At 44.9% G+C, this 69,789-nt stretch overlaps 4 protein-coding genes and 2 long non-coding RNA genes across 10 annotated transcripts in view; 5 read left to right on the plus strand and 1 right to left on the minus strand.

Annotated features, from left to right (window-relative positions):
• Positions 1-8,599: 8,599 nt before the first annotated feature.
• On the plus strand, positions 8,600-18,899 carry Serping1 (serpin family G member 1). The gene is made up of 8 exons (XM_028763001.1): positions 8,600-8,661; positions 9,148-9,225; positions 10,670-11,189; positions 12,571-12,705; positions 13,634-13,837; positions 14,024-14,160; positions 16,319-16,538; positions 18,421-18,899. The coding sequence occupies exons 2-8, from the start codon at positions 9,172-9,174 to the stop codon at positions 18,672-18,674; spliced, it is 1,524 nt and encodes a 507-aa protein (XP_028618834.1). The 5' UTR covers positions 8,600-8,661; positions 9,148-9,171; the 3' UTR covers positions 18,675-18,899.
• A 7,359-nt stretch (positions 18,900-26,258) lies between these two features.
• LOC114617389 lies at positions 26,259-33,698 on the plus strand. 3 transcript variants are annotated; one of them, XR_003710787.1, is made up of 4 exons: positions 26,302-26,342; positions 28,156-28,274; positions 32,524-32,669; positions 33,351-33,698. It is a non-coding gene; the product is annotated as an uncharacterized LOC114617389 (long non-coding RNA). The 3 variants fall into 3 exon arrangements; XR_003710785.1 differs by lacking the exon at positions 28,156-28,274 and having other exon boundaries at positions 26,259-26,342; XR_003710786.1 differs by lacking the exon at positions 28,156-28,274 and having other exon boundaries at positions 26,264-26,342; positions 32,527-32,669.
• Positions 33,699-38,368: 4,670 nt separating this feature from the next.
• LOC114617390 lies at positions 38,369-41,920 on the plus strand. Its single transcript, XR_003710788.1, has 2 exons — positions 38,369-38,601; positions 41,631-41,920. It is a non-coding gene; the product is annotated as an uncharacterized LOC114617390 (long non-coding RNA).
• A 1,446-nt stretch (positions 41,921-43,366) lies between these two features.
• Ypel4 (yippee like 4) lies at positions 43,367-47,964 on the minus strand. Its single transcript, XM_028763077.1, has 5 exons — positions 47,763-47,964; positions 45,100-45,425; positions 44,895-44,938; positions 44,508-44,616; positions 43,367-44,328 (listed from the first exon to the last, which is right to left on the minus strand). Exons 2-5 carry the CDS (start codon positions 45,238-45,240, stop codon positions 44,239-44,241), a joined length of 384 nt encoding a protein of 127 aa, XP_028618910.1. The 5' UTR covers positions 45,241-45,425; positions 47,763-47,964; the 3' UTR covers positions 43,367-44,238.
• Positions 47,965-54,455: 6,491 nt separating this feature from the next.
• Clp1 (cleavage and polyadenylation factor I subunit 1) lies at positions 54,456-58,140 on the plus strand. 2 transcript variants are annotated; one of them, XM_028763000.1, is made up of 4 exons: positions 54,519-54,552; positions 54,713-54,778; positions 55,249-55,876; positions 57,041-58,140. In XM_028763000.1, the coding sequence occupies exons 3-4, from the start codon at positions 55,271-55,273 to the stop codon at positions 57,710-57,712; spliced, it is 1,278 nt and encodes a 425-aa protein (XP_028618833.1). In that variant the 5' UTR covers positions 54,519-54,552; positions 54,713-54,778; positions 55,249-55,270; the 3' UTR covers positions 57,713-58,140. The 2 variants fall into 2 exon arrangements, with proteins under 2 accessions (XP_028618832.1, XP_028618833.1); XM_028762999.1 differs by lacking the exon at positions 54,713-54,778 and having other exon boundaries at positions 54,456-54,552.
• Positions 58,141-65,356: 7,216 nt separating this feature from the next.
• The window catches only part of Zdhhc5 (zinc finger DHHC-type containing 5), a 28,141-nt gene continuing 23,708 nt past the window's right edge, over positions 65,357-69,789 (plus strand). Inside the window, exons 1-2 of one of the 2 annotated variants that reach the window (XM_028763055.1) lie at positions 65,357-65,534; positions 68,760-69,789. The exon at positions 68,760-69,789 is cut by the window's right edge and continues 131 nt beyond it. The gene's annotated coding sequence lies outside the window, so the exon portion shown is untranslated. Of the gene's footprint in view, positions 65,535-67,482; positions 67,629-68,759 lie in introns of those variants that run through there. The other variant, XM_028763054.1, reaches the window with a different exon arrangement.

A 69,789-nucleotide genomic window follows, 5' to 3' on the forward strand; every position in this document is an offset into this window, starting at 1 on the left:
ATTTAGTTGGGTGCTATAGGCTTAGATTTTTCAAAATTTATTTTTAATAAGTGTTCTTAAATGTTTTAACTTCACTTCTAGCCCATCAACCACCAGAGGCAGTGGAAAGAAAAGGTTAATTGAGCAAAGGAGGATGTAGACCTATTTAGAAATATTTCTTTGAAGTAAATTCAATCGGCGTTGTCAGGATATCAGCAGTTCAGTTCACACAAATCATCTCAATCTACTTGCAAAACAATATTCATGAATCAATAATGACAGGTCAATCCAGAAGAAACTGTAAGGCTCGGCCAATCTGTCCAAATCCTTGGAAGTGACAAGAAGCCACCAGCTGACTGAATCCACAGAAGTGGCAAGAAGCTGCCAGAACACCATCAGAAGTTTTTTGGCATTTTTCTCTCTATGAAGTAATGACCAATAAAGAATGATAAGGCGTACTAATACCACCAAGCATCATCCACTGTCTGTTGGGTTAGATTTATATCCTTTCTAAACATCACGTGTTCTCTCATGCATCCACTCTAGCAAAATTTCATGTGCCCCTTTTCCAGACTGTCTCCAGAAAAACATCCCATGTCTGTTCTTAGCAAAACAACCTCCCACATGTCTGCTTCAGCAAAAACATCCTCTCATAAGGCAGTTTCCAGAAAAACATCACATGACACAGCTGAATCTGCAAAGAAACCAGAAGCTTCAGGGTGTTAGGATAGACTGCAAATATCCCAGCATTTGGTGGGTAGAGGCAGAAAGATCAGGGGTTCAAGAGCAGTCTGAGACAAATAAATAAAAAAAAGGAAAAACTAAAAAAGGATGATCACAATACTTTTTTAAACTTCTTGGAGAGTTTACACTAGTAAAGACATGTTGGCAAATGTCGGAGAAGTTGAGGCTGCATAACAGCCCTTGGCCATGATGCTCCTATTTGTAAGCCCTAAAGAAACAGACTGAAATCAGGTATGTCCAGAGTAGCATTGCACAAAACAGCTTGAAACTGGAAGCAACCCAAAAATCCATCAACAGTAGGACAGATAAAACTGCAGGCAGGACACTAAAATTATTGAAAATTAACAAGGCATAATTGCATGCATCAGCAGCCCCAGCTCTGAGGCAGGAGGACTGACTGAGTACTAAAGATGAAGGCCAGCCTGAGCCACACAGTGAGGTTCTACTTCCTTCAATTTAAAAAGAAAGGTAGCTGCAAACCATGCATAAATGAAAACAAACTGCAACCACATGCCATAATAGTTGAAAGTTTTTTCTTTAAGACATCCAGGCTAGGGAGATAGTTAACTGGAAAAGTACTTGCCTTGCAAACAAGAGGACCTGAGTTCAATCCCTCAAAGCCATTTTTAAGAAAGTGGGCATGAGGCTGGGTGGCGGTGGCGCACGCCTTTAATCCCAGCACTTGGAAGGCAGAGGCAGGCGGATTTCTGAATTCGAGGTCAGCCTGGTCTACAGAGTGAGTTCCAGGACAGCCAGGGGTATACAGAGAAACCCTGTCTCGAAAAACCCAAAAAAAAAAAAGAAAAGAAAAAAAAAGAAAAAAGAAAGTGGGCATGAGACCAATTAGAGATGGTTCAGTAGGTAAAGGAACTTGCTGCCAAGACTGATGATCTGAGTTTAATCCCTGAGATTCACAAGAAAAGAATTGACTGCCTCAGGCTGTCCTCTGACCTTCACACAGTCCCCACCATACACAAAGGTAAGGAAAATATTATTTATAAAAAAAAATAGATAAAAAGGAAGGCTAAAGAAATGGCACAGTTGTTAAGAGCAATTATTATTTGTTTGTTTGTTTGTTTAGATTTTTCGGTTTTATGAGACAGAGTTTCTCTGTGTAACAGTCCTGGGTGTCCTGAAACTTGTTCTGTAAATCAGGCTGCCCTAAAACTCACAGAGAGAAGATGTACCTGCCTCTGTCTTTCAAGTGCTGGGAATAAATATATGCCACCATGCCCAGCCTCCATAAATAATTTTAAATGGTAGAAACTTGAAGACTGTAGACAGCCATTGAGACACATACTTCACCAGAAAATAAAACTGGAAGTCAGCTGGGCAGTTGTGGCACTCATCTTTAATCCCAGCACTCAGAGGCAGAGGCAGGCAGATACCTGAATTCAAGGCCAGCCTGGTCTACAGAGAGAGAGAAAGAGTTCCAGGACAGTCAGGGCTACACAGAGGGACCCTATCTCAAAAAACAAAACAAAACCGAACAAACAAAAAAAACCAAACAAGCAACAATAACACCAAAAAAACCAAAACACCAAAACCTAAAAGTCTAGGTGATTCCACAAACATGCTTGGCTCTATAAATAAGTTCATGAGCCAGGCATGGATTATAAATCTTAAGTTGAACTAATTTTATGATTTATCATGTTTTATCACAGAAATAGAAAGGTAACTAACACAGAGACCAAATTCACACCTGGGTAAACAAGACAAACCTGGACCTCTTGACCTAAGAGATGACAACCAACACCTGGGGATGAAGTTAACCCAGGAAGGCTGCAAACACACCAGATAAGCTGCTAGGCAAGAAGGGTAACCATTAGTAAGTGAGAGAACCTTCTGGAATCAGCAGGCAGCTAAAGCTAGGTTACAAAACAACCCAAATTTCATTATGCCTGAGATCAAAGAAATAGTTTGTGATACAGCCATACAATGGAATGCTGTACGTCTGTTAGGAAGAATGAACTAGAGCTACCTATAATGACTTAGTCAAGTTCTCATGATACATTATTAAGTAAGAAGCAAAATTATAATGGGGACTGGAGATACACTGTGTTGGTGGAGTGCCTGTTTAGAATGCATAAAGCTCTAGGCTCAATACCCAGCACCACAAAAACTGGGCACAGAAACACAAAACCTAGTAAATGTGGAGGCTGAAGCAACAGAAGTTCAAGGACATCTCATATACCAAGTTTGAGTCCAGGGCTACATGAGCTATATGAGACCTTTGAGAGAGAGAGAGAGAGAGAGAGAGAGAGAGAGAGAGAGAGAGAGAGGAGAAAAGGAGAGGAAGGAGGAGAGAGGAAGGAGGCAAGCAAGCAATAATTATGTATTCAATATATGTTTTTGTAGATAAGAGATACTGGAAGGATACACTTGGAGTGTATCCTTAAAAAGCAGTTGTATCTGCAATGAATTAATTTTATAAATATCTGATTTAGTTTTTAAAAATTTACAAAGCAAATTGAATTTACATTGAAGTGATAAATTTGAAAGAATAAGGTATCTTTAGATAAATGAGTGAACCTATTTAGAATATCTATATAAAGAGATATTGAATGTTTCTATTCTACTCTATAAAGTTTTGGGCTACCAAGGAGGTCATTTAGGGTTTTCTGGATTGAAACATTTGTGTCTCAACAAACATTTATGTTTATTTCTGGTTTCCATCCCTGATCTCCATCCACCTCTTGGTACCAGCTGGAGACTGCTGGGAAGAAAAGAATGAGGTTTTAGCAGAAAAACACCCAGGGGAGGTGACAGTAATACATAAAAGTACTAAGATACCATCTGTGGTAACAGCGACACCCGGAACCCACATCAAACTTTTTAATTGTGGCTGTCAACCCTGTGGTTTCCACAGAAAGAGGTATGTTGTAAGAAATCAGAGACAAAGCCCATTCACACAAAACACGAGTAAGCATGCAAAGCAAACACCTGCCCGCAGTGGGAAGGATGGAATTCACAGCCGCAGTCACACTAGGAAGAAATTCTGTAAACACGGTGAGGCAGTGAGCTGCAGGCTCTGCTTCATCAAACAAGAAAGCTGCAATAGTGAACCTACCCTGGGAATGGCCATCATGTACAGACAGTGGTGGCCAAAATATTGAAGGAAAGAGATCCACGATCAGAGAGAATCTCTTTGCTTCTACACTGTTCACCCTGAAACTTTGGCCAGAAACCACTGGAGGGGACTCCAGGATCACATTCTGATGGCTGCTATGGATTGGTCCTAGCATGAGCCAGCAACCACAAGGCTTTCAAGGTCAGCCAGATTTGGTCCAAGCTTATCTTTGACATTTACTAGGTGTGTATCTCTGTTACTTTTACTTAACAGTGACCAAACTGTTTAGCATAGATGACCTTAAAGGAGAATAGTCACTTTGACTCACAACTCCAGAGACTTTCATTACATCCAAGCAAAGAAGACATAGCAGAAACTCTCTGACCAAGGTGATGGAAATGAGGCAGAGGCCCTTCACTCTGTTGTAGATGGGGGCAGCAAAAATAATTGGAATCATGGCCGGGCCGTGGAGGCATAGGCCTTTAATTCCAGCACTTGGGAGGCAGAGGCAGGCGGATTTCTGAGTTCAAGGCCAGCCTGGTCTACAGAGTGAGTTCCAGGACAGCCAGGGCTACACAAAAAAACCCTGTCTCAGAAAAAAAAAGAAAGAAAGAAAGAAAGAAAGAAAGAAAGAAAGAAAGAAAGAAAGAAAGAAGAAGAAAAAGAATTGAAATCAGGGTGGGTGGGTGGGGGAGCACCCTCATAGAGGCAGGGGGAGAGGGGATAGGATGGGAGTTTCCGAAGGGGAAACCTGGAAAGGGGAAAACATTTGAAATGTAAATAAAGAAAATATCTAATAAAAAAAAAAAGAATTGGAATTAGGGGCTGAGTGTAACCTTCAAAAGCTCAGCCGTAGTGCCTGCCCTACTTCCACCAACCAGGTCCTAGCTCTTAAAAAGTCTGTCCCATCCCAAAATAGTGCCACCCGCTGGAGAACAAGCACGTGAGTCTCCAGGTGACAGTTCAGACTCGAGCCATAACATCCCACACCTGGCCATCTCGTAATGCAAAATAAATTTAGTGCATCTTCAAGAATTCCTAAGGTAGCGAGAAAATATTAGATTGAGGTGAGAATGAAGCCAGTGGAGAAAAGGTTAAATCCTGTAGCTCCCTGTCCAGCATTCCAGGCATGTAGTAGCACCACGTGAACTCAGCAGGCTCTGGTGTACCCACCCCTATGGCCTTCTCATTTGTACTACGCATGGATTCTCTCTTGGGATGGCTCCACGAGGTGCCTGAGATTTTTCTCAGCAGACGGCACACACTTCCGGCACACCCATCTGGAGATCTCTTACTCTTTACCTTCAAGCTTCATACACTGGCCGCTCAAGGAGTCACAGCAGGATTCTGAGCTTGATGCCTATGCCTGGCCTCCAGCGCTTAAACAACAGGGCGCAAGCTTCCCTCATCACAAAATTCTCATTCTATGTACCTACAAAGCCAACACTATGCAGACACATCAGCTTCCACTGCTAGGTCCAGTAGTACCCAGGCTCCTTGGACCTCAGCTGAGTTCTTACAAAGCATAACCTGGGAAGAAACTTCCTTAGGTGGAAGTTTTTCAGATCTGGAAAGATGGCTCAGCAGTTAAAAAAAAAAAAATGTTTCCCACTATCACAGAGGACCCAAGTTCAATCCCCAGCACCTATATCAGGGGATTCACGACCACCTATAAACTCCAGCTTCAGGGAAATATGAGACCTTTATTCTCTATCCTCTGAGTGTGACACATACATACACAAGAAAAAAATAAAATTTTAAAAAGAAAGTCTTTCTAATGGTTTTTCCATTGTATTCCCTGGATCTACCTGTTAGCATTTCTTCTAGGCTTCTCCCGTTACCTAGCAACAGCCAAGTAAGAGACTGGCTCCCATGTAAAAAGAAACACTTGCTAGCTTACTATCTCTTGCTCTCTATCTTCTCTCTCCATTTTCTATCTATCTATCTATCTATCTATCTATCTATCTATCTATCCATCTACTCTTCCCCTCTCTCTCCCCCATGTGCCCATAGCCCTTCCCTTCTCTCTCTCTCTTCCTCTCTTCTCTCTCTTTTTTGTCCTTCTCTGTCCCCCTCCCTTCTCTGCCTCTACCTCCTCCTCCAGGTCCCAAATAAACTCTCTTTTATATAAAGCTTATTGTTTGGCTGATTTATCAGAAGGAACGCTTCAGCGTGGGCCGGCCCTGGTGCTGCCTTCTGTGGCAGCACTGCCGCCATTTTATAAACATAACACTATCTTTGATGTATAGAGTCTCACCCTCAAGACACCTTTTCCACTACACAGAGAATAGTTTTTCTTCTGTGGTATTGATCTCTTTAACAGTTATAGCCACTTTGTGTGCAGCTGATTCGTCTGCTACTTTAAACAATCCACGCTCCTTTCCTAGCCTTATGGGATTCCTATCTTTCTGCCAGTCTTTATGCTCCTGATTCTGTCTCTAAAGTTCTTCTACCGATATGCTAGTCCATTACTTTTCAATCCACTCTTGCTCAAAATTTCAGGACTGGAACAGAACATGGCCAAATTCTTTGCTTGATTGAACGTAGCCCATTTCCCAGTAGAATCCTTATTACTATCAGAAACCTCATGATCTGACTTTGCATATTGGTTGGCAGTTAGTCTTTCAAACTTAAATAGCCCATTAAATAGCATTTACAATATTGTAACATTTCCCTCATCTCAATTTCCTAATTCCTCTCCATTCTCCCCACGAACTAGTTCCAAAGGCCTCCATACCACAAGACTAGATTTGGTCACAGAAATTATCCTACTCTGGTACCAATTTTCTATACTAGTTACTGTCATGTCTCTGTGACCAAAATACCTGACATAGTCAACTTCTGAGTTAAAATGTCTAGTCTGAAAAAAAAAAGTCTAGTCTGGTTCATAATATCAGAGAGATTCAGTCCCTCATAGTGGGGAGGGCAAGGCAAGCAGCTCTATTCCTGCTAGCAGGAGTGTGGGGCACAGGCTGGTCCCATCATGGCAGACCAGACCAGGAATCAAAGACAGACTAGCCAGAATCAGAGGTCAGGTGTAACCTTTAAAACAAGGTAGACACCCATTACCATTAACCAGCTTCCACTTCCTGGAAGTTCTGCAGCATTCACAGATAGTGAGTACCGCCAGCTATTGGTGATGACAAGTGTTCAGCATAGATTCATCTGTTGGTGACATTTCAGATCCAAACCATACACCTTTGTCTTCCGTGGATCTAATAATTTCTCTAAGCTTCATTCCTAAATTATCCATTCATTTATTTTATTTTATATGAGTAAGTGCTTTGCCTTTGTATATATATATAGGCACTGCATGTGTGCTTGGTACCTGTGGAGATCTGAAGAAGGTTTTGGATGCTTAGAACTGGCATTACGGATGGTAATGAACTACCAAGTGGGTGTTGGAAACTGAACCCAGATGCTCTGCAAGAACAATCAAGTGCTCTCTTACTACTAAGCCATCTCGCCAGGCCCTGAGCCTCATTAAAATAAATAAGTACAAAATAATAAATACCTCATTTAAGATGTGATTAATATTAGTACTCACTTCCTGGGTGTCATGAGTGTTAATGAGAAAACAAACACAAAGACATTGTAAGAAAGCAATGAATGTATTGGCTTTTAATTTGGTTCATCCATTTCCCAGAATCCACAGCTCATTGTGCCCCAGAGCCATCAGTTGGAGTCTGGGGTATAAAGTGGAATTTGCCTGCAACTGTTCAACGGACGGCTCTGAGATTATGGAAACTCCCTACGGTTTAGCAGCTCCTGGAGTGGTTACAGAAAATGAACCATAGAGCGAGGTGAAACTTTTCTAAGGTCCCCTGGAAGATATGAATGCTCTCCTCTCCTTGAGGATCAGATCTCTGGCTACAAACAAATTTTCCTGAAAGTGGCAAAGGCAGGAAGAGTCAGGCCTACAGTTAGATAATCACAGAATTTCACAAGCTACAGCGCTTCACCAGGGAGAACAGCCTGGTTTTGCAGAGGATGTAGGACTGTTAGATCCAAAATAAAATACAGACTGCTCAGTCAGATTTGAATTTTAAATACAAAACAAATGGCGAAAAGTTTTATCACAAGCCTATTACAAGATTGCATGGGATTTACTTAAAACTCAAGTCTCACAGAGCTCCTCCTTGCCAGGGTTTTCCATAATAGGCCTATTGTGACAACACAGCCACAAATACATGTACCTCAGGATTGGTTTGTTGTTTTGAGGGCTGGTTTGGGGTTGTTATTGTTCTGTTTCAGTTGTTGGTTTTTGCGGTTGTTTTGGTTTGTTGTGCTACTAGGGGTTAAAACCGGGGCTCAGCTGGTAGCCTCAGATTCCCTGTTCTCAAACTGGAAGCAGTGATTATGTGTAGGGATGGGGAAGATCCCGCAGCTATTAGGTTTTTAGGAGACTCAGGTCCCTGGCATATCTCCAAATGAGGGCAATGTTAGGCCAGACATTTAACTACCTCTAAGTCTTGGTTTCTTAACTATCACGTGGCCTATTCCCAAAGGCTTGCTTTACCTATTAATCTTAAAAAGCTCATCCCTTGTCAAACTCTGGGCCCGTTTTGTGTTTCTTCTGCCTTTATCTTGATCCAAGAAACGCTAAGATCGCTAAGAACTACCCCACTCCAGGGGGGACTCCAGGCTAACCTCGTACACTGGCCCACAGTTCCAGACTCGGTCTGATCCATCCCATCCTGATTTACAGGAACTCACACTAGCAATCAATCATCCTTAATTTTTAACTGGGCTGTGTCCTGCAGCAGCCAATAGCTGAGACTGCCCCCCACACCCCACCCTCACTGACCCTCTGCGGCTGTCCTCTCAGTCTGCCCTGAAGCTGCTTAGTGACCAAGAACTTGGACCAGGTTTGGTAATGGGGCCTTTGGGAAGAACACACGTTAAAGAGGGCTTGGCAGAGAGCTCTCCAGCCTCCTTCTCCCCTACTGTCCAGTTTGTTACTTCTGCAGTTTCCATAGGCTTGCTTCTACTTGAGCCTTCTGCCTCTTCTTCCTCCTCCCCTCCCTCAAAGTTGTGCTGCCCAGCTTGCCCTGGCCCTCCTCCTGCTGCCTCTGGCTTATTGTTTAGTTAAGCGGACCAGGGAGATTGAACAGATGGGCAGAGACCTGGGCCTGAAGGGAGAGAAGGGCCAGCCGGTGCCGGGAAAGGGAAGCGGTTTGGGGAAAACAAAACAGAGGGCGGAGCCAGGGAGAAGGTTGCCCCAGAGGGAGGAGGAGAGAACACACCAAGGAAGGGTCGAGGCCTAGAATGGAATGGGGGCGGGACCGGGGATGGGGTGGACCCCCTGAGCTTCTAGGCTCCGCGCCTGGCTCTGAAGCTAACTGGCTTCGTAGGACGCAGCTGACATCGCTGCCCAGATGGCCTCCAGGCTGACCCCACTGACCCTCCTGCTGCTGCTGCTGCTGGGTGGGGTAAGTGGTCCCTCTATGAGGAGGTGGGGTGGGGGTAGGAGTGAGAATTAACCCTTCAGGCCTTGACGTAGGAGGGAAGCCTCTCCTGGGAATCTTAAGTTCGAGCCTTGAACTAGCGTTAGACCAGGGACTGGAGGGACTGGGTTGGATATTGGAAAGTACCTTAGCTGAATGACCTTGGGCAGGACCTTTTTCAGGCTTCCTTAACCCAATATCTACATATTTACAAGAAGCTGTTTTCTTGTAAGTATTTACTTGTTTTGACTCACGTGCTAGGCTAGTGCATTTGCGAGCCTTATTTCAGGACTGTGAATTTTTTCCAAGAGTGGATGCAGTGGAGCAGTGGGAACTGAAAACAATTTAGTATTCCGAAAGGGAAGGAAGAGATGGTGGGGACTAGGTACAGTAGTCTAGTAGGACAGGGATAACAAGTAAACTCATGAAAACAGCTTCCGGTGGATGATCAGTGGAATATGCTGGAAGCTGGCATCTTGGGTGACACTGAGGAGTTAGCACATAATGTCTGGTTAAGCAAGGGATCTGGATTTTCCACAGAAGGAGAATACATAGGCTCTACTCAGCCCATCAGCCGGGCTTAGATGGGTTCATAGAAGACAAGATGAAGAACAAGCCCGAAGTTGTAAAAAACAGACACCCTCCACCCCGACCCGCCATGCTGTTGTGACAGGCTCTTCTAAGCTAGGGACTGTGGAAATACGGTTGCAAGGAAGAAGGCTAGCAGATGGACCCAGACCCACACCAAGGTTATCAACAGTGTGGTCCCAGTAGTCTAGTAGGACAGGGATAACAAGTAAACTCATGAAAACAGCTTCCGGTGGATGATCAGTGGAATATGCTGGAAGCTGGCATCTTGGGTGACACTGAGGAGTTAGCACATAATCTCTGATTAAGCAAGGGATCTGGATTTTCCACAGTTTCCTTTCCAATTCTGAATACACTGCTACATAAGAAGATCCTCCTCTCCCCAAATGCCCAGAAGACTGTGGTTACAGGTTGGGCCACTGTGCCTAGTCCCCACCATCTCTTCCTTCCCTTTCGGAATACTAAATTGTTTTCAGTTCCCACTGCTCCACTGCATCCACTCTTGGAAAACATTCACAGTCCTGAAATAAGGCTCGCAAATGCACTAGCCTAGCACGTGAGTCAAAACAAGTAAATACTTACAAGAAAACAGCTTCTTCCCTGGCAGTCACTGAACACAGATAACTGATAACCAAAATCAGAATTGCCTCATGTCTCCTGCAGAGAATTCCCCCCAGCATTGCCTGTTTCTGAAGGAACTGTGGGAGTGGTCCAAGGTTTCACCTGCCAGGTTGTACCAGAAGCAACTGGTACCATATGTCCCCAGTCTTCTCTTCTTGCTTGGAATGGTTGAGGGAGCTATGGCTCACCAGGAAATGAAACACTGTTTCTTGAACCACAGGATAGAGCCTTCTCAGATTCCGAAGCCACCAGCCACAGCAACCAGGATCCACTGGTGGCTCAAGAGAAAAGCAGAGACAGCTTCCCTGAAAGAGATGGCTTCTGGAGTCCCAATGAGCCCACAATACAGTCAACAACCAGTGTATCCACCAAAATAACAAATGACACCGCCATGGATAAAGTAGCCAACAAGTCCCTCATCCAGCCAACTGCTCAACTACCCATGGATTCTCCCATCCAGTCCCCTCTGAACTCTTCCAGCCAGTCCCTTCTGAACTCTTCCAGCCAGCCCTCCACAACCTCAGATCCTCCCACCCAGGCTCCTACTGAACCCTTCTGCCCAGAGCCACTTGCTTGGTGCTCTGATTCAGACAGAGACTCCTCAGAGGCTCTGCTCTCGGAGGCTTTGACAGATTTCTCTGTGAAGCTCTACCACGCCATCTCAGCTAGCAAGAGTGCTGAGACCAACATGGCCTTTTCCCCATTCAGCATTGCCAGCCTCCTCACACAGGTTCTTCTTGGTAAGACTCTGACTTCTGTCTAGGCTGTAAGCCGGACCCTTTTATAGGGATCACCAACCACAGACCCACTGGGAAGCTGTGTCTCTGGAAAGAAGCTGTAAAATGGGCTACATGATAGGGGTGGTAGGCTTTCATTCTTGAACATTGTTTCATTTAACAATGATTTAATTAGGTACTATTACTTATATTTTTGGTTGTGAGCCCCGCCTTTAATGGCTGAGCCATCTCTCCAACCTGTACAATTACTTATAAACTAAACCCCTACAGACTCACTAATAACATATAAAATAAGGTCCCAGTCACCAGTCATGGTTCAAAGCAATGGAAGGTGATAAGAGAGGTGAAACCACCAGAGATAGACCTAAGATAGAATCGTGGTGATGCACTTTCTAGCTATGCAACCATGGACAGTTCACTTAACCTCTCTTGACTCTGGCTTATTACCTGTTAAGTAGGGAGGTAAAACGCCTTCTGCCTTCAGGAGAGTGATTCAGCTGGGAAAAGGCAATAACAAAATTACCACAGGCAGTGGAGAGATGATGGGGGAGGCGGAGGGGAAGGTGTGACACTCCTCATTCGACAGCAAAGAAAATTCCAGAACGGCTTTTAGAAACTACACATACAAGATTCCTTCTTTTGACATCCCCAAGTCCTAATGTCCCACCGTAGTAGCACCCAACTCTCCAGACTGTCCTCCTCAGACATTCTCAAAGTCTCTTGGGAGGTCCTTTCTATTCAGTTGGTTTCAATACATAAATTTTAGTTCAAATCCTGCATTCATCTTTCATTTATTAGCTCTGTGGCTTTAGATACATTAATAACATAATCCCTGAAACTTTAGGGTCCTCCTCTATATAACAGGCACGTGAGTATCCTATGTAAAAGGCTTGGTGACAGTTTAATAAGGTAGCATAGGAGAGGTATTAGAATACCTGGAAGAGAAGAACTGCTCTTGACAAATTTTAGTTGTTATAGCAGAGAAGACGTGTGCAATAAGTGCTTAATAATGAATAGCGTCCATCCTTTTTTATAATAGTGATCAGATGCTTCTGCTTGTAGGATGACCCTTTGTAAATCCGAACCATCTAAATCAAAGTTAACGTGGAAGTAGCTAGAAAGATGGGTGGGATTCACAAAGGTAGAAAACCAGGGAAGGAGAATATTTGAAGCCCTGGAAAAGTCTGGTGGGACCACTCAAGACTGCCCACTACCTTCTTCCAGGCACATGAACTGTCTTCCAGAATATAGTTCTGATGCTCTGAGACCCCCCAACATAGCAAAAACCACCCTGCATTCTAGCCAGTCCTCAGCCCCAGTCTCACATAGTAGTTCTCCCATTCCTCCCCCAAGTAACCTCATCTCTCTCTGTCCTCTGTTGCAGGGGCTGGAGACAGCACAAAGAGCAACTTGGAGAAAATCCTTTCCTACCCCGAGGATTTTGCCTGTGTCCACCAGGCTTTAAAGGACTTTTCATCCAAAGGTGTCACTTCTGTGTCTCAGATTTTCCACAGCCCAGGTGAGTGTCCAGGGCAGATAGTGTGGATGATTTTGGAAAAGAAAACCGGGAAACAACATGAGAACCTTACTGGGGATGACTACAAGCAGATGAGGGCCTCAGCAGGAGTTTCATTCAGGTGGATCCAGGAGCTGGACTGTTCTTCCCATAAGATCTGGGTAAATCATTTGCATTCTTTAGCACAAGAAATCCCTATGTATCCATTAACAGCAGGGCTAGAGGTTAAAGGTTCTGGGTTTTTAGGCTGTGTGAAGCACAAGCAAAGCCTAGGGTTTTGATCTGTTTTGATCAAATTTGTCTCTGATCAAATATATTGATCTATTTAGTTCAGCAAAGCAGTCTACTATTTCAAGAACTCACATTTCCTCCAGTAGACTTGGGCTGTGAGAGCAAAGGTTAGGAAGTCTGGTCATGAACTTTCACTGAGGCCTGGAAGTAGGGTTTATTCCTGCTGAATAAGGAAAGAAAGAGGGGAAAGTTAACTGTAAGCTGTACCATAGAAGGTGGTCTAGCCAAACGCCGGTCTGCAGCAGCAGGACTGTGGAGGAGTGGCTCTGTGGCTCTCAGTTCCCAGTTTGTTTTCTTGAGCCAATTTGTGCATCTATAATAGAGGAGCAGGCTGGACCATGCTCCAGTATTTTGTCATCATTGGAGCGAGCAAGAAGAACCATGGAAACCTGGACAAATATGATGGTCTTTAATCCCTGCACTCTGAAGGCAGATCTCTGTGAGTTCAGGGCCAGTCTGGTCTATGTGAGTTCTAGGCTAGCCAGAGCTACATAGTGTACCCATTTCAGAACAAAATAATAATAAGGAAGTAGCAAAACCAGAACCTATGGGAAGTGTGTTCGCTCTCATTCTTGCCCTTTGAAGGAGGGTAGGACTGCTCGGAGGACTCACACTTTCCCTGCCATGTCCTGCCCCTCAGATCTGGCCATAAGGGATGCCTATGTGAATGCCTCTCAGAGCCTGTATGGAAGCAGCCCCAGAGTCTTGGGCCCAGACAGCGATGCTAACTTAGAACTCATCAACACCTGGGTGGCCGAGAACACCAACCACAAGATCAGTAAACTGCTAGACAGCCTGCCCTCCGACACTCGCCTCGTCCTTCTCAATGCTGTCTACTTGAGTGGTAAGGGAAACACCAGGCAGGTAGTGTGCATAACGCGGTTCTGCCTCCCCTCCTGTCTTCACATGCCACCAGGCTCAGAGTTCCACAGCCACATTCCCATGTGACTGACGGTCCTACCCTTCCCTAACAGGCCCTTCAACATCCATCTGTCCCTACCTACATTACAGCCGCCCTTTCTTCCTTTAGCCAAGTGGAAGAAAAAATTTGAGCAAAAAAAAATGATGGCACCTTTTCTCTACAAGAACTCTTTGATTAAAGTGCCCATGATGAATAGCAAAAAGTACCCTGTGGCCCATTTCAGTGACCAGACTTTGAAGGCCAAGGTAAGTTTTGGGCTCATTGTGGTCCTGCTTCAAACCTGAGTGTCCTGGCTTCCTTTCTGTAGTGACTTCCTTCCTCCTGGTCATTATGAGATGCCTGATTGCAAATTCCCCATTTCTGCTTCTTCTGTCCGCTAGCCCTGCCCTCTTTTCTCCTTCTCCTCTCTCTAGTTTTGGCCAAGGCAGGGAATTTTAGGCTGGAAGACATGAGCCTAGACATGATTCTAAAGCTTCTTCATTCATCTCTACTGCATCAAATGGCAAACAGTGAGTCGTGTTTTAATTCTGTGTATCTCTCTCTCTCTTAGCAGCCAGCACGCTGGGTAGACTGATAGCTTGCCAAGTCCTCTGTGTGTATATACTTGTTGTACAATATTCGTATGCACTTGTAGGTGTATAACTGGATATGTGCAGATATGTATTTTATATATATATATATATATATATATATGTATTAATTTTTTGGTTGTGTTTTGGGTTTTGTTTATTGTTTTTTTTTTTCCAAGATAGGTTTTTTTCAGTATAGCTCTGGCTGTTTTGGAACTCATTCTGTAGACCAGAATGGCCTCAAATTTGGAGGTCTGTCTGCTTCTGCCTCTTGAGTGCTGGGCTTAAAGATGTGTACCACCAGACCAGGCTGAATTAAGTTCCTTATCAGAAATTGAGCAGTATAATTCTAGTGGGGAGAAAGAGAGAAAAGACAGAATATGGAGCCCAAGCTGCGTTTGGCAGTGCATGCCTTTAATCCAGCACTTGGGAGGAGAGGCAAATGGTTTTCTGTCAGTTCATGGTCAACCTACTCTATATATCAAGTTCCAGAACAGCCAGAGCTATATAATAGAGAGTTCCTGTCTAAAAGAGGAGAAGGAGGAAGAGGAGGGGGAAGAGGAAGAGGAAGAAGAGGAAGAAGAAGAAGAGGAAGAAGAAGAAGAGGAGAAGGAGAAGTAGCCCAAAAGATTTTAGTTAGTAAATTCTCCAATGCCCAGTACCTAAGTATTTCTGCCTTGCTAGAACTGCAAGACTCAGATCTCTAGGATAGGAAGCAATGTCTCAACACTGAACATAAGGAAAACACAGCTTCTAGCATAGCTATCCTGGTTTCCACCTTGGGAGATTTCTAGGTCCCTTTACACTCAGGTGTATGTCTATCAGTGTCTCAGAGGGAAGGATTTTGAGCCAGCTTCCAATATCCATGGGTGGTGCATCCATGATTTTAAAGAACTATCAATAGAAAACATTTGGAGAAAAAACTATACTGAACACACCCAAACTTTTTTCTTGTCATTATTCCCTAAACAATACAGTATACAACTATTTACATGGCAGATTTGTTTTTGGTGTTAAAACTAATCTAGGAATAATTGGAAATATAAAGGAAACAGGGCTTAAATAAACTACATCTCAAGCTCATTTGGTAGACTGCTTGCCAGGCCTACACAAAGCTGTGGGTTTGATCCTTGGCTCCTCATGAAACTGGGTATGGTGGTGTATACCAGTAATTCTGGCACATAGGAGGTTAAAACAGGAGGATCCTAAGTTCAGGGTCAGGTGAGGAGTGGTGGTGCAAGCCTTTAATAGCAGAACCGGGGAGGCAGAGGCAGGCGGATCTCTGAGTTCCAGGCCAGCCTAGTCTACAAAGCAAGTTCCAGGACAGCCAGGGCTACACAGAGAAACCGTGTCTTGAAAAACCTAAAGAGAGAGAGAGAGGAAGAAAGAGAGAGAGAAGTAGTAGTTCGGAGTCATCCTCTTTTTGAACCCATCCTGGATTGCATAAAATCTTATGAATGAATGAATGAGTGAATGAATGAATGAATGAATGAAGAGAGATGGAGGGAGGGAAAGGAAGGGGGAGGGAAGCAGGGAGAAAGGGGGAGGGAAAGAAGGAAGGAAGGAAGAGAAGATGGGAAAGAAGGAATTAAAAGACAAATCCCTTCCCTATTATTACATAGCTAGCCAGGGTATGATCCAAAACTTGTGCTTATTCTTTGGGCTCTCACCAGGACCAGCATGCTTCAGTCAGATTGACTGAAATCCCCATTCATGGCACAGGATGGTAGTCGGTGTAGCTGCGGCATTTTGAAACAGTATACACTAAAAGACAGTCTTGAGGCACAGGAGGCAGGGCAAGAAGAGCTAATAAGGTGTACCTCGTACTCTCTAGGTGGGACAACTGGAGCTCTCACACAACCTGAGCTTTGTGATCATGGTACCCCAGAGCCCGAAGCAGCAACTTGAAGAAATGGAAGAGGCGCTCAACCCCACCGTCTTCAAGGCCATCATGAGGAAGCTGGAGCTGTCCAAATACCAGCCCACGTACCTGATGATCCCTCGTATCAAAATAAAGAGCAGCCAAGACATGCTGTCCGTCATGGAGAAACTGGGTGAGCCCTGGCCGCCTGCGGTTACTCCGTGGTCATGAGGAGAAGCAGGAAAGGTGGTGCTAAAATGTGGCTGTCATTCTACAGGTCTTTTTATTCCTCATCCTTAACATGAGTTTACGCCGCAGCTATGTAAGTTAAAGGGACAGGGGTTTTATCCCATGAGGCCAGAGAAAGCTGAAAGGCCAAAATCGTGTGTGACTTACCAAAAGTTTGCCTGACTTTCCCTTGAACTAGTTGGAGTCAAGGCACAATGGCAGTCCAGATGTTCAGATCTCTGGAACATTTCTCCTCTGGCTCACTGAGCCATGTGACCCAGATGGCCTGCAGACAATTCACTACCCCAGCCATACTCACTACTCAACCACCTCACAGGCTAAGCTCAAATCCGTCAAGAGATGACCGTTTAGGGGCTCTGAGTTCTAGGGAGACTTTAGAAGCACCATTTTAGTTTTTCGGTTTTTTCCCCCAGTGACTGGGAGATTTAATATTATTTAACTTTTTATTGATTCTTTGTGAATTTCACATCATACACCCTAACCCAACTTGTCTCCCCATTCTTCCATATCCACCTTCTACTCTTGTGACCTCCCCCACAAAAAGAAAACAAACAATCAATCAAAAAATCTCACCATGGAAGCTGTAGTATACCACGGTGTGTCACACAGTACACCCCATTGCCCAAATTGCCCCATGTGCCCATTGCACAGCTTTACTAGCAAATGTTCATTGCAGTGAGTCATTGGTCTGGTTCAGGGCCTCTGGCTTCTGCTACACAATCTATACCAGATCCTCACCAAGTTGCTGGGTGTTGTGCAGAGATACTGCACCTTTGATTCTGCAGGATCAGCCCTTTCATGAACTCCAGAAGTTCATAGATGGGGTAGATGTTGGAGTGAGCAATGCAAAGCCCTGGATCTGGGCCTGCTTGGTAGCTGAGTTGATCATCAGGACAGCTCTTCTACACCCAGGCCATCAGGGGCCAGCTCTCCAGAACCCAAGCTACCTGGGCCAGCAATCCAGCACTGCCTGGCAAGGAGTAGCTCACCGCCTCTCACACAAGCACCATTTTCTAGGCTTTAACTTCATCCTTCACTAGATTGGTCATTCATTTCCTGTTCTGACACTTGACCACCTATTATATATCACCTGACTTTCTAGAATCAGGATACAAAACCAAATAATAGACTAAAAGATATGCCTAGCACTCCTACTTGTGAGGAATTAAAAGGGCTTTAGGAACAGGGATCAAAAAACAGACATTGACCTAGCTGGTGGTGGCACACACCTTTAATCCTAACACTCAGGAGGCAGACTCAGGCAGATCTCTGTGGGTTCAAGGCCAGCCTGGTCTACATAGTAAGTTCCAGGACAGCCAAGGCTACATGGTGAAACCTAGTCTTGAAAACAAAACAAAATAAAAAACAAATATTAAAACAAAATGTTTTGATATTTTAAATATTTAAAATGGCGCCTCTGCTGCTAAGGAAATGCTAGGGATTTGGGGGCTCTTTGTCAGGAATTTAGGACAGAGACCAGTATATATTTATGACTTATGACTTCACAGCATTACACCCTCCTGTGATCTCATTTTATAGCATATTACCCATCTCTGTTTTCCAAAGTCCTTTTAAAAGCAGTGATGTCATTGCTTCAGGGGAGAGTAGATGGTAGGCAGAGAGTGAGGCCTCTCATCTCTTGAGAGTGGCGGTTGAGCCTCCTGGCAGGGGATCCCACTGACAAGCTCAGAAGGCATGATGTAGAATCTGAGGAGGAAGAAACTATGGGAATTTGAGACTAACCCAGGAAACTAAGAGCAGAATCTCCACCCGCCAAAAGTTCCCTTCTGATGTCTGATTTTGTTTTTCTCTTGGTTTTGCCCTAGAATTCTTTGACTTCTCTACCGATCTCAACCTGTGTGGGCTGACCGAGGACCCGTATCTTGAGGTGTCTGCCATGAAACATGAGACGGTGCTGGAACTGACAGAGACAGGCGTAGAAGCAGCTGCAGCTTCTGCCATCTCCGTGGCCCGAAACTTACTCATCTTTGAGGTGAAGCAACCATTCCTCTTCCTGCTCTGGGACCAGCAACACAAGTTCCCAGTCTTCATGGGCCGCGTATATGACCCCAGGGCCTGACAGAGGCAGGAATCGGGCTTGAGTAAATAGTGCTCCCCAGGCTTCTGCTCATCCGGTTATTTCCTTGCCACTGCCTGCCCTAGCCACTTCCAGCCTTAGGAACTGGCAGACGGAACTGTTTCCATCCACCAACTCCCAGGCTCTCGACCACTTTTTTTGCAGTTTTATGGTTTAAGCTTATCAAACTCTACAAATAAAGCTTGCAGACATTTTCTTCTCTCACTAGCCTCTGTGTACTAGTCACCTCAATACCAGAAAACAAGAATTACCATGCTTCCTGCATCAGCTACGTGTAATAAGCCATTCTATACTTAGTGGCTTAAAGTCCCCAATGTCTTGCTGATCTGCCTAGCTGAGTTTTCTTGGGCGTATAAACAAACGCATCTTCCACAGTGAGCAGGTTGGTTGGGGGATGACTGGTCTTTGATGGTTGTCTTAGTTTATTGTTGTCTTGGTTTTATTGCTGTGAAGAGACACCATGACCACAGAAACTCTTATAAAGGAAAACATTTAATTGGAGCAGGCATACAGTTTCAGAGGTTTAGTCCATTACTGTCAGGGCAGAAAGCATGGCAGCTTGCAGGCAGACATGGTGCTGGTAAAGATGAGAGTTCTACATCTTGATCTGCAGGTGGCAGCTAAAAACTGTGTGCCTCTACGTCTGGACTTAAGCATCTGAGACCTCAAAGCCCACACCCAAAAGTTACACACTTCCTCCAACAAGGCCACACCTACTCCAACAAGGCTATATACCTCCTAATAGTGCCACTCCCTATGGGCCAAGCGTTCAGACACATGAGTCTATAGGGGCCATACCTATTCAAACCACCACAATGGTCTTGGGTGGCACTTTTGGCATTCTTCTGCATGTCTCCTATGTCCTGCCACCAGGATGACCTATGTTCTAAGAACAAAGCCTCCTCCTCTCTGTCTGCCTATATCAAGTTTACTATTTTCTCATCAACCACCAACACAGTAAAATTTAGATTTAGAGTGAGAAACCACTACAAGGTTAGAGGGTAGAGAGCCATTAATTGAGGACCACAAATGCAGTGTATATGCCACAGTCCTTATCCTGATTATTTGCTTCCCCACCCCACCCCTCACACACACATATAAGTATCAATAGGCACTGGAAATGGCTCAGTGGTTAAGAGCACTTGCTGTCCTTCCAGAGGATCTGGATTCAGTTCCCAGCATCCACAGCAACTCACAATCGTTTGCAATTTCAGTTCCACCTGACACCCTTCCCCCTCCACAAGTACTAGGTATGCACACGGTGTACTGACCTAAATGCAGACAAAACACTGACACACTAAACCTATAAGATAAATAAATTTAAAAATGAAACAGTAACAGTAGTAGTGAACATGGTGGGAATAATTGTAGGCATTCTGCTAAGAGTTTTGCAGACATTTAATTGCCGTAATAACTTTGTATGACTAACTCAGGCTCTTTGAAGTCTTTTATAAAAGGTTTTCTTCTGGGCACGGTGGCACAAACCTGTAATTCAAACATTCTGGAGCAGTGGTTCTCAACCTTCCTAATGCGGTGACCCCAACCATAAAATTAGTTTCACTGCTTCTTTATAACTGGAATTTTGCTACTCTTGTGAATTGTAGTGCAAATATTTATGTTTTCTGATGGTCTTAGGCAACCCCCACCAAATGGTCATTCGACATCCCGACCCAAAGGGGTTGTGACCCATAGGTTGAGATCTATTGCTCTGGGGGTTAAGGAAGGAGGAAACATAAATTGGAAGATAGCCTGGTATAACAAGACTGCTCCCAAAAAAGCTTTTTCTATCTTTGCCTCCAAATTCGTTTTTCCTTATTGTGGGCTATATCCATGAACTCACTGACACCTCAGCCCTGACCTCTCCTGTCTCCCTTCTCCCTTCTCCCTCCTCAGCCCATCTCTCTGTCCCTGCCTCATCTCCCTGTCTCTATTTCTCCCCACCCCTCAATATCTCTCACATTCTCTCCTCCCTGTCTTCCTCATCTCTCTTACTGAAGGCACATCCAACTCAGATGTGCAGACCATCATTCCTTGATTTAACCCATCAGCTTCTCTTGCTGATGAGGTGAACGATCCAGACTCCAGCCTCATCACAGTCTCCCCTCCCCAGCTCTGTCCACACACACACACTTCAGACCCTCAAGTTCCCATCCACGACTAGCCCAGAGGTAAGTGTACTCCCTGAGCCGTCGAACTTCAGACACTATCTAAGCATCTTCCAGACATGGTGAAGATTTAATTTTCAAAAGGAGTTATCCCAAAGGTCAAGCCTGGCTGCTTGATGTACTTTTAGGTTGGGGAATCTCCCTGCAGGCTAGCAGATGGCCAGGAAACAGATTCCAAGAGCTGATACCCCACATTCTAAGAACTTCTGTCTTCCCTATCCCTCCCTCCCAGAAAATCTTGTATAAGAAGCTGAGACACTTGGGAAGTAGGTAACAGAGTAAAATGTCACCTAACCTAACTGTACACAAGCATGAAGCTCTTGGGCCTTTCTCCAAGGTACTGAGTAAGAGAGCCAGGCTCATGGCTAAATACAGGATGTGAGGTTGCCCAAGCTTCTAATAACCCTTGGCAGGATAAACTTAGCATGGATTCTGGTAGCTGTCTTGTTACTTTTCTATTGCCCTGATAAAACACCATGACCAAGGCTACTTTTGGGCTGGGGGGAGGTCACAGTTCCAGAGAGTAAGAGTCCATGACCATCAGGATAGGGAACAGAATGCCAGGCAGGCGTGGCACTGGAGCAGTAGCTGAGAGCTTAAGTCTGATCCACAAGCATGAGGGATGGAAAGAGAGGCAGAGAGACAGACACACAGAGTGACAGACAGATAGAGAGACAGAGAGACAGACAGAGAACTGGCTGGAAATAATACAGGCTTTATAAACATCAAAGCCAACCCCCAGTGACACACCTCTTCCAACAAGGCCACACCTCCTAATCCTCCCCAAACAGTTTTACTAACTGAGGACTAATTGTTCAAACATAAGAGCCTATGGGGGCCATTCTCATTCAAACCATCACAGTTGCCAAGAGATTTATTCCTGAAAGCCGGAACTTTGGTTCCTGTAATTTTCTGGTTTGTGCATGTTCTGCCTGAAGTCAAAGCATCCTTAGTGGGAGAGGAGAGGAGATGGAGCAAAAGTCATAGCTTGTCCTTTTCCTTGATATTCACCTGCTGTGGCTCTGTTCTGGTCCTCAGGCTTCCCTCCAGTTTCTGACTCCTCATGCAGACTAGGCAAAACCAAGCAAAGCCTCATTGAATCAAGAAAAGCTGATTCTTCACTGTAGCTTGTCTTCCAGTCAAGACCAAGAACCAAATAAGTCACCTCAACTTGTCCAAGACCATGGAAAGATCACGTTTCATTGTCTACATGCCCTTCTTTCTGTACCTGTGTGGACTATGTGTGGAGGTTTGACCTTGCTGGCTTACATAACCTCTTGCACACATTTTGAGACATGATGATGAGGAATCACATGGCCAACTGTTCCATGTCATCTCATTTTTGTAGAAGCCACTCTGTTTGTTTGGTTTTTTTTTTTCAAACAGAGGTAGCAGACATTCTAGAAAACAAACAGGTATTCAAGGTCTTTCCTTTTTGGTTGTTTGGTTGGTTGTTTGTTTGGTTGGTTAGTTTTGGTTCGTTTGAGACAGGGTTTCTCTGTGTAGCCCAGGCTGTCCTAGAACTCACTCTATAGATCAGGATGACCTTGAACCAGAGATCCACCTGTCTCTGGCTCCCATGCCCTGGGATTAAAGGTGTGTGCCACCACCATTTGGCTACAAGGCCTGTGGAATGTGAAGCTAGGAAGAAATATAACATCACTCCTGCTTAATTACATTGATCAGTTAGTGGACAAACCAGCTCAAATTCAAGATAAAAGGACAGAATCTCTACCTCTTAAAGACAAGACTCTCAAAGTCACTCTGCAAAGAGTGTGGATGTAAGAATGTACGAATCACTCTGGGCACATTTCCAGTCTAAATGGTTGTACGTATTTGTACAGAGACTTTTAGCAACTCTCCCTTGCAAGCTGTTGCTCTGAGCTTTTCCTTAGGAAAACCAAAAGGATGGCTTAGCCCCTGAAAGTGCAGAGGGAACCAACTTTCAAAAGTTGTTCTGTGTCCTATACAACACACACACACACATACCCACAAAACACACACACACACAAACCACACATACATACCCTGTAGACATACAATTTTTGCAATCTATTTTTAGTAAGGGTTCAACCTCTCCTATAGCCCATAACCCAGCAGAGGTAGTGGAAGAGAAAAGTTATTAGGATATGGGGGATCTGTTCAGCAATAATTCTTTGGGAACAAGCTTGATCTTCTTTGGCAGCAGTTCAGTCCTGTAGCAAGCATCAAATGTGACTCAGAAGCTGCAGACCAGTCCTCTAGGCAGGCAGACACCAGCCAGCTGTAGTCCAGTCCAGAAGAAACTGCCAGGCTCACCAACCGGCCTGAGGTGAGGACTCAGAAGCAACAAGCCCTGGGCAAGTTTCTCTCAATGTCAGCATTATCACAAGTTGAGCTCAACAACTCTGTGTAAGGCAAACCAATACATATGTGCCTTTAACGAAGAATAGTAAGGCAGAGCAAAGCAAACCAAAGCTCAGTGCTTGTCTCCCACTGTCTGTGGGGTCATATTTATACTCTTTCAAGTGTCCTTTCACATGTCTGCTATATCCAAACATCCTTTCACCTGTGTCTGCTTCAGGAAAACAGTCTTTCACTTGTTTGCTTTAGGAAGACATCCTATCACCTGGGTGCCTCAGCAAAACATCATTTAACATAGCTAACTTTCCAAAGAACTAGAAGTTTTCACTTCAATACCCTGTCACATATACACATATACCACACACGCACACACACACACACATACACACACAAAAAAAAACTAAAATGAGCCAGATGAGATAGCACACACTTGTAGTCCCAGCACCCAGGAGGCAGAAGCAGACAGATCTCTGTGAGTCTGGTCTACAAAATGAGTCCAGGACAGCCAGGACTCTGTTATACAGAGAAACCCTGTCTAAAAGCAAAACAAAACACACACACACACACACACACACACACACACACACAAAACACTCAAATGAATTAAGTAAAGACATTTTGTTGACATCATAATAATAGGAAAAGATTTGTTGCCTGCAGCTGTAGGACGATTGCTTTGACTTTTCTTCTGCTGACTCTGTGACATCCTTAATCCCAGTTCCAGCAACACATGTATTTTTGAAAAAGACAGAGGGTTTCAGAGAAAGACATACACTCCTAAAATATCCACTCTGAAGCCATTCTTTAGGGCAGACAGGGTCTTATAAGTCAGCAAACCTATTCCTATGATCCTGTCTGTCCCCTACGAAGCACCTGTGTGAAATTCTAATAGACCAGTTGATTGTGGTTTCTGTACAATAAGCATTTCTACCACATGATGGCGCTATTGAAGCTTTGTCTTGCATAGCCACGTGGACATTACCCTTGAATTTTGGTTGGTCCAGACTAATTTCCTTTTCTCTTCTTTCAAATATGAAAAATCTCAGGAATTTGCATGCAGTTTTTATATGGGGCCATGACAATCTTTGTGTAGTTCTCTTCTGTTTTGTTTTTACTGTGTATGGGTGTTTTGCCTTTATGCATATATGTCTGTGTACCACATGTGTCCCTGGCGACCACAGAGACCAAAAGAGGGTGTTAGATTGAAGAACCAGCCTGCCTTCATCCTAGGCTTAAAAACCATCTTATTGTAAAGGTAAACTAGATTCATTCCTGTTTATGATTAAGCTGTTTTTCGTGGATTGGGCTATGCCCCATCTGTAACCTTAACTACAAATGGTTCTTTACTGCCTGTTTCAAGAATGGGAGTCATGTCTTTGTTTCAAAAAGTTAATCATCGTTTTGCAACCCTATCTTTGTTTAAACCAGGTTGTTATGGCTACGTTGTCATGACTACCTGTTGTTACGACCACCTTGCAGTCATGCTTTTGTTTCCGGAGGGCATTATAACTAGCTAGTTATGCTTAAATTCTGCTCCTGTAATCCCGCCCATTTTGCTTGCCAAATTCCCATTTGGAAATCCCCTACCCCTAAACCATAAAAATCTTGTCTTCCTCATATCCAATACTGACCTCTCAAACCCTGTCTGGGGGGAAAGCAGCCCATGTACACTAATAAAAAGCTTGTTTTAATTAATTGCTTGCTTTAATGAATTTGGCCACGATAGTCACAGAACTGGAGTCACAGACAGTGTGTGCTTCCCTGTGGGGGCTTGAAAGGAAGTGTAAGTACTCTGGAAGAAGAGTCAGTGCTCTTAACCACTAAGCCATCTCTCCAGCCCCTAGTTCTGATATTTCCATGTGTGCTGCTGAAACCAACAGTGATCCACAATCTTAAGTTGCCCAATATGGATTTAAACTTTTTAAGTTGCCCAATATGGATTCCTGGACAAAGGTATGGTTCAGTAACAGTGCTTGTCTAAAACACAAATACAAAAAGTTGGGATTCCATCCACAGACAACAATAAACAACCAAACTTACCAAGTTTATAGTTCCCACCAGCTCAACTGCTGTTTCAGTAGCAATACCTTCAGGTTATGTTGAGACTCTGGAAGGCTCCAGACCTCTGTGTCACACACAACCATCCTGGTGCTCACCAATGTTCCGGGTCTTGTCCTAAGATATAGCTAGTAGTCATAGCGGTATCAGTAACTACCCAACACAAAGTGAGCCCAATGTTATTTAATTTTAGGAGCCAGTTTGACAGGATTACGCCATTATCTTTGGATATGTCTTTGAGAATGTTTCAGAGAAGACCAGCATGTGGATACAATGGAGCAGTGTAGAAGATGTGTTTTTGGTATAGATAGGGATATCCAGCTGGCTTCAGGCACAGATGAAGCAGAAAGATAAAAAGAGGGGGTAGAGAGATAACTCAGTAGTTAGGAGCTCTTGCAGAGGACCAGGGTTTGATTCCCAGCACCCACATCATGGCTCACATTGCCTTTAACTCCTGTTATGAAGATCTGATGTCCTCTTCTGCCCTCTGTGGGTACTTGGCATGCATGAAGCACACATACACACATGCAGACAAAATTACACCCACACCCTGAGCAAGTGAGATATCTTAGTGGGGGTAAATCACCTACAGACCTGAGGATGATCTATATTCAATCCTCCAGACCCACAAAGTAGAAGGAAAGGAGAAAACCAATGTCTGCAAGCTGTCTCTGACTTCCACACTCATGTCATGGCACACACATGCCTACACATGACACACTAAGTGACTAGGTAATGTAAAAACAATTTTTAAAACATCTGCACCCATAAATATAAAATAGAATTTTTAAAAATTTAGGGTAAAGGAAATAAATTTGTTCACTCTTTTTTCTAGAGCCGGGACATGCTTTTATTGTTTGGACATTAGATTACTGGATTTTCTGGCTCGTAGAGTCCAGTACTCTCAACAACAGTTTCCAGTTCTCAGATCTTTGGCCTCTGAGAGTTACACCACAAGCTTTCTTGGTTCTGAGACCTTTGAACTCGGACTGTGCTGTATCACCAGTTTCCCTGATTGCCCAGTGTATTAATGGCCTGTCATAGAACTTTTCGGTCTCGGTAATCATGGAAGCCCATCGCTTTAGTAAGTATCCTTTTAGCATGGTGTGCTGGCATAGGCTAGATTCCCATCCTTGGGAGGGAAAGGCAAGAAAATTGGGACTTCAAGGATATAGCCTCAGCTACATAGCAAGTTCCAGAATACTCTGGACCCTTTCTCAATAGACTAGAAAAACAAAAACAAACAAACAACACAATAACCAAATAGCTAAACAAAGACACAAGCGAGAGGATCATGGTGGATGGCCCCAGGTGTAAGCGCAGAAAGTAGGCGAACCCGGGGTGCAATAACGTTACAAATTATAATACTGTGGTAGAAGCAAATTCAGAATCCGACGATGAAGACAAACTCCATATTGTGGAAGAAGAAAGTATCACAGATGCGGCTGACTGTGAAGGAGGTGTACCAGACGACGAGCTGCCATAGTGTTACCAGGGGGGGGGGGGGGGCGGGCGGAGCAAGAGCTGCTGGCAAGACGGTGAGTGGAGCTCCTTATCAAGTCTTCTTCTCTGTAGTTTGTATTAAACGAAAGACAAATTGGGTAAAAGTTTCAAGTAAACAGTAAAATTACTTGTATATTAGCCAGCATTAGATGTCTTACTTATTTTTAAAGTAGATTTTGAGTCAGAATAATGTTGTTTTGACAGTTTGCAGAGTACCTAAAATACGTGGAATTTATTAGAAGTTTATAAACTGGCTGAGCTTGCCTCATATTGTTGAAGCATGTTATCATATGCTTGTATCTACCTTTAATTTCATATAGGAATATGCAAATTAACAATAGATTTATAAAGTGATAAATGAGAATGTAATAAAATAATCCCGTATGCAAAAAAAAAATAGCTAAACAAACAAAAACAAAGGCCTGGGCCAGATGTGGTGGCAAGTGCTTTTTTTTTTTTTTTTTAAAGATTTATTTATTTCATTTATATGAGTACACTGTAGCTGTCTTCAGACACACCAGAAGAGGGCATCAAATCTCATTACAGATGGTTGTGAGCCACCATGTGGTTGCTGGGATTTGAACTCAGGATCTCTGGAAGAGCAGTCAGTGCTCTTAACCACTGAGCCATCTCTCCAGCCCCATGGCAAGTGCTTTTAACCTCAGCACTGACAGAGCAGGCAGCTGTCTCAACCGCTGAGTTACCTCTCTGACCCTAGTTGGGTTTTTTCATAGATTTCAAAACTGATCATCTCTAATTTCCATTACAAAGTTATTGATTTTGGAGGGGTATTTTTGTTGCTGTTGTTTTTTTTTTGTTGTTGTTGTTTGGCACTAACACCTTGGCTTAATGAACGGAGATAACGTCAATCCAGGATGCAGACGGTATCTTAAATGATTCCTCTGGATGTTACAATCACATTGCGTCATCGTTAATGTCACTGTCAAAAGTTATGATGTACTTAAACAACAGCTCAATTTCACATGAGTGTTGATGGCGGTTATTTACTGTTGCTAGCTTAAGTGGCTCAGTCATTAGCCATAATTGGGAGTATAGTTTATAACCTCATCAACCAACAATTTTAAAATTATGTAATCCTTGATGATTTTTTTATAATTGTGGGAGATTTTCAGTATTTCAAATTTGTACCATTAAAATTTATATAATATACAAGTAGCACCGGGCATTTTTATCTCCTCTTTATAAATGAAAAACATGAAGCTTTTATTCATCTAATGCACTTATTCAAAGTGTCTCAGCTGACAAGTGGTGGGGTTAGGAGTAGGCTCCAGTGTCTCATTCTAGAGCTCGTGCTTGATACACAAGATTCCTTTCTTTCTCCCCATGGTAGTTTTATCTTTTAGAAGGTACTGACCACTATTTCTTCTCCTCAGCCTCGGGTAAGACACACCCAGAAGCTTGGCATGGGTTTTCTTAGGAAGAAATGCTGAGAACATATGAGGTTCCCTATTTTCCATAACAGGGACCTTGGATGTAACCACCACAAATGCAGGTAGAACACTGACTGGTCCACTGGTCCAGTGCTTTCAGAATAGGCTGGGGCTGCCATCTACATCACTGAGAGGGACCAGACTTCAGAGTTTCTACAAATGACACATACGAAAGCCTGATACTTCAATGATTCCTCACTCTAGTCTTTGCCTTGAGTAGCAACTTAACACGTATGCTGTGGTGGGTTGAATATGCTTGGCTCAGAGAGCAGCACTTTAGGAGGTGTGGCCTTGTTGGAGGAAGTGTGTCACTATGCGGGTGGGCCTTGAGATAGCTTCATCTTAGCTGCTTGAGGATGCCTGTCTTCTGTTTGCCTTCAAAATGTGATATAGAACTCTCAGCACTTCCAGTTCCAGGCCCACCTGGACCCTGCTATGCTTACTGCCTTGATGATAACGGACTTAACCTGTGAGCCCCAACGCCAATTAAATGTTGTCTTCCTAAGCGTTGTCTCGGCCATAGTGTCTCTTAACAGCAGTAAAAGACATATACCCACTTATACACATGTAAATACGTGACAGAGAGAGAGAGAGAAAGAGAGAGAGAAAAAGAGAGAGAGAGGGAGGGGAGGAGGGAGGGAGAGAGAGAGGAGTCACAGACACGTGCAGATGTTCACATTCACACTGTTCAAAAAGCACACACATGCTGCTGTTTTGAAAGGAGTAAACATTACATCCAGCTCCTGAGGAAGGCCTCTTGAGTAAGAAGGGTACATCCGTTTCCCACCGAGCTGCTCATCACTAATTACAAGCCTTGAATTAGCCTCATCCATCATTCTGAAGTGACAGACAGGCCCCACAGTTCCCTTCCCCATCCTACTCTGTTTCTCATTGAGTGACCACAGATCTGTTCCACAAAGCAAAACAGCATGTTAGCCCAATATTCAGTCCTCTCGAAAACCATAAATGTGGGTGTGTCCAGGTCAACCCCTAGTCTTCTGCCCCTCTCCCCCACCACATAGAGACTCTCCCTCCCCACCTCCCATGCCAAACCCTCTTTCAACTACTCTTTACATGTGCATGTATTACACTGCAACAATCCTGTGGCTTCAAATTGATTTTTACCACAGTCACAAATAAAAATAAGAAATAATTTTTCCGGCCGGGCAGTGGTGGTGCACGACTTTAATCCCAGCACTTGGAAGGCAGAGACAGGCGGATTTCTGAGTTCGAGGCCAGCCTGGTCTACAGAGTGAGTTCCAGGACAGCCAGGGCTACACAGAGAAACCCTGTCTCAAAAAACCAAAAAGAAAGGAAGAAAGAAAGAGAGAGAGAGAGAGAGAGAGAGAGAGAGAGAGAGAGAGAATTTTTCCAAGGTCAATATACAGGCAAGACTAGAAATGTCATTTACAGCAGGGTCCCAACTCTGTCTCCAACACACTAGCTCAGGTAGGAAGAGCTAGCAGAAGCTCAGCTCAGCATTTGTGCTTGGAAGCCCCACGGGGACCTCGGCTACATCACCTCTCTTCTATTGCAGTTTAAGATCCCAAAGATGTATTAGCCCCATCAGGAGAGACCAGAACAAACCTTAGAGGTACCAGGTCAGTGACTGAGCAGATAGTGCACAGCAGAGCCAATGGAGCAAGGATGCTCCCAGGGGGCCACACTGGTCACAGTCACTTCTTTCTTAGATAGTTCTAGGCTCCAGCATTAGGATTTCAGCCTCAGACTCTTCTATCTTAACCAGACTTCCATCCCTGCAACTCCAACCCCATAGCGATGAAACTCTACTTTGTGGAAGCAGGCTGATTTCCAAGAGCATCCCAGAGTGAGGTCAGGAATGGGCCACACGTGAGAAGTTTGCTCTGGTACTAAGGCTGAAATAAGTTTGAAAACCTCCCTAAAGGTATACACATCTTTTTTCATTGTCCTTGGCTCTATGCACAATGTCTGACACCTGCCAAGTACCACTTGGATACATATTGCTTAGAACAAAACACAGAGAAAAAGAGAGAGCCTTTCTGTACACTCAAATGTTTCTTCTTGTGTATCTAGTACAACCTCATTCCCCAACATGTTTTCTTGTCTTCCTCCAACACAGAACCTTCCTGCACTGTAGACCCTGTCTTATCTACTCAGTAGCAACCACCAGTAAGCTCATTTTAAAATGTGGGTTTTTTTTTTTTCTAGTGCTGGGATCTGAACCCAGAACTTCATTGTAAATAAATGCTATTCCAGACTCAGGAAGCCCTTTGTGAACCTAATTCAGACCACATTCCACTTCTTTGGCGTCACTTACTCCTGTGAGTGTTTAGTAAATAGCCCAGAGTTGTGGCTCACATCCATTAACCGCAGCATGTGTCTAGGGTATATATCTAGAGGCAGGAAGATTGCATGTTTGAGACCAAGATAAGCTAAGAGTGAATTTGAGGCCAGCCTGTGGTACACAATAAGACCCTGTTTCATACACAAAAATAGATTACAACAAACAAGGCCTTAATGATTAGATGCACTATTCCCATTCTATAATTTCGCCAACCAGGGGAGTTCAAGAGAGAACTTGGAAGGGAAAGCAGGAAGATCAGGAGTTCAAGGCCAGCCTTAGTTAAGTGAGTTCATAGGCCAACTTTGGCCATTCAAGACTCTGTTTTAAAAAGATAAAACAATAGACAAATAAAAAAACCAAACTTGGAGAACATGACTGGCATTGTAGAGGAATGTAGTTAGGGGACTGAGAATATCACTCTAGGAAAAAAATTAAAACTAGCCAGCCAGGCATGGCAGCTCATGCCTGCAAACTCAGCACTTAGGGAGACTGAGGTAGGAGCATGGTGAATTTCAGGCCAACCTGAAGTGCACAGGAAGACCTTGTCACAAACAAGATTCATACTGGTCATGTGCAGTGAGTCTTTGAGTCAGGTCTGGATACGGCAAGTTGTTATAAAGGGCAAGCTTAGCCTGTAGTGGTGGTGGCACACACCTTTAATCTCAGCACTCCAGAGCCTGGTCTACAGAACAAGTTCCAGGACAGCCATGGCTACACAGAGAAACCCTGTCTCAAAAACATAAAAGAAAAAGAGCAAGCTTGCCTTTGTATCCCTCTGGCTTTTAGTCTCACCATGTGATCACTCCCTCTCAAACATTTTCTTACCATGGTGGTGTCCAGCATGTTCTGATGCACCCAAAGCATCCCTCACTAAAGGCCCAACTAATAGGGCAGCTCAATCTTAGACTTTAAGCTAAGTAATGTTTTTTTTCATTTTTTCTTTTTTGAGACAATTTTCTTTTCCTTCCCCCTTTTTTTAAAGAATTAAAGAAAAAATTTAAATATATATTTATTCATTTTATGTATATGAGCACAGTGTATCTGCCTTTAGAAACACCAGAAGAGGAGATTGTATGCATTACAGATGGTAATGGCCACCATGTGGGTGCCGGGAGTTGAACTCAGGACCTCTGGAAGAGCCATCAGTGCTCTAAACCTCTGAGCCATCTCTCCAGCCCTTCTTTTCCTTCTTAAATGTTGTATTTATAACTTTTATTGTACATGTGAGTATTTTTCCTGCACATATGCATGTGTACCAAGCACATGCTTGGTACCTCCAGAAACCAGAAAACAGCACAGGATCCTCAGGAACTGGAGTTACAGATGGTTGTGAACCATCACATGGGTGCTGGGATCAAATCTAGGTCCTCTGCATCCTCAGACAATGCATAGCTGTTGTCTCAGCACTTGGTAGCAGAGGTGGAGGAATCATCTGCTAGATAGCAAGTTTGAGGTCACTTTGGACTACATGAAACTCTGTCCCAAAGTTGAGGAATTTAGCTGTAGACAAGGTTTTAGCATGTTCACTTTCCATCACTTGCCTCTGATTCTGTTTACTGCCTTGTCACATTAGAGTTTCGGCACGTGACAGTAGCTATGACCAGCAGCAGTTTCAAGTTTGTCTTCTTTCACTAACATACCAGTCCTAGCAATGTGACTTTTTCAAAGATTCAAGCCAAAACTATGATTGACTCTGATTGGATACTCATCCTTGAATCAATCATTATGATCTGATTAGCTAAGTCTGGTATGATTGGCAGCCTTTGGGATGACCCTCAAGGATGCTGTATCCTGGTAGCCAGGCTCTTGTGTAATTCCCTCCTCTTGAATAACTAATTTCTTTTCTCTCCATTATTATTATTATTATTATTATTATTATTATTATTTTAACAGAGTAACTGACTTCTAACCAATAGGTTGTTAATGTTAAGGGGTTACCTCTTCTATGATTGTGTTACTAAAGCTTGTGACTTTCATCTTGCCAGCAGGATCTCTTTCTTGTTGGCTGGAATGATTCAAGCTACTATGTTGAAGAGCCCCACACTGCAAAGAACTTAAGTTAATAACCCTGTGAAACAGAGGCCCTTCGTCCACAGTACTGGAGGAATTGAATCTTGAAACAATGATGAAAGTAAGCATGGACCAGATCTTCCCCTATGGAACCACACTTTGAGGGTAGCTTCCTGAGAAACTTTAATCAGAGGCCCCAGCTAAGACTCACCCAGCTTCCTGAGCCACAAAAACAGTGAGGAAAAGAAATGTGTGTTATCCTAAGACATTAAGTCTAGACTAACTTGGTACATAGCAATAGGCAGCTAGTACATTTCAGTTGTGTAACTGCCCTTGCATGGGCAGATGGGGTCCGTCTCATATGAATCATGGTGACTAAAAGTAAATAGTAGGTATCTCTAGAAAACAGAAGTGAAATGCGGTTGCCAGAGGCGGGTGGAATCTAGTCAAGCAAAGTCAGCAGCTGCTCATCTCACACATCTGTTTGGGAATGTAAGAAGACAGCTGGAAACACATGCAGAGATACAGATTTGGCAATGACTGTTGTAAGTTAAGAATGGATAAAATCATCACTGAAAACAGAAGAGTCAGGAGCAGCTCCCTTGGGGATAAAAACAATTAAACAGCAGATGGGAAAAGAGCCCAAAGGGATAGGCAGAGGCAGAAGTGTAGAAAGACATGGGTTTGATGTTAAACAAATTGAGCTTGTTTGGCAGGTACGACATCTGTCTAAGGAATTGTTGTTCTGTTAGAAATCTGAACTTTGAGCTCAGAAGTTATATGTTTGCAATTGTCATTACAGAAACAACTAGAGACTGACCGTGGTTCTACACAGCTGTGACACGAGCACCTGAGAAGCTGAGGCAATAGGATGGAGTGCAAGGCCAGGCTGAGGAACATGCAAGACCTTGTCTCAGAAAACAAGATAGAGTGAAGCAAACAAGCACAGAAATGTGACTGTCAAAATCAGGCACACGACAATCTTGTCCAATGAGAGCATGCATGGAAGAAAAGAACTAAGGATACATTCTTGCAATGACGAGTGGTGGCGGCTCACGCCGTTTATTACAGCACTTGGAAGACAGAAGCAAGTGGATCTCTGTGAGCTCAAGGCCAGCCTGGTCTACAGAGTAAGTTCCAGGACAACCAAAGCTATACAGGAAAAACACTGTCTTGAAAAACAAACAGGTGCTGGAGAGATGGCTCATTGGTTAAGAGCACTGACTGTTCTTTCAGAGATCCTGAGTTCAATTCCCAGCAACCACATGGTGGCTCACAACCATCTGTAATGGAATCTGGTGCCTTCTTCTGGTGTGTCTGAAGACAGCGAGACAGTGTACTTATATACATAAAATAAATAAATCTTTTTTAAAATGTGGAAAAAAAGAAAAAATAAAATAAATTCTTGCAGAACCTGTATGCTTAGGCAGTAAGAGAGGAAAGAGGGAGCTGTAGAAAGATAGCTGAGCTGGAGATAGAAACAGCCCAGGAGGGACACGTGTCCCAGACATCATGGACACATGCAGTGGGCTTGAGAGATGGCTCAGTGGTTAAGAGCACTGACTGCTCTTCCAGAGTTCAATTCCCAGCAACCACATGGTAGTTCACAACTATCTGCAACTCCAGTTCCGGAGAATCTGACACTCTCAAACACCAATGCACATATAATAAAATAAACAAATTTTTGAAAAGACACATGTAGTCAACACGACAGATGATAACTGGAAAGAGAATAGTGGATCAATACCAAGGTGGCCTTAGGAAGTAATGTGTGTCTTAGTGGGACTATTTCAGTAGGAGCGGGACCAGAAACAAACTACACAAATTTAAAAATAGTCACATATGGCTGGTGAGATGGCTCAGCAGGTCGAGATACTTGCTGCCAAGCCTGGAGACCTAAGTTCAAATCCTGGAACCCACAAGAAAGGAAAGAAATTCCAGATTTTGTCCTCTGACTTCCACATGAACACCATAACATATGTGCACAGTACACATAAATAATCAATGTAATAAAAAAAGTTTTGAGACGAGGTCTCTCCTTACACCTGGCTGTCTTGGAACTCACTCTGTAGGCCAGGCTGGCCTTGAGCTCTCAGAGATCTGCCTCCCAAGGGCTGGAATTAAAGACAAGTACCAACACACCTGGCTATAAAAAGTATAATAATTTTCCCCCTTCGCTCTGGCCCCGTTTGCTCTGGCCTAGCCCCGCTCGCTCCAGCCCAAAGGTTTTATTTATTTATTTATTTATTTATTTATTTATTTATTTATTATATGTAAGTACATTGTAGCTGTCTTCAGACACCCTATAAGAGGGCATCAGATCTCATTACGGATGGTTGTGAGCTACCATGTGGTTGCTGGGATTTGAACTCATGACCTCTGGAAGAGCAGTCAGTGCTTTTAACCCCTGAGCCATCTCACCAGCCCATGATAATAATTTTAATGAGTGAGCAGAGCTGGAGAGATGGCTCAGTGCTCAAAAGTGAGTACCGCTCTTGAGAAGACCAGCATTCAATTCCCAACATTCACATCTGGTAGCTTATATCTACTTGTAACTTCAGCTGCAGGGGGATCTGATGCCTCTGGTCTCCTTGTACACTTACACCCGTGTCTTCTTATCTACTATCCACATACACAGATTTAAAAAAAATTTTTAAATGGGTCAGTAAATCACTCATGCCAGACATACTGAAACAGATGCTATACATTCTCTGAATGCATGTAAAATTCATATGAGGAAGCTGAAAAATTGGGTCTCAAAGTAGAAAGGTGTTGTGGTGATTACTGGGTGATAGAAATTCTGGAGAGGAGGGCTGGTGGTATGGTGCAGAAAAACCAGAGGTTATATGAATGATGGACACTGAGTCACTTACCTAAGAGGAGAAGCTGTTGTGGTGTGAGCATAGCAGGGGGTCTGGGTCATAGCAATTTGTATAACTTATGAAAGAAAAACTAGAGAAAAAGGAGACATTCCTGTTAATTATCCTGACTTGATCGTTGATATATTATAAACTTGTGATTGACTCACATACTGTATACAAAATTGTTATGCATTAATTTAAAATGAAATAAATGAACAGAACATAGAAGAAGAGCTAAAGAGTGAAGATAGTTCTGCTGAGTGTTTTGCAACAGGCAGAAGCCCTGAATTCATCCATGGAGACCGAGATGAAAAGTGAATTGTGTCCTGCCAACACCATTGTTAGGCATATTGCTTGCCTGCTTGTATTTCCTTCTTTTCCTCTTTCCCATTTGCTCGCCTCCCACTCTTTCCCTTTTCTTATTCTCCTTCATTTTTGTTGTTGTTTGAGACACTGTCTTATTATGATGTAGCTCAGGTTAGCCTGGAAGTCACTATGTAGTCTAGGCTGGCTTCAAACTCATGATGAACAGTACTCCTGCCTCAACTTCCAGAGTGCTGGGATGACGTCACAGTCACCTTTCCAGATTCTTCTCAGTTGCCCATTTTACATTTTTCTAAAATGAACAAAGTCTAAAACTTCTCATAAGCTAGGTGTTTGGCAAGTTTGTTATTATAAACTGCCAGGTAGTAAATCAGCTAGACTTTTGTCAGCTATGTTTTCAGCTGCAACCACTCAGCTTGATTGCAGAAAGTAGCCAAGGGAGTATATAAACTATCGAGCACAATTGTGTCCTGGTGAGCTTTGTGCGCGCAAAGATAGGAGGATGCAGGAGTAGGTCTGCGAACTGTACCTTGCTGACCCTTCCCCTAGCTTAGGGAAAGGCATTGGAGATATAGTCATTAGGGCAATGGCTGAAGCATGAAGACCTCAGAGAAAGGAATGTACTTCAGAATAAAGGCTCTCATGTCTATTAGAGCCTGTCCCTTTGGATGTGCCTGCTGTCTAATTCTCTGCTTTGCACACCTAGTAACAGACAACATGTTTGAGGCCATTCCAGAGCCTTCCCTACTGTCTGTTATTTGCCAGAGGTGAAAGCACAGGAGAGAAGCAAAACAGTAAAGATAAAAAGGGCTCCTTACTGGAGGAGGAGGGGAAACTGAAGAGGCTCTTACTGACAAGGCTGCTTGAGTTCGCTTTCTTTCCAGAGAAGCTGTTCTGTTCTCTTTTCTGAGAAGAGATGGAGTCAAGCAGGGCTTTGGAAGGCTGTGAATGGCAAAGGAAACGCTTCATGCATATGATATACATGGGCAGAGCCAAGAGAACCAGTCCTCTAGTGGGGAAGGAGAGGCTGCTCTGTCTGCAGGGAGAGGTCTTGTTGAACAAGAGGACTTTCAGGTCAAGACAAGCACAGCCAGCCAGAGAGCTGGGGATAGAGGTGCTAGACCAGCTAGAGGAATAGATGGGCAGTGTCACTTGGGAAGGGAAGTGAGGAGGGAGCCTTCGAGGGTAGATTTGTACCACTTAGCAAGACCTTGTCTCAAGAAAGTCCCCAAACAACACACACACACCAAAGAAACAAACATCCAAGAATATTCTGTTATTCATCAGTGTAAAGAATATATATATATGTGTGTGTGTGTGTGTGTGTGTGTGTGTGTGTGTGAAAATAGCCATTGTATGAAAAAGGCCAGTCTCAGTTTTATAGCAAATGCAAGGTTGTGGTACCCTGTCTCAAAGCAAAACAAAACACACAAAATAAACAACAAAAAGTCATAAAGAAACTCAGTATACAATTAATGTATACTGATAAAATTTAAAATTTTAAACTACATTTGAAAACCAGTTCCTCTACCCTAGCCAGATTTCAAGTGCTTAATAGCTTTGTGTGTTTGCTGGAACACATGGTAATCTTAGATGACACACATATAGAACCGTTTCCGTTTTTTACGCAGAAAATTCCACATGGCAGCTCTGTTTTGGATCACTCTTTTGCAATTGAGGAGACTGAGGCCTACGGAAGGAACATGACTGCTGCATGCTTGTTACAGGCTGATATAAGTCTAGATACAAGCTATGCTATTTCCTGATCTATCCCCCCACCCCATTTTCTCCTTCCTCCTGAGACTCTAGGGTCCTCCAGCTCAAAGACCCTAACCAGTGCAAGAAAGTCAGCCTGGACGAGGCAGGGGTGCTGGTGATGGGGGTGGGGGCAAGGCTGGTTCAGAGGGATGTTTGTAACTGAACATGGCTTCAGATGCTGCGCATTCCTGATCGGGTCAGGCTTGCCCTGCGGCACTCGGGATTAGCTCTTCTGAACAGCCCCACCTCTTCTTTCTGGAGTTGCCAGTTTCCTGCCCAGCCCAAGGGGCGCGTGTATTCAGGGAGGCTCCCGTACTGCTTTGGGTGAGGCAAAAAACGCTGAGAAAATTCCCAGCTAGAGAAGTACTTCTGGTCAGAGGGAGAGTTGAAGATAGGCAGGAAATTGACACAGTACATCTTTCAGAGGTCTCCAAGTCCAGCACCCGGGGGCATCTGGGAACAGGGCTTCTGCCAACCCAACCGCAAGTTACATTTGGCGGGAATTGTATTTGCCTTCACCTGGGGTCGTGTGTGTGTGTGTGTGTGTGTGGGGGGGGGTGATGGAAAAGAGCTGGAAGAGGGGCATCCTGAAATGGGGTAGGAGTAGGGAACAGGAGGCGAGAGGCCAGGGGAGGGGGCGCCAGGGAGCGCCCTGACCTCGAGGGCTGTCGAGAGGCGGAGAGGATGGGGGTTGGGGGAGAAGAGGGGAGCCTGGCAGCCAATGGGAGAGAGGATCTCGTTTCAAAAGGGTTAACACACAGCCAATGAGAGCCTGGGGGAGCGGATCCTGCTCACTCCATTCAAGAATCCCAAGTATTCAAGATGGACGGCAGGGAGTGTGGAAGGAGAAAGGGGGCGCGGGGGGAAGAGCCAGATCTGTAGAGGAGCGGAGCGCCGCAGCCAGCCTATCCCGGAGCCTCGGTCCTGGCCGGCGGGTAGAAGGGCGGCCGGCGAGGACTAGAGCCTGGCGGGGGAAGAAAGGCTGGCGGGATACGAGAGGGCGTGAGAAGGGAAGCGAGGCCAGAAAAGAGAGCCAAAAGGGAGGGAAAGGCAGAGAAAGAGCCCGGGAAGAAGGAGGTGGCGGGCAGAGGAACCTAAGAAGAGCGATGTGTAGGTATTGGGAGCTCGGCGCTTTTCGGTTTTCTTCTCTCGGCGAGGGGAGGGGGTGCTCTGGCCTTTTTCTCTCCTCTGCCCTCCCCCCCTCACTCGTAGGCATCTTCTATATTTTTCTTTTCGAAACACTAACTGGAGGGCGCCAGGCATGTCTTTCTGAGATAGCCTCACTGTCATTTTCCAGTGGGGGGCGTGGTGGGAATGGGTGGGGGGCTCTGAGGCTGAGCCATCTGCCTGTCCCTGGGCTTGGGAGGGTGTGGGGACGAAGGGGACTTGGAGGGTGTGTTCCAAGAACAGCAAGAGCATTGCAGGGAATTCGTCACGTTCAGAACTTGCGAGGTGAGCCCCACTTGCTTGTAGGGGTGGGGGTGAGGCTGGCTTTAACTAGTAGCGGTGGGGTGCGAGGACGTGGGGAGCCGTGTCTCCACCCTCCAGTTGGGGTGAGTGTCGACTGTGGGGTGAGTTGTGCGGCAAGTACGGCTGAGAGTTTGTGCGTGTGCGTGAGAGCGCGTGTGGTCCAGCCTCGAGGTGTAGCGGGGGGGGGGGGGGCACAGTTGGGTGTCGAGGGAAAGTGCCCCTCACCCCACACTTCCCAGCTGCCCCTCTCATCCCATTCACAGAACAGGGCTTTCAGGACCCTCCTCTCCTCCTCCCGTCGCCATGGTTGCGAGAGGAGGTGGGGGAGATTGCAGGAGGAGACAGTTGGAGCCAGCCCCTTGCCCCTGCTGCTCCAGCTAACCCCCCACCTGCCCTTTCTCTCCTTTCCACAGGCTGGGCCCCATTCCTGCTGCTCTGGCGGGCTGGGGCCGGAAGATGGTGGCCAATGAGGAGGGGGAGTGGAGAGAACTTGAGCCAGGGCCTCCCCTCCCCCATTTCCTCCTCTGTTTCTACACCCGCTTCTGGAAGGAGCTGGGGGATGGCTCCTAGGCCCAAGGTGGGGGAGGGGTCCTGCTGGCTGTTGAATTGCTGGTCTCCCCTCAGGAATGAGTTGGGCACCTGAGCTCCAAGGGACTCCCACCTGCGTATCCCTTCTCTCCCTAAGGAAAGATCTGGGGACTCCTTGATGAAGAATCTTCTTTGGCTACCGTGAAGCTTACTGGGTAGTCTTGTCTTTGTCCCTCTGCCCCATGTTGGTCTGGTCCTGTTCCCAACTGGCTTGCCCAACTCCAGGAGCAGAGAGGCCTGGCGACTGACCCAAGCTGGGCCTTGGTTTCTGTCCATTAGAACTGTGCAAACTGTGGGGCAGGGCCCAGTGTTTGCTGATTACAAGAACAAACTGTCTGGGAAGGCGGGAAAGACACTCTCCTGCTTCCTGAGGGGGTTGGAGGGGGAAGCCCAGAGGAAGAGCTCCCAAATGGAATTCAGTCCTCCATTTTTCCTGCTTGTTGCAATGAGGTGGTGGTGGTGGTGGGTCTCCCTGAGGCTACTCCATGGTCTGAATGGATTTCCACAAGGAGGAGTTCAGCAATCTCTGTCCCTTAGGTCGGAGCTGTAATTGGCTTCTGGTCAGTATGTTTAACTGGTGTGTGACTCTAGAGGGCCGCATGGCTTGGGTTCCAACAGCACCTGGCTTTGAAATTTCATCAGTCTCTGTGGTCCTGAATGAAATTAAGGGTGATGGACTGGGTTCACAGAAATGAGTGTGAAGACTCCACAACTAAACTCAGGGTGGGTAGACAGGAAACCTGGCTTCTAGTCCAACTCGATGAGGGCTTATCCTTAACTTAATTCAAGGGCCGAATCACTGACCATTTTGCTTACTACCATATCCATAGGGTACTTTGAAGACATCAGAAAGGAAACAGTGGGGTCTCCGTTGCTTGCACCTCCAGATCTGGGAGCTTCTTTCCCCTGCCTAAGCAATGTAGTACCTTCCATTACTCTGGTCCTGGAGGGTCACCTGAGATCATCACTTTGGGACCTCCAAGGTTTCTTTTATCAAAAACTAAGAGGTCAGCTTTAGGCCAGAGATGAGTAAAAGGTTCTGCTTGAAAGGTTGCAGAAAGGATGCAACCTCACCTATCACCACCTGGACTTTTTTTTTTTTTTTTAACAGCTATTTCCTTTGAGAAGTGTTCAATGCTAGTAATCCCACAGGCTGTCTCACTTGGCTCTGTGCCACCACCCCTCAAGTTAAAAGGCATCTTTACTGGGAAGGACATGAGGACGAGAGGAAGGGACTGGGAGACAGGGTGAGGAGGCAGGCCGGCAGGCCTTTGCTGCTGGCCGGAGCTCTTTTCACATTGTGCTACTGTCTAACGTGTACCGAGCAGTGCAATGTTAAAAGGGCATCGGCCTTGTAGTACTCCCATTGCCGGCAGCCTCCTCAGCATCACTGTGCTTTCTCCCATCTGAGCACCAGTCCGCTACCCTGCTGGGAATTTGCATACGTGGAGCCTTTCCTTAGATGAGCAAGCTATTTGTCTAACTAAGGTGGCAGCACGCATAAGTTAACAGCTCTGTCCTAAGCCCAACAGGAAGGCACCCATGTTTTTTGTAGACCTGTCCAGAGAGTTGTACTGAGGGGGGGGTGAATGGCTTTGATGCCACCTGCTGATTATGTGAGGATATCATCTGAAATCTTCAGCTTTTAAGAATAAAACCCTGAAGAGCAGGTCCTTAAATGAAGGTCTGGGTTTTCAGATGAATCTTGGGGTGGACAGTTTGTGAAGTATGGGAGACATTTTGTGAGGCCCACAGAAGACCTCTGGGAATAAGGAGGTTCACAGGAAAGGAAAGGGGCTAACAGGAAAGGACAGATGCCTAGGCAAAGGACAGTGTCCCCCCTGTGCTCTGTTGGTCTTCCCCGCCTCGTCCATGTAGGAAGGAGGTCTCTTCACTCACAGTTTTTCAGCATGACCCTCTCCTGACCACTCACTTGATCGTGATGGTTCTTGAAGACAGACCTGCCTGTTCACCCAAGATTTGAGCAGTCCTAGTTATGGCCTTAAATGATTCATCTTTTAAGCAGTGCCAAGTCTCCTCATGCTCCACAACCATGCCATTGACTTTTCTGTCTTTCACAGGGCTCTCCTCGAGCAGAGTTTTAAGCTTGCTCTGATGCAGAAAGTGGAGCCAAAAGATGGAATTGGGTACCCACTAGAATTTAAGGAAAGAAGATACTGGTATCAATACAGTGGGTCAGACACTCCTTTGGCCCCAGAACTCAGGCTTCTGGATTGTTGGTCCTTCTGTGTCGGCTGATTCTCTGTCCTGCCTACAGCCTCCCCATTCTGATGTTAACAGCATTTGAGATACTACAGATAGCTCTAAGTCTATTACTTCAATCTAATAAAGTTATCTGAACCTCCCTGGGCATAGTGGTGCACACCTTTAATCCTGGTACTCAGGAAGGAGTTAAAACTGAGTTGAAGACTAGCATGATCTATAAAGGAAGTTTCAGGCAAGCCACAGCTATCTAGTGAGTCTATGGCAAAACCCCTCCCCCTCCAACTCTTCGTGTCTGGCACAAAACAGCCATCTAACAATGTCATTCTACTTTTCTTTCTTATGTTTTGGGATTAGGATGGGGGTCAGTCGAGTGCTTGCATAGCATGCAGAAAGTATTGAAATTGATCCCTAACAAAAGGGATCCACTGGCCAGATATGGTACAGCATGCCTGTAATCCTAGCAATTGGAAAGTTGAGGCAGGAGGTTTAGAAAGTTAAAGTCTTACAGCAAGTAAGAAGGCCAGCCTAGGCTACATAAGACTGTTTCAGAATAGCAGTAGTTTGTTCATGCTTTCCCAGTGTTCTTGAGAGGAAGTCAATCCTCTAAGGTTTACAGCTCTTCCTTTTTCTCCCACTTTAATCTCTCATGTCTCATCCTCTTGCCCTTCTATTCTAGCCTCAGAGAAACACAATTTCCTCAAATTAGCCCAGCTTGTGCCACATCAAACAGTTCCTTCTGAACTTCTACCCCTCGTCTTGCCCTTTTCCAGCCCATCTTTCCAACATGGTCTCTCTTCTGTGAAGCCATCCCTGACTCCTCAAATCTAGGAATCTAGTCTGGACTAGAGCCCTTATTATCTTCTGTTGGGGTTAATTAGCTTTCTGGCCACTAGATTCGGAGCTCCAGAAAGTCTGACCATGGCTGCCTTGCTTACCACACATCCCTGGAGTTCAGAACAACACCTGGCAAATAATCCTTACCTATAAATATTTGCAATGCCCATGAATGGATCTAGAAATAAGAATGTAACTTATAACATGATTTTTTTTATCATAAATACAGTCTTTTTCTATAGGAGCTGGGCCTCCCCAATTTCACATCAGTGCACCCCAGCAATGTTCCTTACATCACACTTTTGTGTTGATGCTATACTTTTGAACTTTGTCCCACTTTGGATCAACTGCCAGTAGCATTTCGGCCCATAGATTTCATTTTAGACTCAAGGGTATCCGTAAATTAAGACATTTTAGGACCACCCCCCCAAAAAAAAAATCATGGATACACAAGAAAACACTAAACTGGAATAAGTTTACACTAGCTGCTCATCTTGAATCCGGGTAAAAGTAGTCTCATTGGGGAGAGGTCCAGGGGACTGAAAATATTAGATCTTCCCTTTGGACAAGCTCATCAAAACCCATGCCTCTTGGTTCACCTGGATGCTTACCGCTTGTGAAACAGAGGATCTTGCCACAGACAACGCAACTGCTGCCTCCTACTGGCTTAAAAGGGAGTGGGGGTGGCCCTTGCTGGTGTGCATACAGGGGACAGTACAAGGTCCATACCTAAGGAAGGAAAGCCAGGACAGCCACCTCACAGTTGCTTTTCCCCTTTTTATTAAAAATAGACCCAAACACTTTATGTATCATACAAAAGTTTCATTCGCTGGTGGCAGTCACAGGAAAGACTGGTCCCTCAGCGCTGATGATCTGCCTCCAGAGGACTGGGTCCCAGGGAGCAGTGGCTGAGCCTTGGGGAATGCCCGTAAAGACTGCTCTCTGGCAACAGCCAGCTGGGGGTGGGGGCTGTTCTTGGAGCAGCTTTTCCCATCCCACCCAATGGCAAAAGATTAGATACTTGAAAGTGCCTCTTTAGTGCCAAGGTAAACGGTGGAGTGAAACGGGAACCCCTGTAGCAGATCCCCAGGGTCCAGGGTTTCTGTTTGCCCTTCTATTGGCTCCATCCTGGTCCTTTTTTTTTTTTTAACCAAGAATGGGGGTGGATAAACTACCCTCAGACTCTGGGGCCCTGATATCTGAGACCAGACTTTCACTCCATCTTTGCTCTTCTGTGGTCTAGCCCCACCACCAATGTTTGTCCTGTTCATTCAAAAAAAAAAAAAAAAAAAGGCTGATCAACATTTGGTAATTCACAGTCCTATCTGCCTGAGTTCATGCCCTGCCATCACTTGGTTTCCAGTGCCACAGTTCTCTCCTTCCCCTGTTCTGTATTTCCCTGACTGTTACCCACTCCTGAGCCTTAACCACCCCTGGGGTATCCCAGGCTCCTGTTCCAAAGAACCTGGTACTGCTGCTGTGAAGGGGGAAGGGAGGAGGTGGTCACTTGGAACCAGGTTTCCCCAGGGATGGGCAGTACTCATGCTGGTGCAGACTGCTGAGCAGGGCCAGGGGACTGATGTGAGGAGGGTGGGGCATGCGGAGGAGGGTCCCAGAGTGCTGAGCCCCTCAGTCCCAGCCGTTGTCTTTCACCATGTGTGACATCTCAATGATGTACTTCCCTTCTTTGTATTTCTGGCTGGTCTCAAAAGCTTGTTCCTGGGGATTGGGGGGCGGGGAGTGAGTAAAGTAATGACCATGGGAAAGAGTGTCCCCCCTCTACCACCACCTAGGCCAACCCAATTCCAAGCTCCCTCTGTGGACTAGGTGAAGGCCTGGTGTGTGGACACTGGGATTGAAGGGCCTCGGGGACTGTCTAGGAGTCTTCAAATACTTACATATTTCCACCCCAGTGTGGTCTTGCAGCTTTCACAGAAAATGTCAGCTACCGAGTGGAGTCCTGTGAGCAGGAGGCGCTGTTCAGCTGGGCCACAACCCACGTTGACCCTGTCTCAGGAAACAAGGACCCAGCACACAGTAGGGTTGTTCTGTCAGTCCAGCCCCCAACCAACCCAAAAGGATCTCTACCTGGGGAACCTGCCTTCAGAGGTCCACCCCATCAGAATTAGTTCTTGGACCTTCCTTTACTCTACAAAACTAAACTGCGTTTCTTTACCGCTTTATGGAGGGGATAGTAGGACCAGGAGTACCAGGTCCATTTCCCAAAGAGGAAAGCTGTTGAAACACAAGTACACACACATACACAAAGAAAGAGGTGGACTCACACGGAGTTAAACAGGTAGGCCCGGCCATGGCTTCCTTGGAAAGACTGTGGAAACAGGACAAACAGTGACTACTGGGTATCCCTTAGCCCCACTGCCTAAACCCCAGTTGGAGTGTCTGGAGACCTCAGGTGCTCTCATTGCCCTCTCTCTTGGCAAGCCTGGAGTAAAAGCCTGGGGGAGTGGCAGGCCCTCACTTCAGCGTTACCTTGGAAATAAGCTCATCGTGTTTGGCCAAGTGTGCTCGACAGTGGACGCAACTGTATGTGCGGTGGCAGCGGGGCAGGTAGCTGCGGAAAGTCTTGGTGGGTAGACATGCAGGGGCCGGGCCAGGGTCACAGCTGGGCATGACGGGTTGGAGGACGATGCCCTGGCGGGCTGGAGGGGCTGGTGCGGTGCAGCCCCCACAGAGACGGTCGCAGGTAAAGCAGCGGAGCAGATTGGCTAGAGCCGTGTTTCAGGACGGTAGAAGTGTGGGGGGGCTGCCCTGCCAGGGCCCCCCCCAGACGAGAACCAGATAGAAATGGAAATCACCTGGCAAGAGAAGAAGGTGCATCAAGGGAGGTAGGACCTCACAAGGAGCTGCTTTTGATTGACTAGAGAAGACGGGGCTCAGCTCATCTGCACCGTCCCCATCACCACCAGCCCTCAGCCTCTCGCTGCACTTTCTGTCCCCTAGAGTCCCATTCTGTTCTGGCAGCGGTTCCAGGCGTCTTGTGCCATGGCCAGGGATTTGGTACGTTTCTCTCTCCAGAGACAGTAGCAGCCTCTAGCATTTTCCATTGAGAGCAGCCTGCTGGCACAGACCTCGTCTTGGGAGCCACATCACCTGCAGAGGCCCACCTTGTGTCCAGTTCTGTGAGGAACTGCACCCTAACAAGAGATTGGAACCTTTTAAAAGCCAGGTCTTCCTGGAAGTTGAATTTGTTTGTTTGCTTGTTTAGCTTTTTTTTTTTTTTCTGTCTCAAAGCCTCCATTTGCAATACAATCGGACCATACTTTGGGAAGGAAGGAAAGAGGAACAGGCAGATGGGTACACGCACTCACCCTGTTCCGTACTCCCCTGAGGTTGAGTCCTGTGCCCTGGAACTCCACAAAACTTGGTAGCTTTTTCAGTATTGCAGACCTTACCCCTGATTGTTCCTGAATCCTGCATCCTGGGATGATACAGCTCCTGGGCTAGAGGGAGCACTTGCTGTCTTCCTAGCTCTGGCCCTCTGGTCCTCATTACTTACCGTTGCCTTAGCTCTAGGTTAAAGACAGGCACCCAGTCCTAGAAGAATTCTCTTTCCTCTAGCAAGTCTAACAGCGAGACCCATGGAAAGTAGGCAGTACATCAGAGGCCAGACTCCTGGGCTGTGTGCTATAGAGTGAGAGCAACCTTAACAGGGGACGACAGGGTAAGGGGACACCTTGTTTTTAAAAGCTGAGCTTTTAAAATATTTAAAAGGCAAAAAATATTTCTCCTCCCAGGAGCTAGAGCGAACACCAGTGACAGGACAGCAGCAAATGAAATAATTGCAGGGATCTGATTAAGAACCCTGAGACGCTGGGATCTGCTCACACTCACTGGCTGAGGGTACTGCGGGCAGAAGATAAGGGAGGAGGTGTCTTCTGTTGACTCCGATAAGCAGGTGATGTGCCTCCACCTCTCTAGTGGAGTATCCTGCAGCTGAAGGTAGGGTAGCCTGTGTCTCCTTCAGAGATGCCCGCTAAGTGCTCTCATGATGCTAGACCACCAAGCAGAGGAGGCAGTACAGTTTCAGTTGCCAAGATAAACAGGCTGTTCTCCTGTCCTCCGTGGTGGCCATAAGCACCCGATTCTTCTATTGTCTCCAAGGGCTGTCGTGCAATCTCCTCAAATCCCCCTGAAGATGAGTGAGACCATCTTAAGTTTCTGGTCCTCTACTGTTGTCCGAGTCCCAGGAAGACACCTTGGGCTGAATTCAGGGTGACATTGTATTCTGGCCCTCCTTGCTACAGTTCAGCATCACTTCCTTGATCTTCCTTCAAGTTTGCCTTCAGTTCCGTTCCCCTCAAGGTACCACCTTGAAACACCTACTTCAAGGGGCTAGGAGATGCCAGGTTTGCCCCCTCCCGCTATTTTCTTCCCCAGCCCTGTCCTTCCGTCACTGTCACGCCTCCCTCCCTGTCCCCTGCTTCTCTGTCCAGCAGAGGAGAAGCTGCAAAGGACAAAAAAAAAAGGAGAGTTGGGGTCATTTCTTCTCCCATCTCTGCCATCTCTCGTCACCGGGTGGAGCAAACCAGGCAAATTACTGGGGTCAGAAAACAAAACAAAAACAAAGGTGAGTGCTGGGAAGAGGACAAGTCCCTGAAGCTGAGATGAGGCTGGGCTGTGGGAGGTAGGGGGAGCAGAAAGGCTTGCGCCTGGGAAGACTGGCAACTGAGAGCCGAAGTGACAAGGCAGAGACAGGTGGAACCAGGTGCGAATCCGATGCCTCTCAGGGAATAAAAAAGGGGAGGGGGACTTGTGCTCACAACGGATGTATTCAATTGCTTTGAGGTTTCGCCTCCCCCTGGGCCGGGCATTTTCAGTATGGTATGGTCCGAATAATTAGCAGAGCAGCCAGCTCCCAGGGCGGGCTTTGGGGGTCTGCATCAGCAGCAAAAACAATAAACAGTGATGTCTGATGGTGCTACCAAAGTTGCCGGGAAATAAGTGCGAGAGAATCGTCATAGCTTGGGGAAGGATGGAGGAGCTGAGAGAGAGGAGCGGAGGCAGCGGGGAGGGGGAAGGGAGGACAAAGGGTGGATGAATAATGCTTTTGCAAAGGAGAGAAAGCAACACGCAGCAGGAAGAGGTAATTTGCGAAGGGGAAAAATCGATTTGGAGAAGGGCTGCCCCCTCACCTTGAGGTCTGCTCCAGAGATCCGTCTATCTCTCTCAATCTCTGTTCACTCTTCTCTCTTCTCTGTTGGCTCCTTCAATTGGGAAGGGGATGGGATTGGGGGAGGGTAGTTGCGGGGAGCTGAGGTCTGGGACTGCAGGCTGGACAGCTGCTGGGGGCCAGAGGTTGCCTCTTGCTCTGTACCTCGGTCTGTGGGTAAATGTGGCTGTGTGTTGTGGAACTGCATCATAACACTGTGAGTCATCCAACCCCCCACCCCCCTCACCTCCCACGTCAGAGCAGGGCTGGGAGACACAGGAGGCGGGTTGGGAGGGAGGGAGGGGGCAGGCATCAAGGGACCAGGCTAGAGAGGAGTGATGTTAGGGAGTGGGGGCAGAGGGATGGCTGGCTTTGGGGTGTCGATGTAGGTGGTAAGGAAAAGGAGAAATAGGTTGTCAAGGAGCAAGGCTTTGTGGCCAAGGAAACAGAAGCCGAGGAAGGGCAGGGATGGAGTGAGGGTGGGAGGGAGGGAGCAAGGATGGAGACGTGAGAGGTGGATCTAGAGAGAGCCAGGAAGTACACGCGCACTCAACATGATACATTTCCACTTCAACTCTGACATCAGCTCTGATGCAGGGTAAAGAAGGATATATTAATTGTCATAGATGACAAACCAGGCGTTCAAATGTGTTCAGTACTGAGTACTTGGAAGCTTTAATGCCTCAGTGTAATGGCCCCAAAGAAGCCATAGGTCAAATATGATATCTTAAACCCAGGAGCCTCTTATCAGCTTTCCAAAAGGTTTGTGCTGCGAATGGAGACGCCTATGTGACATGAGATTCTTAACAGAGCTGTAAACTTTCAGAGGCACATCCTCAGGGAAACTTCACTCTGTATCCCAAGACTGCAGTGTCCAGTGCAAAGCCCAGCATGATGAAGATATTTGCAAAATAGTAGTTTGCTTTCATTCTCAGACAAGGGCCGAGTGTCTAGCTTTGATATCCAAGACACAGGAGTTGAAATCTTAGCTCTGCCAGTTATTCACCAGGAACGCTAAGCAAGTGACTAATCCTTCTGCGCCATACAGTTCCTCTGACCAGTGAAGCTAATACTATTTACCTCATGGAGAAGTGACTGACTGTGTCCGATAGTGTGTAAATTTCCAAAGTGCCTGGCATACGATAGGCACTAAGTAAAGCATAATGAAATGTTATTTTGTTCCTTCCTTTTTTTTTCTTGTCATTTTTTTCCTTTTTTTAATTGGCTATTTTTTATTTACATTTCTGTTCCCTCCTTTTTTTAGTTAGCTTTTTAAGTTAGCATTCTAAATTGAGTTTTGTTATGGGTTAGTGTTTTTTTTTTCTTAAGATTTATTTATTTTATGCACATGAGTACACTGTAGCTGTCTTCAGACACACCAGAAGAGGGCATCAGATCCCATTACGGATGGTTGTGAGCCACCATGTGGTTGCTGGGAATTGAACTCAGGACCTCTGGAAGAGCAGTCAGTGCTCTTAACCGCTGAGCCATCTCTCCAGCCCCCATGTTACTGTTATTTCAAAATAGCATGGGGCACTGAGGTGGGCAGGACTGCAAATTCCAGGCCACTCTGTACATCCTGGTAAGATAAGGAATGAATAAAAAGAAACTTCGAACGAATACAGATGGAAACCATGTTATCAAAGGATGACTTTTAAGCTCATTGAGTATTTTCTATTATATTTTTGATATTTCAAGAGACATGATGACAAATGTTTGTCTTATGGAGGGATTACATTTTCCCTTGTTATTTTATTTTTATTTTTATTTTAAATCAGCTTCCAGGTAAAATTCATCTGATCTAGAACACTTTCAACTCCGTTTTATTTCATAGGCTAATTTTGAGAAAACTGTGAAACACAGACTTCTGGAGAGTACTTTTCTCATCTATCTCTCTTCTCACATGTGAGGGGTGAAGATTAAGGCAGGGAAAACAGGGAAAGAGAGATCTTGTTAGTTCGATAAGAAGAAAAGGGAATCTGATTATTCAATCAGGATCAAGTCTGAAGGTTAGGTAAACTCTGAAGACATACTGCATGTATTATGAGGGTTAGTATTAGAAGCCTGAAAATGAGAAGAGCTGGCTAAAGAAAGAAGGAATCTGGCATGGCGGTTACCATCATTCAAGAAGCTGAGGTGAGAGAGAAGCTAGCCTGAAGTACACAGGGAGTTGCAGGTCAGTCTGGGCTACAGTGTGTGAGACTCTGCCTAAAACAGGCAAGCTGGTCATGATGGTACATGTTTGTGATCCCAGCACTGTAGAAACAGACACGAGAGGATCCAGAGTTCAAGGTTCTCAAAACACAAAGCCAGGGAGAAAGATGGAGAGGGAGGGGAACTTTCATCTTGGTAACAGATAAAAATGGTAGTACTGGAGTTGTGAGGATGGCTCAGCAGGTAAGTGCACTTGCTTGCCAAAAACCTGACTGAAAACTCCAAAGCGTTGTCCTCTGGCCTCCACACTGTGGCACATTGCTGTCCCCACATCATCATCATGAAACACAACATGATGAGCCAAACAAAGGACAAGGAAAGGAAGCATAAGAGAAGGATGACTTTGTGGATCTGGGCTGGAGGAAAAACAGTGAACGACTCCTAGGCTGTAGAATTAAAGCTGGAAGCAAGAAGGGCATTCACAAATTTAAATCAACATAGGAACAAAACTATCAAAGATTTAGCTGCAGAGGAGAAGAACCAGGACACAGGACAGAATGATGGGGTGTCCTATGGGGGCGGGGAGACCTGGTGAGACTGGAAATGAAGACAGTGCAGCAACAGGCACACACACAGATAGCTTGTATGCTGTCCTTTTTCTGTCTTTAAGAAGCGAAGGGGAACGAAATCTGAAAGGGAGGAGAGGGCTCTTCCTGAATTCAGCTTGAGATGGTTATACAATATCTGAAGAAAGATGACTTTTGCCGGGCTATGGTGGCACATGCCTTTAATCCCAGCACTTGGGAGGCAGAGGCAGGTGGATTTCTGAGTTTGAGGCCAGCCTGATCTACAGAGTGAGTTCCAGGACAGCCAGAGCTACACAGAGAAACCCTGTCTCGAAACACACACGCACACACACACACACACACACACACACACACACACACACACAGAAAAAGAAAGATGACTTTCAGGCATTTAGGAGACTTTGAGAGTGGAAGCAAAGAACCAGTCTGGGAAGAATGAGTTCTGAAGAAAGAGGGTGAGGCCACAAGCTTGCTAACGGAAGCCTAGAGCTAAAATTCTGAAGAATGAAAAAGGATCAGCCTATGCTGAATAGTTCGTTGAAAAGCTAATGTCCACATGGTGAATGAATGGTATAACTAAATCACATCTCCAAAGAAAACTGTGAGAAGTGACAACTTACCTGCCTGAAAACTGAGTGTTAGGTAAGACCAGGGAGAGAAAGGTAGACCAGAAAGCTGCCCTAATCTCTCAGTTCAAATTCATCAGATGGGCTAGGATGAGGAAAGTATTTACCTGCTTTAAAAACCAAACAGGGGACTGGAAAGAAGGCTTAGTAATTGTGGCTCACAGTAATTTGTAACTCCAGTTCCAGGAAATCTGACCTCTTCTGCTGATCTAGAAGGGCATCAGGCATGCACAAGATGACCACACATACATGTGGACAAAACGCTTATACACACAGAAATATATGTGAGGCAGTTGTGGTTCACACATTTAGGTCCAACATTCAAGAGGCAGAGGCAGATGGATTTCTGAGTTCAAGGCCAGCCTGGTTTATGGAATGAGTTCCATAAAAAAAAAGCCGGGGCTACACAGAGAAACCCTTTCTTGAAAAAACTGAACAACGCAGGGTGGTGGTGGCACATGCGTTTAATCCTAGCACTTGGGAGGCAGAGGCAGACGAATTTCTGAGTTCGAGGCCAGCCTGGTCTACAGAGTGGGTTCCAGGACAGCCAGGGCTACACAGAGAAACCCTGTCTCGGAAAAAGAAAAAAAGAAAAGAAAAAGAAAAACTGAACAACAACAACAAAAAAAACAAAACCACAAACAAACAAACAAACAAACAGTATGGGTTGGGTAGAGTGGCTGGAGAGTTGGCTCATGGGCTAAGGGCACTTGTTGCTCCTGCAGAGGTCCTGGATGTGATTCCCAGCATCCACATGACTGCTCACAGTCATCCATTTAGTCCATCATCTTCCAATCTCTGCAGGTGTCAAGTATGAGTGTGGTCCAAATATGTACACACAGGCAAAACACTCATACACATAAAAAAAAATCTTTAAAAGGAAATTCAGGAGCTGGAGAGATGGCTCAACGGTTAAGAGCACTGACTGCTGTTCCAGAGATCCCAAGTTCAATTCCCAGCAACCGCATGGTGGTTCAAAACCATCTGTAATGGGATCCAATGCCCTCTTCTGGTGTGTCTGAAGACAGCTACAGTCTACTCAAATACATAAAATAAACAAATCTTTAAAAATTCGAGGCTAGCCTGGTCTACAGAGTGAGTTCCAGGACAGCCAGGGCTACACAGAGAGACCCTGTCTCAGAAAACCAAAAAACAAAACAAAACAAAACAAAACAAAAACCCTCCAAAACAACAACAACAAAACAAACTCCGAACACCTGTAAAATGGGGGTTACAGTTATAACTATTGCACAGGGTTCTACCTGGAATTAAATTAATATACACCCATACAGCCATGGAACAACAGCTAACACTTGATTTAAATGTTTTAGTTATGTTTCTCTCATTGCTATAACCAAATGCTTGACAAAAAGCAACTGAAAGGAGATTTTATTTTGCTGAATGGTTCAGGAGGCAGAGTCAATCAACATAGAGAAGGCATAGCAGTGGCGAGGGCTTGCAGCTATGATGGTGAAGACTTGTCTATGTCTGACCAGATCAGGAAGTAGACAGGGTGGAATGTAGGTCCTTAAGTAGCTTTTTCTTTTCCTCTTCTGATTCAGTCCAGGACCCCAGGCTGTGGAATGGAGCTGTCCACAGTCAGGGAGAATTTTCCTCTTCAGTTATGTTTTTTTCTGAAATCCTTTCAGAGACACACCCAAAGTTGCACCACCCTTGGTGTCCAAGATGTTTACTGATTCAGTTAAGTTGGCAAAAGGAATGAACTATCAAAAAGGTCTACCTTTAAGCCTTTACACTTTTAATGCCTTTAAATCCAGTACTCTGGAGGCAGAGGCAAATGGATCTCTGTTTGAGGACAGTCTGATCTATTTAGTGAGTTCTAGGACAGCAAGGAGAGTGAGACTGTCTCAAAACAGCAGCAACAACAACAAAACAAAGTTTACCTCTACCAATAACTGAGTGTTTGGGCAAATGCCTCTGATTATCCTAGTTTTCTCCTCAAATGAAATTGGATGCTAGGCCGGGCGGTGGCGGCACACGCCTTTAATTCCAGCACTTGGGAGGCAGAGGCAGGTGGATTTCTGAGTTCGAGGCCAGCCTGGTCTACAGAGTGAGTTCCAGGACAGCCAGGGCTATACAGAGAAACCCTGTCTCGAAAAACAAAACAAAAACAAAAACAAAAAAAAAAAAAAAAAAAAAGAAAAAAAGAAATTGGAGATACTATACCTACCTGGGTATTGTGACATAGACACCTGAAACCACTTTGAAAAATGTAAAGCACTGTATAAACAGATATTATAGTACCCCCAGTCTATAATAAAAACTTAAGGCTAACATCAGATATTCTATATTATAGGAATTGTGCTTAGCACATTATGTGTAATTTAATCTTCAAAACAATTTTAGGAGGTTGAATACTGTTATTATTCCCATTTTATAGACAAGAGATGTCTCAGGGAAAGGGAAGCCTGTGATTTTATTCAAAGTCAGGCAGGGAACTAATACAAGATTCCAAAGGCCATACTCATGAAAAGTTGATTATAGACATGGAACCGGTTAGCAGTGGTGTAAATGATTGACTTTGTATAACTGTCAGATGTGCGTAGAGAAACAGTTTAGAATCTGGCAGAAGTTGTTGGATAATGACTGATTCATGAGATAAACAAAAAAAAAATCATTGGGCTTTTACTCTACATTTACTAAAGAAAAAAAAATCAGCCTAGTTGATGGCTCAAGTCTGTAAATTCCAGCATTCAGGAGATCAGAGACAGAATCACATGGAGTGCCAGGTTGGCACCTGAAGCATGGTGGGGGGAGCGGGGGGGGGGGGAGAGGGAAGGAGGGAAGGAGGGAGGGAATTACACCTAGTTTCTTCTATTTGTCAGTTCCGCATAGCCTCAAATGGGGACTGTTTGACCTGGTGTGTGTGTGTTTCAGCCACTTTCCCTCCTGTTGTGTGTGTGTGTTTCTGCCACTTTCCCTCCGTCTGGCTGCGTTTTGCTAACTTCCCCACTTTTTGGTTTGTAGTCTAGTCGTGCAGAGCTCTGATCTAGACAGTGATGCCTCTGCCTTTCTGGTCGCCCTTAGCTTTCCTGGACAGCAGACAGGGAGAGACCACGTAACCACCTCCTGCGCGTGGGCGAACCAGCAAGGTCTACTCTCCGCCTCCTGCGGTCTTCCCGCACAAAGTAACGGCGTTGCCCCGCCCAGCTCCGCACGTCACGGAACAATCCTTGAACTATCATTCCCAGAGGGCCAAGCGGTGGCGCGCGCTCACTCACTCCAAACTACACATCCCAAGATGCATCACAGGACCGTGTCTCCTACTACCGCGCAAGAGCGGAACCGCCTTTGCTTTCCGGCTAGTATTTAGTCGAGCGTCGTTCGCGGTTGTGTTGAATTCCGCGGTTACAGCAACGCTGATTTGGAACCCGTGGCTTTACAGGTAAGGTTTAAGGACCCCGATAACCTCTGAGAGGCTCCGGCAGATTTTGGTGTCGGAGCTAACTGCGACAAATATTGGACCCAGAACTGTGGTTCACAATCTGAAATAGTAATTTACGTTTCTTTAGTAGTTTCTAATTTACAATGTTTTGTTTTTCCAGCTGTGGTCCTTGTTATCCCCGGCACGTGTAAATGCCCACCATATAGCAGTTGGGGAGTTGGTTCAGGTATTAAGTGGTTGGATTATTGTAACTACTAGTAGTTTCAGAGCTGGACATGCTACTGTTTTCTGAGTCCGAACCCAGTGTCCTGTTCTTTGTATAAGATTCAGAGGCTTGGTTTTTGTTGCCTTAGAGAGATGGAGAATGGGCATGTATTACTTTCTTTTCCAATAGTGTGAGGGAGGAAAGACTGGGATTCAAATCTCCAGTTAGTTTCATCAGTTGGTAGTTTTCTTTTTATGTTGTAGTCATTATTCACTCTGTTTTTTGTTGAGGTGCACTACTATTCTACCTACTAGAGGCAGAGGAGCAAACAAAAATACCTCTACCTTCTGGTTGTGGGGAGACCAGCTGTAAACAGTGAGTCTGGAGGCAATAAGAACTATGCAGAAAAAGATAAAAGGACTAAACCACTGGAAGATTTTGAATGGTGGCCTGATGTGGTGATTTGATCAAATGTTTAATTTGGGTTCTAGGCACGGCAGCTTTACCGAAAAGATGAGCGAAGAATCCAATGATGACAAGAAGCCAACGACTAAGTTTGAACTAGAGCGAGAAACAGAGCTTCGATTTGAGGTGGAGGCATCTCAGTCAGTTCAGTTGGAGTTGTTGGCTGGCATGGCGGAGATCTTTGGCACAGAGCTGACCAGAAACAAGAAATTCACCTTTGATGCTGGTGCCAAGGTGGCTGTTTTCACTTGGCATGGCTGTTCTCTGCAGTTGAGTGGCCGGACAGAGGTGGCTTATGTGTCTAAGGACACCCCTATGTTGCTTTACCTCAACACTCATACAGCCTTGGAGCAGATGAGGAGGCAGGCAGAAAAGGAAGAAGAGAGAGGTCCCCGAGTGATGGTAGTGGGTCCTACTGATGTGGGCAAGTCCACGGTGTGTCGACTGCTACTCAACTATGCAGTACGTTTGGGCCGCCGTCCTACTTACGTGGAGCTGGATGTAGGCCAGGGCTCTGTGTCCATCCCTGGTACCATGGGGGCCCTGTACATTGAGCGTCCAGCAGATGTGGAAGAAGGTTTCTCCATCCAGGCCCCTCTTGTGTATCATTTTGGCTCCACCACGCCTGGCACCAACATCAAGCTTTATAATAAGGTCAGAACTGGAGCTAAGGGAGTGAGGGAAGGAGGGTAGGGAGTAGGGAACTTTGTTACTTAAAACTGCACGATTTTCCCTCTGAATGTAATTGCCTTTTTTATTTTCATTTTCTGGTGTGGTATTACTGCCACCTGATTTTGTAAGAGATCATTTTAGCCAGCTTTAGACAGCTAAGCATTTTGTGGCACTATTCATAGTAATTCATTATTAAGAGGTAAAACAGGAAGCAGAGGGCTTGGAGACATTGGCTCAGCAATTAAGAGTCTGTTACACACCTTTAATTTCAGCTGTCAGAGGCAGGCAGATCTCTGAGTTTGTGACCAGCCCAATCTCCATAGTGAGTTCCAGGACATAGTGAGACCCTGTTGCAAACCAAACCAAACAAAACCCAAACCAATAACAGTACTACTCCTGTTGAGGATCAGAGTTCGATTCCCAGCACCCATGTCATGCTATTCCCAGTTGCCTGTCACTCCAGCTCTAGGAGGATCTGCTGCCTCAGGCCTCTGTGTGTGTCTGCACTCATGTGCACAGGCATACATACAGATACATAATAAAAAAATAAAAAAATGTAAAGACGCTGAAGTAACAAAGTTAAATCCATGTTATGGGGTTAAATCCACAGTCATTAAAAACATCAATTTTGATGTTAATATATCAGTGAGTGTTGTAGCTGATCCCTATAATCCTAGTACTTGGAAGGCTACGATAGGACTTTCAGGAGTTTGAAGCTAGGCTAGAGTTTTGTACTAAAACCCTGTCTCAGAAAAGTAAAAATACTGGGGATCGGGGGATAAGGTTGTAGCTCAGCTGCCAGGCACATTTCAAGGCTTGTGGTAGGCTTCCCAGCCTGTACAGTTTTTGGATGGTACCTATTACTCAAAGAGGAACTTAGATGGATTTAGGAGCTGGAGACATGGCTCAGTGGTTAAGAGCATTGGCTCCCCTTCCAGAGGGCCTGGGTTTAAGTCCTAGCACCCCCATGGGAGTTCATGACTAATTGTAACTCAAGCTCCACGAGTATCTGACATCCTCACATAGACATACATTACATGATAGCAAAACACCAATCAATGCACATGAAATAAAAACTAAGAAATCACTAAGGAAAATAGACACACAGATTTATTTATTTTGGTTCTCCTTTTGATTCTTCTCCAGATTACATCACGTTTAGCAGATGTGTTCAACCAAAGGTGTGAAGTGAATAGAAGGGCTTCTGTGAGTGGCTGTGTCATCAACACTTGTGGCTGGGTCAAGGGCTATGGTTACCAGGCCCTGGTGCACGCAGCTTCAGCCTTTGAGGTGGATGTGGTTGTGGTTCTAGATCAAGAACGACTGTACAACGAATTGAAAAGGGACCTACCTCATTTTGTTCGAACTGTGTTGCTCCCAAAATCAGGGGGTGTGGTAGAACGCTCTAAGGACTTCCGGCGGGAATGCAGGGATGAACGTATCCGTGAGTATTTCTATGGATTCCGAGGCTGTTTCTATCCCCATGCCTTCAATGTCAAATTTTCTGATGTGAAAATCTACAAAGTTGGGGCACCCACCATCCCAGACTCCTGTTTACCTCTGGGCATGTCTCAGGAAGACAATCAGCTCAAGTTAGTACCTGTCACCCCTGGTAGAGATATGGTGCATCATCTCCTGAGTGTCAGCACTGCTGAAGGCACAGAAGAGAACCTTTCTGAGACAAGTGTGGCTGGATTTATTGTTGTGACCAGTGTGGATGTGGAACACCAGGTATTTACTGTTCTGTCTCCAGCCCCCCGCCCACTGCCTAAGAACTTTCTTCTCATCATGGATATCCGGTTTATGGATCTCAAGTAGTAATTAGCAAGAAGCCTCACTTTCTGGGCCATAGAGTTCTGGCCATTACCAAAGGCAGATGGAATGAGCTACGGCAATCTTATTAAAGCAGCTGACAAGGCCCACCTAGCAGAAAGCATATTATTCTCTACCTCTTGAAACAGTGGTAGTAGCCAGACTCCTGGCTATTATTTCATTTACTCTGAACCAAAAGGAAACAGCTCGAAAAGAAAACCTGAATTTTTTTTTTAAGATTGCCTAAGGTACCATTTTAAAGATTCCAAGACTGTAGAAACTTCCATGTCTTCCACTGTGCTACCATGTGGGTTTTCTTGTTACCACTTTCTAGTATCTCTGTATAGTATTTGTTATGTTATTTAACCAGGATGAAAGTGAGAAAGAGTTTAAACTTGAAAACAATTATTTTAATAAATATTATTGTCATAGAAGTTGGTGTGATTCTTTTTTAATTTTACTTCTCACCCTTAAGCATTATAGAAACTATAGGAATGATTTATTGCTAAAATGCTGTGAGGAAGGGAAAACTAAGAGCTTCCTTGTGAGCCATACAGGCTTTTATGATAGTCTTCTCTTGCTGGTAAACCTGTTTCCAGTGCCCAATCTATTCAGAGATAAGAGGCTAGAGATAATTTGGGATGATTTCATATCTAATTTCCTTGAGATAGTCCATTACCCTTTTTTTTTAAGTTTATGTATTTTGTGTGTGAGTGCTCTGTCTGCACATGTGTCTGAATGTGAGAAGAGGGCATCAGGGCATCAGATCCCATTACAGATGGTTGTGAGCCACCATATGGTTGCTGAGAATTGAACTCAGGACCTTTGGAAGAGCAGTTAGTGCTCGTAACCGCTGAGCCATCTCTCCAGCCCCTGTTCATTACCTTTTTTGTTATAGCTATTCTTCCTCTTCGAACCAGGTCCAAAAGTCCAAATGTACTAGAATTTTTGGGCATTAGGCTGAAGAGCCCATTTTGGTGTTTCTTGTCTGAACTTCAGTAAGTGTACAATAAATTTAACCTTTTCTTCATCCCACAACTCTCATACTCATCAGAAACTGTTCTCTCAGTGTGAAACAACATTTTATGAAGCTTGCAGCAAAAGAATAAAAAATGCAGCCGGGCAGTGGTGGCGCACGCCTTTAATCCCAGCACTTGGGAGGCAGAGGCAGGCGGATTTCTGAGTTTGAGGCCAGCCTGGTCTACAGAGTGAGTTCCAGGACAGCCCGGGTTATAAGAGAAACCCTGTCTCGAAAAACAAAACAAAACAAAATGCAAGTAGTATACAGAAGCTTAAATTTGGGGATATGGGACAGTTGGGGATGGTACTTTCTGAGTATATCGTGAGAAAGACCTGGAAAAATTAAGCAGTAAAAACTTTCAGATAGAGGAAACTGCAAAATCCTAGAAAGGAAAGCTTTGAGTTTAGTGAAGGAGAGAGCATAGAAGTTGGGTGTAATGAACCAAACAAAAGTAACAAGGTGCAGAGAGCTGGAAAGATCAGATAAAGCACGTCTCATAAACTGAAGTTTGTCCACAGCAATGGGAGAGATCATAGGACTAACTGGTCATGAAGCAGAGGAATGGCAGAATGCATTTTACATGTGACAAATTTCCTTCTGGCATTTTCATGCGTTCTTAGTTTTGGTTAATTGTCCCAGCGTTCCCATTTCCCTGTCCTCTGTACCTGTGTACCCATCTTGCCTCCAGTACTGTCCATTTCACATAATGTTTTATTGACCCACTCGGTTTTGAAGAGATCATTGCTATGTGGATAACTGATTGCAGAGGGCAAGCCCCTGGAGAAGCCAGGGAACAAATGGGATATTCATGTGTTGGTATCAGGGTGTGAATTGGTGGAAAAGGATAAAGGCTGTGGAGAAGGGGCTGGGGAGAGCTACTGTCCCTATCATCTGTAATATTTTGAAAGTAACATGAGTAGGACTGGTTGAAGAGAGTGATAAGGAAGAAAAATTGGGATCAAGGATGATTATGAGGGTTTTGTGTGCACGTGCATGTGTGAGTGTTTGCTTTAAATTTTATGTGTGTGAATATTTTCTTGTGTGTATGATGTACACCGCATACATGCATGGTGTCTAAGAAGGCCAGAAGAGGGCATCAGTTCCCTGGAGCTAAGAGTTGCTGAATTGCTATGAATTGCTATGAGTTGTGAATTGTTATGTGGGTGGGTGCTGGGAACCAAATTCTGTCCTTTTGAAAAGTAACAAGTGCTTTTTTTCTGGTTTTGGTTTTTTTGATTGAGAGTTTCTCTGTATAATCCCGGCTGTCCTGGAATTCGATCTGTATGTAAATCTGCTTGCTTCTGCCTCTCAAGTGCTGGGATTAAAGGTGTGTGCCACCATAACACCAGGCCATTTTTTTTTTTTTTCAAACAATTGTTCTGACTGCTGAGCCATCTCTCTAGTGAGAAAGTGTATGCTCATAGGTTTGTGGGTTTTGTTTTGTTTTTTTTTTTTTTAAAGATTTTACTTATTTTATTTAAGTACACTGTAGCTGCGTTCAGATACACCAGAAGAGGGCATTGGATCCCATTATAAATGGTTGTGAACTATGATGTGGTTGCTGGGAATTGAACTCAAGACCTCTGGAAGAGCAGTCAGTGCTTCCAACCACTGAGCCATCTCTCCAGCCCATAAGCACAGTTTTGAGACAGGGTTTACACTCAAACTCAGTACACAGCTAGCAGTCTTCCTCCCCCTACCACACAAGTGTTGGGATTACTACATGTACCATCATATCTGGCTCATATAAACAAATGTTTTAAAGTTTAGTTTCTCTTATTTCATGTACATTGGTGTTTTTGACTGCATGCATGTCTATGTATGGGTGTTGGATCTCCTGGAACTGGAGTTATAGACAGCTGTGAACTGTCATATGGGTTCTGGGAATTGAACCTGGGTCCTCTAGAAGGGCAGCCAGTGCTCTTAACTGTGCAGCCATCTCTCCAGCCCCTAAAATTTTTGTTATCATTTTTTTTGTGGTTATCTATGTGCATGATGTATATGTGGAGTGCTTGCCACAGCACATGTGTGGAGGTTAGAGGACAACGTGTCAGTCCAACTTTATGTGGGTTTGGGGATGGAATTCAGGTCACCAGGCTTATAGAGCTAATCACCTTTGTTAACCCACCAACTTGAGCTATCTCATCATTATTATTCATACATATGTGTGTGTGATTTTTTTTTGGTGGGGGGACAGATCTCATTGTAACCCTAGCTGGTTTCCAATTTGAGACTCTCCTACCTTAGTCGTCCTAAGTGCTGGGATTGCAGGTGCCCAGGTGCAGGGAAACTACAGGAGGGAGTAAGAGACTAGCAAGTGAGTTTGGGTATTGTTGAAGTCTGAGTCATTACTCATCCAACTGGAAGTACAGCATCGACAGCATCTGGAGCCTTAGAACAGGTTCAGGTTGAAAGTTTGTGACAGCCACTAATCTTTAAATATAGAGAGGTTTTAAGCAGTGTAATTTAGTAATTTAGATACTGTGAAAGTGGAAACAAGGAAACAGGATGGAATTAAAAGACCAAATGGGTTTGGATGCACTTCTAGTGGTACAGGCATAAGGCATTGGATTCCATTCTTAGTACTGCATAAAACAGAACAAAACAAAACCTCAGTGGTGGGCGGTGGAGGCGGAATTTGAAGCATACTGGGGACTAACAAAGAAAACCTCACTATGAATCCCAAAGCACTAGTGTCATTATCAAAACTTTGAAAAGTGTAGGGTTGGAATGGTGGGGACAGAAGCCCCAATGAAGTAGACTGTAGAGGTATTATAAACTGAGAAGGTAAGGGGCAGACTTTTCTTTCAGAATCTTTTGTTAAGAAACAGTGTGGAGAGCTGGCAAGATGGCTTAGCAGGTAAAGTCACCTGTTGCCAAACTTGACAGTCTGGAGAAAACTCACTCCCATAGTTGTCCTCTGACCTCTATACGTGTTCTGTGGTATGTGTATGTGCCACTGTTACCTCACAAAATTAAAACAAACAACCACCTAGGGAGAAAATTCGGTAAAGGGATAGGATCTGAAGAACAAAGGGGAAGACTGTCTTTTAGCAGACTCTTATATTTGGCAGGGTATGCCAAGGACTCAGGCCTTACAAGTGCTAAGCCAAAACTCTGTCACTGAGCTTCATCGCCAGCTCCAAAGAGGTAGTTCATGAGGACAGGGAGTAAAGATAGTATTTTAATGTGAAGAGGTTAAAATAATGCATTTATTGTTACACTGTTGAAAGAAGGTATTCTTTTTGCTAAGTTGAACTGTGACACTGGTTTGCAATTTATAAACATTGGAAAATTCAAGGGAAGAGAATATGAAAAAGCATAGTGACACTAGAGAAAAAGCGTCAGGTATTATCTGATATACTTGTCAAAGTAATTTATTTCAAGTATGATGATCTGGATAATAGATTGTCTTGGTCTTCATTTTATTCTGGACTATTTTTTAGAAGTTTTTGAGTTACATCCTATTAAACATTTTTTTTTTTTGGTTTTTTGAGACAGGGTTTCTCTGTGTAGCCCTGGCTGTCCTGGAACTCACTCTGTATACCAGGCTGGCCTCGAACTCAGAAATCCGCCTGCCTCTGCCTCCCAAGTGCTGGGATTAAAGGCGTGTACCACCACTGCCCGCCGCTATTAAACATTCTTTTTTTTTTTTTTTAAAAGATTTTATTTATTTATTATTTGTAAGTACACTGTCGCTGTCTTCAGACACCCATATGAGGGCATCAGATCTCATTGCAGATGGTTGTGAGCCACCATGTGGTTGCTGGGATTTGAACTCATGACCTCTAGAAGAGCAGTCAGTGCTCTTAACCGCTGAGCCATCTCACCAGCCCACTATTAAACATTCTTAAGGAAAAAAAAAATGGAATCCTTGTTATGCCTTGGTGCAGCTGGTCTTTGCTCCTTTGTGGGTTCTTTTCCCACCCTTTATCCCTCCAGTTTCACCTCCTATCACTTGATAGGATAGAAAAAAGAAAGGAAGCCAGGTGTTGGTGGCGCACGCCTTTAATCCAAGCACTTGGGAAGCAGAGGCAGGCGGATTTCTGAGTTCGAGGGTTTGAGGCCAGCCTGATCTACAGAGTGAGTTCCAGGACAGCCAGGGCTACACAGAGAAACCCTGTCTCAAAAAAACAAACAAAAAAAAAAAAGGAGAGAAAGATCCTGAATCTTAACTTCTTTTTTCTTTTGTTTCTTCTTTGAACACTACTACTAACAAACCACAACTAACCCCTCTGAATGACCAACAAGGGTCATTTATATACCCTCTGAAAAGGGTCTAGCATTTATATACCCTCTGAAAAGTTCCCAGAATTCCAAACATCACACAAATCACAGAAACTGTTTGGAGCTGGCAAAACCATGCCTCTGCTAATGCCATAGGCAAACATAGCTGTTGGGAGAGTCAGAAGCAGCCCTATATTCCTACACCTGGAATAAACAAAAATACATTCTTATACTTTTGTGTTTTTTAAAGAACCCAAAATCCCAAAGTTGTCACTACATCTTGGGACAGTGATTATGCTTCTGCTAGTGCTCATCCAGCTAAAATTAGGTTTGACAATCCAGTAGTCTAATGTCCCTAGTGACCCTGAGGTATTCAATACCTCTGGTTGGATGATAGAATGCTTTTTCCATTTAGTACACTCTGGCCAAGAGTCATGATGATTCACACAGGTTCTTAGTAGAAAAATTGGGCTGGCAGGATCAGTCAGTGGGTGAAAGGACTTGCTGGGCGTGACTGACAACTTGAGCTCCATATCTGTAAGCCAAGAAAGAACCAACACCTGAAAGTTGCCTGACTTCTGTCCGCCTTTCCCTTCCATCTTTCTCTCTCACTTTCAACACACGCTACTAGTTTTCCTATTTAAAAAGGTAGGAAAAATAAGAATGCTTAACTTGTGAAGTAGAGAAAATAAAGCTTTAAAATCTTAATGAAATAAATGAAACTTGACTCATCTTAAGGAAACATTATTTTATAGGCAGAATATAGGGTAAAAGTACCTCCAACTAATACCTTAAAATTATTCATATAGCTGAAGACTTTTTAAAAAACCCTCTCCTTAGACTGCTCTATTGGCCGTGCGGCCTCTTTCCTCCATGTGTGAGCCGTAGCCCAGGCCATAGCCACCACTCAGGTATTCTGTCATGGTCTTGAGAATTTACCTCATTGCCGCCTTTGCCAACGGATTGTTTTAAATAAAGTTTCACTCCTTAAAAAAAATTTATACTCGAAGCGGTTGCAATAATAGCCAGTAGTAAAAATGATCATATATGCCATGTCAGAAAAAGGATAAGACTAGATTCTAAAGAACAAAGGGTAGATTTTTGCTTTAACTAGCTGCCTAAGGCTAAAGTGTCGGAAGTTAAATTAGTAACATTTGAAGTCAAGTCAAGGAAACAATGACAGGACTTGGAAATCACCCTGAACCAGACAGAGACCTTTGCTTCAGGGAAGTGGCTCGTGGGATATCTTTTTGAAGGGCTGTTATGTAACAGAGCTGCTTTACACATGAGAGATGGCCTGAAGCTGTAAGAGGAGAGCCCTATGGCAAAGCTACTGGGTCCACAGCTGTCTCAGCCTAATTAGGGCAAAATGTAGTGCCGTGATCTACGGAGAGTTGGCCAGCAGCTCGCCAGGGACAGGAGCTATTCTAGAAAGACTTTTCAGCCTGTTTTCTCAAATTGGGTGAGGTCAGTGCACCCATCCCTTGTGTAGTCGTGGAGGTGTCTAGGTCTCTCACCGCACACACTCCCGGTTCTTCACTAACGGCGAGCACTATAAATCTAGGGATAGCAGCCGTGCTCCTTCATCTACCCCAGCCCTTGACAGAACTCTCTCCTTAGACTGTTCTATTGGCCGTGCCGCCTCCTTCCTCCATGTGTGAGCCATAGCCCAGGCCATAGCACCTCTCAGGCATTCTGCCATGGTCTGAGAATATACCCCATTGACGCTTTCGCCAACGGATTGTTTTAAATAAAGTTTCACTCCTTAAAGAAAAAAAAAAGTGGGGGGCTGCCCTACCTAAATCCTCACACCAATGAATGAAGAGGCAAGGAAAGAAGCCGGAAAGGCCTACCGGTGATTGGCTATCGTAGACGCTTGTCAGGACTGTACCAGGCTCACTCGGAGGAGGCTGGTGAACTAAGAAAGGGCATCAGCTTGTCTTTTTTTTTTTTGAGCACTTCCGGTACATATGTAGAATTTTTTTTCTTAAAAGTTTCTCTTGGATACACTACAAATTGGAAAGCGGACAAAGGAAGAGAAAGACCTCGCCTGCTCATTTCCTCGTTCCCAATCCTGCGCAGTTCCCCATACCCCATCTCCCGACCATCAGCCAGACACGACGGCCAAACGAGCTCGCCCTCGTATCACTACGTGTTTGCGGCGCCGTGACCCTGCAGCCAATCAGAAGGCGAGGTCGCCGCGGTCGCTCGCGGTCGCGCGCACGTCCCAGAGCGGCGTGGGGGCGGGGGTTAGGGGGTGAATGGAAGAGTGAACGGGGGCGGGCTCGGCGGCGCGAGCCGCATGAATGAGAAGAACGTGCCCCGCGAGAGACGTCGCCCGCGCCCGCGCCCGGGAGCCAATGGGAACGCCGTGAGGGCTACAGACCCTAGGCCGAGGGCAACGGCCGCGCGCCGGCACGGAGGCGAGCGTCGGCCGTCGGGAGCGCGCGGCGGCGGGCGGGCGTGGAGCGTGCGGGGGCCGCGCGCTGCCTCTCAGAGGCCAGACGGCACTGCTGGGAGGCGGCGGCGACAACGACGGCGGTGACAACGACGGCGGCGGTGGCGGGCGCCGCGCCGGGGGTGAGTACCGGGGACGCTGGCCCCTGCGGAACCGGAAGTGCCGGGCTAGTGAGGTGGGAGGGGAGAGTGACCTCTAGGGAAAGGGGGGACCGCGGAGGGGAGGAGGTTAAGGCCCTACCCCTCCTCGGGCTGTATGGGCCCCGAAACGGACGTCCGCAGAGTCTAGAGAGCCACGGTCGCCAGGGCTTAGAACCGGTTGGTGCCCGGCTGCCCAGTTGCGGAGCCGCCGCCCCTTCCGTCCCCGGCCCGTGGTTCTCTCAGCTCCAGCGGGCCCTGCGCTCCGTGGATTCCGTGTTTTCTGGGCCAGGGGTAGTCAGTTCTGCCCCCCCCCGGTGATGACTCTCTTCGCTCCAGCTGCCGGCTGGTACTCCTTTCACCGCTCCGCGGTTCAGGCCCCTTGCCCTACACTCCACTGGTACTTATTTTGGATAGAGCTTCGTCCTGTGGTTACCTGTTCTTCTTCCCATCCATCTGCTGCTTCTCGCTATCCCCCACTAGCCAGGTGCTCCATGCTTTTAGTACTTTGTACTTTTTACAAGTAGGGCTTGAATGTATTTGACAATATTTTATCTAGAACCGTCTATTCTTAGGGAGGTTTAAAGTTCCTTAACCAGTTGGCCAAATGAAACCACTAAAATGAGAAACAAGAAAGTGACTAAAGTTGTTAGAAGTAGTCGTATAATCAGATACATGTTACATTGCAGACCATTTTTGTCCTCTTGGGTTTACTTCCTGGTTAATGCCATCTTGTTCAGGATAATCTTAGGGTAGATCTCCATCCTTTTATCCCAGTGTGTGTCTGCTTTGTATCAGACTGATCTCTCCGGTGCTCAGGAGCACACACAAATTCACCTAATGTTTATCGGAATTCTGACGTTAGGTACTTGAGCACCTCTGTCGATCTGTGATGATAATACTCTTCTTAAACTATTACTTGCATCTTTCCTTAATAGCATTATGCATTCTTCTACATGAATAACATCTCTATTTCTATATATTCAAATGTACTGTTCTGGGCTATAAAGCTTGGTTATTGTAACATTATTCATGTGCTGTCCATGGCACTGCTCCAAAGGAACTACTTCTATTAAACCTTATGAAAGTCTTCAAACTACATATCTTGAATTGTTTGTTGTTTTGAGACAGGATCTCTGTACATAACTGTTGCCGTCCTGGAACTCACTTTGTAGACCAGGCTGGCCTCTAACTCAGATTTCTATCTGCCTAAGCCCCCCAAATGCTGGGATTGAAGTTGAAGACCCCCACACCTGGTTCTGTATTGTTTGTTTTATACATACATATTTTCACTCCCAAGATTTTTCCCCCTCCGCCAGCATGTGTCATGCACATTCTTGTCCACTTTAGTGATACTGTTGTGGATACACCAGAGTGTGACTGATGAACCACACTCACCTTTCCGGTTTCGTCCCTTCTCTTTCTGCACCACATTCCTTTGATAAGAGTTGGTGTGTTGTTATTTATACCCAATAAATTTTCTTGTCCCTTGTAATACATATGCCAACATTTCAGACGATGGTCTCATGTATATTTCAGTATATGGGTCCATAATTGCATGGACTGCTGTTCCATGGCAGAATTAGTCTGTGTGGCTTTTATTCTGTAGTAAATGTGATCTGCAATAGTATAGGATTCACTTTACATAATGTTTAAGTAATTTTCCTTTTATCTTTGGAATTTTGAGGGAAGCATTTCCTTTAATAGTACTGTCTACAAGTCAAGCAATTTGCTTGTTCCAATTGATAAAGATATTTAGGCTTAAAGTCAGGAAACAGAAATAAGCATAAAATCAGGACTAAATAGGATCTGGTTTTTAGGACCATAAAAACTTAGTGTAGTCTTTGGGCCTTCATTCTAATGTTGCTTACCTCCCTCCCTTCCATCCTTTTTTTTTTTTTTTTCTTTTCTTTTGAGACAAAGTCTCACTATGTAGCCCTGGCTGGCCTAGAAGCTGTGCATACCAGGGTGGCTTGGAGAGATCCACCTGCCTCTGCTTCTTGAGTGTGGAGATTAAAGGCGTTCACCACCAGGACTGAGTGGTGACAGTAGCAGGCTCCTTTTCCTTCTAAGTCTTAGGTAAGAAAAGTGATAAATTCCAGAACACATTTGTATTTCATTGTCTGGATCTTTCGATGTTTTAATAGTTGCTATTGGTATCAACTAGTAGACAACTTGTGGGGACTAGCACTGCTTTCATTTGAAATTGTAACTTAAGCAGAAACCTTGGTCTGTAGATTTCAAGGTATCATTAGGCATGTGGTGTGGTAGAAAGGGTCTATGTCAGCAATTATACTCTTGGATTCGGAACCTGGCTACCCAAGTGATTCAGTGCAATGGCCCCAGGCATTCTCTAGCCTCCAATTTTACAAAATAGGATAAGGGACTCTGTCACCAGATAATGTGAGTAAAGTGCTTTGAGATCACCAGATGAAAAGCATCCTGTAAAATTAAGGTGCTAGTGTTGTTTTGTTACTGTGATGAACAGAAATAATTGCTGCTCTAATCATATTGAATTAGGAGTTTAGGTTACCTCTGAATAGGCCAGTATTAGGAATGAAAAACTATTGAATTTGGAGTAAAAGGACCAATCCCTGTGTTGAACCTAGTTTCTCCTAAAATAGAGAATATTTCACCTTTTGATGCAGGACAATTTTTTTGCCTAGGACCCTTAATAGATGATTCCAAAAGTCCAAAAATTGAATTTCTGCCTCTTTGGTGTTGTAGCTAAAAGCCGTAGGCATAGAAAGAGGCACACAAAAAAGGAAATGATAGGTACTCTCCTATTTTTAAGCTTCCTTGCTTTATTATAGGAATAAATATCCTCCTTGTCCAATGAGAAAAATCTGTTTTAGCAGTGCTCTTCCATTTCTGTGCCCTCGTTTGTTTTTAGATTTTTATATTTTTGCTATGTGTTGCTACTGTACTTCTGTCAAGAGAGATGAGTTTATAAGAGCTAGTCCTTGGATGACCCTAGGTCAGATAAGACTAGGTTCTCCTTCCAATCAGAGTAGCCCTTGAAAAGGTGAAGGACTCTGAGTGCATTTCCACTCCATTTACAGTTCATTCTTACATGCATAGAAGTGAAGTAGAAAATAGTCTTTCAAAAGACACTTTGTAGCAGTGGCCTGTGGGGTTTTAGCCTTGTTGTTCTTAAGAAATACCATGAAAGAATTTTTTTTTTGATAAACATAATTTGGTTTTCTCCAGGTAAAGCACCATATCCCACTTGAACTTTGCATCCAGGAAGCCCAAGATTGAAGACAAAATATCGGAGACATTGACTAACCTGGAAACAGGGACATCTTTGGAACTTTACAGTAATCTTTTAATCTGTCATCAGGTGAAACCAACTTCATCTTATTCTGCTTATTGAAAAGGACATGGGTTCAAGGATTTTACATTTCCTTTTAGCTTTTCATGAACTTTATGGGAAACGGAGCCCTTAAAAGGCTTGGGAATAACAAGAAGAGATTGGAAACAGGCAATACTGCTGTCTGTTTTTCTTCCCATTCAAGGAAAAGGATTTACAACTTAACCTGTAACAGCTGTTGTCCAACTTTGACCATCAAGAGAGAACTAAATAAAATTAAATCATCATTGCCAGACGACCAGCCCTGGTGAAGTCAAGGTGTGAGAGTGGTGACATTGAGAAGACTGCTGGAAAGGGACAAGGACTGCACTTTAAGAACATCAGCTTCTCTTTAAGCTGGAAGAGACCAAGTTCCTTCTTGGATTAAAATAGAAACCCAGGGCACACCTTTTAGGTGCTGCTCATATTTTTGTGGAAGTGTGGTGTTGTGGAGGGGCTCTTGTATCTCCTCAGAAGAGTTAAAGCTTCCTGCCCTCCCCACTCCCTAATACTTGTTTCCTCCCTTTTGAAGACCTGCCTTCATCAATGAGCTATACCTTGATCTGCCTGACTCTGCATGTTTTCCACCTGCTACTGTTTGCATGTGTACAGCCTACTGTTTGTCTTCACGTTTTAAACTGTACAAGTTGTGTTTCTTAATCTCCTTTTCTGCTGTATTCTGGGGAGGTGGTTTTTAATCAGTTGAAATCACCTTTCCCCCTCCCATGTGCTTTCCTTCATTTGAGATCTTTTGACCTTCATTTTTATTTGGGAGGGGGAAGGGTGATAATTTTACATTTTCTGTTTTCCCCAGTTTCTTTCCTCTCTGTCTCCCTCATCCCATTTTCTTGTCTGTTCTGCCGCTGTGTGGGCCTGGGCTATGCGGCA

Source organism: Grammomys surdaster, unplaced genomic scaffold, assembly GCF_004785775.1.
Source record: "Grammomys surdaster isolate TR1022 unplaced genomic scaffold, NIH_TR_1.0 136, whole genome shotgun sequence".
Classification (NCBI taxonomy): domain Eukaryota; kingdom Metazoa; phylum Chordata; class Mammalia; order Rodentia; family Muridae; genus Grammomys; species Grammomys surdaster.

Excerpts from the sequence above, each read along its gene's own strand:
- Ypel4 (XM_028763077.1), bottom strand. The coding sequence starts at position 45,240 with ATGCCCAGCTGTGACCCTGGCCCGGCCCCTGCATGTCTACCCACCAAG. Across the intron at positions 44,939-45,099 it reads ACGATGAGCTTATTTCCAAG|TCTTTCCAAGGAAGCCATGG; the intron begins GTAACGCTGAAG and ends CTGTTTCCACAG. Across the intron at positions 44,329-44,507 it reads CCACACTGGGGTGGAAATAT|GAACAAGCTTTTGAGACCAG; the intron begins GTAAGTATTTGA and ends CCCAATCCCCAG.
- Clp1 (XM_028762999.1), top strand. The coding sequence starts at position 55,271 with ATGAGCGAAGAATCCAATGATGACAAGAAGCCAACGACTAAGTTTGAA. Across the intron at positions 55,877-57,040 it reads ACATCAAGCTTTATAATAAG|ATTACATCACGTTTAGCAGA; the intron begins GTCAGAACTGGA and ends ATTCTTCTCCAG.
- Serping1 (XM_028763001.1), top strand. The coding sequence starts at position 9,172 with ATGGCCTCCAGGCTGACCCCACTGACCCTCCTGCTGCTGCTGCTGCTG. Across the intron at positions 9,226-10,669 it reads TGCTGCTGCTGCTGGGTGGG|GATAGAGCCTTCTCAGATTC; the intron begins GTAAGTGGTCCC and ends CTTGAACCACAG. Across the intron at positions 12,706-13,633 it reads TCAGATTTTCCACAGCCCAG|ATCTGGCCATAAGGGATGCC; the intron begins GTGAGTGTCCAG and ends CCTGCCCCTCAG.